The following is a 72,089-nucleotide window of genomic DNA, read 5'->3' as shown; positions in this document are numbered from 1 at the left end:
TGCAAAAAAGATCATAGAGTGATGAATTACAGAATCTTAAATACAGTTTTGGTCAAAGAACTGCAAGGCCATGAACAAGATTAGGACATTAACAAGATTGGGAAATAGGAGGAAGTATTTTAATTACCGTAGAGGAACCAGTGGAGGAGAAGTGAGCTTGATGACCTGAAAGTCCTTTCCTCCCTAATTCCTTTGCTAAGGGGCATTATTTTTCAATGAAAACATGCATCTGCTGCAGCTACTATCCTAGATTAATTTACACATTGTTAATTAATTTTCTTAGACATTCTGCCCCTTATCACACAACAGTGGGATTTTGTGAGTTTATGTATATAAACTTAATGGCAGAGGTCACAAGCAAATACTTATTGTCAGTGTATGAGATCTGTGTACTGTGAGAGCTCATTTGTACACAGTAATAAAGCATGTGCATCTGAATCACACAATAGATTACTTTCGTGTGAATCCTCACAGTCTGCAAGGTAACTTTATCTACTTTCATCTCACAGTGTGTTAAAATTGCTGACATGGCAAATTTCTCCTTATCTGAAAGGATGCATTAAATTCACACCTGTTGCACATTACAAAAGTTTTCCACGTAAATGCATCCTGAAGTTACGAGGAATCCTACTGTAGGCTGTGCAAGTGAAGGGAACTACCTCTGAGGAAAGACCTTCTATCACAAGCAAAAGGATTCCATCAAGGAAATCACACTGACATACCTGGCATGTTAAGACCTGACTTCCTAAACTTTGCCTTCCCTTTACAGAGAAGTCCTAGATATGAAAGTTCAGTTCTGGTATTCAACAAGTAAAACTTAAAAATTTATAGGCTGATTCACTTTTCTATCAGATCAGTATGAAAGAGGGGTCACAACATGGTATAGCCCTTCTAATTCAAACGGTAGACATGGTATGCAGCTAATGAGCTTTCAGAAAAATTGGATAAAAACTTACACTGAATCTTAAAACTATGAAGATTATTCATAGAAGTTGGTCAAAACCTTTTACATTGTCCCATTGTAAAAGTCACAGGGTCATTCTACAAAGTTAGTGGTTGACAGATGTAAAATGAATGAAAGATTGAATTTAGCACAGCTCTTAGCAATTTCAGGAGCCTTATTTTGAATGATACTTCTGAGGTGTAATAATAACACATGGAAAACTCTCTTCCCTGTCTATCACACTGAGCCCAGTAGGGTGGAGCATGCAGGTAAGAAAGAAATTCTTCAAAGGAAGCATTGGCTCTCAGGAGGTGTATATACTAGTTGAGTTCATGTACAAAAGCTGAACTCTACCTGCCCATAAAGTAAACAAAAACATGTTAATTTTAAACAAAACTACACTTATCCATATCCCCCCAAGTGTAAATATGTGTTAAAACATCTCTAAAAATAGAGTTCAAAGACAAATGCCTTTCCTATGGGGATCAATGAGAGAGAATTTCTTTTCATCTCAGTAAAACCTCAATTCAAAAGGAAGGCTGCAGCCTTTGGGGAAATACCTAAAAACAATGTTAAGATGTTTAAAAAACTGTTTTCCACAGTTTTGAAACAAGCTCACCTGAGTTTAAATTTCTGAGGTATGACAGATCTTGTTAAGCAATTTAGAAAACAAAAGCAAAGGTAACAATACAAACCCAGTAAAACTCTCAGATGTCTGTTTCCTTTTTATGCCTAAAAGCAAATATATGCCTTCAGCATTGTTTCACTCCAAAAAATAAAGTTCTAATAGGGAATAAACCCCACTGTTCAAGGCACTGCCCGAAGCGGCTATGAAAAGCTTCAGCATACCTTCTGCACTCTTGGGAAAGTTCCTCCGTGGAGTCAAATCTCCTCCCCTGCCTCTAGACAAAGAACTATAAGTAATGCAACCAACACAGTCTTTGTACCCTGAAATGACAGAAATCCTCACTAGTGGGAGCATTTTAAATTGCATGTTTGGTTGGTATTAGAGTTAAACCTCTATGAGCCAGACCCACACTCAGAGCTAGTACTATGTGTGAAGTATTATTCAATATTCTGGAAAACACTTATACTAACTGAGGAAGACTTGGCATTGATAAGTATGAGCTACAGAAAATGCATCCACTGCTCATTAGCTCCCAAAAACATAACGTCATGAGGGAAATTTTTGTCATAACTAAATAAGTTCATCTCCATGTATGAATATTTTCTAGACATTCCCAAAAGATTTTGCCTTGTACACACCTATAGATCACCATTACAATGTCCTTAGCATTTTGCTGAAACCAAAGGTCAGTTTCTTAAACCCATTATATCACTGATTTTTAGTGTAGATGGGATGCTTCCTATTTTTATAGTAGACTTCATGATCTGTCATTGCAGTCTGGCTTTCTGTTATACCAGGCACCAAGTAAGCATGAAAAAAAAGCATGATCCCTGTTTTAAACACCTTCCACACTAAGTAACACTAAGACCTGTACTTCACTTTTAACATACAGCCTCACAAACACAAAAAAATTTAAAAGGACCAATGGGTTTTGTCTAACAATACTTCATCCTCTCTCACATACTAGTTTTGTGACAAGCAGATTAATAAAGACTTAGGTTAATATGGTAGAATAGTTTATAGTGTGTAGCACTGGGCTTTATGTGAGATGTATCTGACTCAAGAAATAGTGTAATTGCAATTTAGGCCCAAAATCTAGCTGCCTCTGGCTTGATATTCTTCAGGAGAAGAAGACAAAAGACTTGTCTGTATGTGTGTGGGTTTGTGGAAGAAAGTCAAGTTTCCAGATAGCTACTTCTCTTCCAAAGCAAAGGTAATCCATACAGAAAAGCCTGAATGACTTTGTCTCCTACACAAATTTAATGCTTCCAGCTCTTGCTGATTAGATGGTGTGCTTGCTCACACTCTCTCTTCTAAAATCCATGAGTGAATGTCATAAAATTTATATAAGCTTTTACTAAATTACTTTTTAATGTGAAATGTATGGAGGTGGAAAGCAAGATTTCACACTAAAATTGTTGAAGGTGAAAAAGAAAGAAATCTGTATTCTCCTAAAATGTTCTTGATTAAAATGTAGACTTATTTTCTTTTGAAGAAGAGAGGAATTTGATTTTGATTTTAAGCCTCCTGAAGTGCCCATGTGTGTATCTTAACTGTAAGACTGAAAATGAAATACAGGACAGAAGATCTAAACCAGAAAAGAATTTTAGAGCAAGATGATAATATTTCAAGAAGATATATATTCTAGCAATTTTAAAGATAATATTTAATTTTCTATAAAAATAACTCATTGTACTTTTCCAAAACCTCAGCCTTTAAAATGGCTGAAGCTTATGTAATGATTTAAACCATTCAGTGTCTGAGATAAGTACAGACAATTTTTTCCTCAGCAGATATTATGCTGAAAGTGTAAAGGAGAAAATTGCCAGGACCTATAATGCACATGGTTGATTTTAAGTATATGGAAATAATTAAATATATGTGAATATGGAAAGGAAGTGAAAAGGAAAGAAATGGCACTGTAAAGAGGATAACAGATGGTTTGATCTGACCAGAAAGCTGGCTAGGATTTCTTTGCCATCACTTTTTGATAATTTCTAAGAATTATTTTCTTAGTTCGTTTAGCTTGTGGATACTAATTGTCTGATTTTATACATCAGTTACTGAATGTTTTAATTAATTAAAAGGTAAGACAAGATATCTGTTGACTATCTTTGATATTTATAAATAACTAGACATGATATAGAATGAAGTTACTAAATTAGAAGAAAATATGTGATAAGAAGGCAATGCCACTTGTTAAATTTACTCTTTTCCACTTTCCTGGATGATATATCACAGAGAGGTTGTCTGAGCTGTCATTGTGGCATCACTAAGAGGATGTACACAACATTTTCCATTCAAATTACCTTTCAAATCAATCATCCTCATCAGGCTGCTATCTTCATCTGATGGCTGTAGGACAAATGTTTTGGCTTATAGGTAGGAAATGTTAGCATTTGAAAGTGCTCAGAGAAAGAAGGTTCAATGGTTAACTTTTTGATAAATCGTGTTAAGAAAGGGCAATAAATACTGTGATTTTTTAAATACTTCATCCAACTTGACTTGCAATTTCTGAAATTTTCTGAAATAAAAAGGCTACTCTATACTTTCTCTTTTTTTCTCCCAAACTGAGCAAAAAATGTGTCCCTGAAAAATCTAGAACAAATATTTATTGGGTTTTTCCAGGAATGTATTATTCAAAAATGCACTAATATGGCACACCCTTGTATTGGTTGTAGAACTGTCTTCTGAGTCCTAAATTGCTTGGTTTATCTGAAAGACTGTGAATTTTCCCACTACTCTGTGTGTGTTTGTGTATGTGTAAAAAAGCATGAGGCAAATAGCTGGGACAACATGAAGGTTTGTGTTATGTTCCCGTCAGATTAAACTATAAATCAGAAGCCTGGGTATCTTAATAACACATTAAATAGTTCCTGGTACCTTAGTACTGCATAATTGTAAGTTAAATAGCAGCTTCAAATATTTTCTGTGGTATTCTCATTTTTATACAGTAGCTTTTTAAATGTGATAAATGATACTCAGCTTCAAATGCATTGTAAATACTGCATGTATATTACCAATACGCATTTTAAAATTTTCTAATCTTGCTTTAGCACATATGGTATTATCAATTACTTACAGTATTTTAATATAATGTAACATTACTTTAAAATGACATACAATTTATACTGGATGTCACTAGCCCCTAGACTACCTTGGCACATATTTATATATTTCAGCTACAATTTATCACTTTGTGAAATATACTTTGCGTAATTGAAAATAATGACACAAAAATCATCTACTTTTACACGCTGGTAGTCTGATATACTATCCTGATAGCTCAGTGTACTATATGAAGTCAGTCTACAGAGCCATGCCTTTGAAATATGATTTAAAACAGAATTTATAATGTCGCAGAATAACATAAAACTGTGTGAAATTGTGCAGATAATCATTTAAATCTCCCTACATGAAAAGATAATTGCTCCAGAAATTAGCTGTACCTGGGGTTCATTCATTTGGTCATGGCTAGTTTCTTATATAGTGATGATTTGATATTACAGCTAATTAAGATCAGGTCAGAGTTGCTGAAGGTCAGACATTAATGCACAGGATCATTGAAATGATAATTATAAACAGATTAGGAAGCTACGGTCTTTTATAAGGGGTTATTAGATAATTACTGTGAGAGTGTACGGCTTACTGTAATAATGGATTATCGACTACTTACAGCGTTTTAAGGGTGAGAGTATATTACTTCCTCAAGGACTAAGAGGAACAGTGTTGTTGGAACTCAGGGCTCTGTAAATAAAATAGCACCAATTACTTTTCAATTTTCTTCTAGAGAATATGTTTCCTCATTGGAATAAACTGTATCATTTTATCTCAATGAGACTTTAAATAAGAAAGGTCTTTAATTTTTTTCCCTTCTGTAGATGAAAGAAGAAAATGAATTTTAAAAATAAATATTTTATTCTATTTTAAATACATCGCTAAGGTTCCCAGAAGCTTTACAAACAGCAATAGAAGGGGAACAATAAATATTTTACAATGATTTAGGGATTACAGAAAAGATAAACTTGAAACTTACTGATGTAACCATTGCACACCTATTGCTATGGCTTTTATTCTAACATACCCTTTCACAAATAAAAAAAAGAGCAAAACAAATAACAAAATAATAAAATAATTATTGTCTAGCTGTAGCATACCTTGATTTACTACTGGTTGAACTCCATTTCATTTGGAACTCTGTGCATCAGAGCATGACCTATAAATCAGTAAGGGGGAACAGGGCTTGAAAAAAGCTTCTGGAAAGATAGCATCATTTAAGTGCTGTAGAAGACACTCACAGACAGGTTCCAAAAGCTGCCAGTGTAAAGGAAAAGAGAAATCATTTGTGCTGCCTATGGTAACAATGACTGTATCACCAAAAAAAGTAAAACAAGCATGAGGCACACCTACGTGGTCTCCTTTGAAAATAAGACTGTTTTTATTGTGTAGTACCTCTATGCAAAACAAAAAAGATAACCTTTGGAGGCAAAGTACTTTATCCTCTTGGACAAAAACTGTCATATATAATAGCAGTGTTGAGTTGTAGATGGAAAAGGATAATATTTAGCTCAGTCTTTTCCACAGAGGGAGGAACCAGAAATATGAGTGTGTGTGTCTTCCCAGATGGGTCCCACACCTGGTTGTAGAGAAGGAAATGCTACAAGGCAGCTTAGTGTCACTGGCAATCAGGGAAGCAGACTATTTATGCCTGCACATCCCTGAAAATATTTTGACATCTACAATTCAATAAAAACAGCACAAAGAACAGAAAGGGGGCTTTCCTTGCCCACAACTATGAGAAGAGATCTTCACCATCTGATTCTTCTCAGATCTTTCACCATCAATGGCAATAGGAGTTTTGTTATTTCCTATTATGCCTTAGGATATGCTGCAATACTGAACCAGTATTTCAGCATAGGAAACAGGAAAGTCCCCTCTCTGTATCTTGGAAAAAAGCAAGCTGGGAGGACCTTTGAGTCACTGTTTTTTCACCTAGAAGACAAAGGCATTCTAGACCATTCTTATGGAGGCCAGAATCCAACACTTCTGCCTTAAAAAAATGTCAGCCCTTGTTGGATATGAATGAATCCCTGACCTCCACTCCTCTTACATCTTCAAGTTCAGGCATCAAACAAAGAAAAAAAAGCCACTATCTTCTCAATTTTTCCTTCTAAAAAGAATGTAAATGTCATTCATTCACAGAATCATAGAACCATCAAGGTTGGAAGGACCTTCAAGATCATCTAATCTAACAGTCATCCTAGCATTACCATAACCACTCCTAAACCATATCCCCAAGTGCCACGAATTACATAAATAAAAGGCAATAAAATAAAGGGAAGTACTCATTTAACATTTAGCCTAATTTTGTTATACAGGCCCAAACTTCCCCACTAACACATATTTATATCAAAAATACTGAAGATGATTCAACTTTCATTTGTATATGTTTGGGGTAAGCCTGTCCTCTATCTTCTCAATTCATGGATATAAAACTTGCAGCATTGTCACATAAACACAAGAGTTAGATAAATCTATTAGGCCATATCCTCAATCTTCTATTGAGAGTCTTGGGGCTTCTTGGAGCAATGGACAAAGGAAAAGTCTCCAGAATATAATACAGGTACAAAAGCACTTGTGGATTATGGAGAGCACATTACTTTGCCTCTCTCATCTCTTCATGTGAGGAAAAATCTGGCACAACAGTCCAATTTTAACAGAATAGCTCTTAAAACTGAAGAAGCTCTTCATGGCCTGTATGAGGATTTGCTTGTCTATATGTGAAAGAATGTGGTGTATTAAGGCCTCAAGGATAACATCCCACACTATGTTCTTCACACAAAAGGATAATGTGTCTGTTACAGAATAGCTATATTTATTACATTTAATATTGAACAATGGTCCTATTGCCTTTGAATGTTGCTGCACAATGAATATTTTACACATTTTCTTACTACACAGTGTCTACTTCTCATCCGAAAGTTATTTTAAGCTTCCACTAAATTTGCGCTATTGTTGAAAGTGGTGACATACTGGTTTTTTTCCCCCTAACTACCACAGTTGAAATACTTTATAACTTACAGACTGTCATTTGCCTACTGCATATCAATTGATCATTGGTGCTGAATTGTGATGGATACCCATGTGGTACCAGCAAATATCCATGTTATTTTTAAATAGATTTTTGTGTGTGTGTGTAAATTCATAGCTAAATTTAAACAGCTCCAGTGTAAAATTCTGATTTTTCTTTAAAGGAATCTGAACAAAACAGATATCTGATCTTTATCATGTTGGTTTTTTTAGACATTATTACAAACATGTTTTAAAACAAAGGCACTTACCCTAAAAGGAGGAATTTCATTATACTAGATATGTTAGATGAAGCTTTCTGTGTGTGAGTCACAGGAGTTTAATTGAGGAGAGACTTTTGTTTGTTGCTATTCAATCATTGAGTCTACACTTTGTACAATGGAGGTGTTGAAAGAAGATTTACACAATCATAATGTCATACCATCTCTTTGTTCAGCTTTTGTGGAAGAAAATTACATACATCTCAACAGTTCTCGGAAGATTAAATCTGCAGTTTAAATTTGCTATTTGAACCTTGTATTCAAAACAGCATTCCACAATTAGTAAGCCATGCTGTGTGGCCTGGGGTTAAACCAAGCAGGAGACAAGGTGAGGGGTGCCTAGGACCAGTGTTTTCAGGTAGGGTGTGTAAATAATGGTGCAGTTCTCAGCCTACACAGGACTCATTCATATGTGTCCTTTTTTGACAGTTATGCTGGTCGGAAAAGATTCCTTTCCGTGGGTGAATAGTGGCAGCACTTAGGAACAGCATTACTGCCTGTCAAAGAAAAGAAAATCCTGGATGTCCAGATCTTCCCTGTCTTTCTTGCCTTGCATGAATGATACTAAGATGGTTATGGAGAGAGAGAAAAAAGTCTCTTAAAAGTTTAAAAAAAAAAAAATTAAAGGCTGAATATTCACCACAACTTGCAGGCCCTAAAATACTGTTGACCATATGTCAGTTTTATCTGTTTATAGCCAATGAAGGCTGGAGTACACTTTATCTGAGACATGAGCAAAGTACGGATGGAGGAAGAAGAAGGGAGAAGCAAGAGCAGAGGAGCCCTTGCAGACAGCAAAATCTTAAAACACATTCAGAAGCTGCACATTACACTGACAGTTTCTTGAGGATCTCACAAGTTCTCACCAAAATCTCAGAAAAATGATACATTTAATGCCTTTAGGGCAGGTGCACACACAACACTTTATTTTTACCTATATTTATTTCTATTAATAAGGTCCTAGCATTATACAATGTCTTTATTAGACACTGCACACATAATTTAGATACTTATTTATAACTAGGTACTACTGATATATGTATTTGAAAAGGATTTTTATTATAATGCTGAGGTATTTTTTGTATCTTAGCAATAGTAAAACACTTACAAGTAACCCTAAAGACACAGTGTATGCATGAGTTTGTATGTATGTCTTTGTTAATAGACATATGTAAAAAATAGATATATTTTATATGTATATAAACTGTATATAAGTTGAATGTTTTTCTGAGCACTAAAAGGCCAGAGAGAGTTTAGGGTCTGACCGAATAAGAAATAATAGGCAATTTCTCTATGTCTACAGCTTCCCCAGGAAGCAATTCCAAAGCAATGACTTAGCTCACTCCTTTTTTTTTTTTTTTTTTTTTTTGCTGTAGGATAATGTAAGTCACAGGTGGGTTTAAAGCACAGGTTGAAAAGGTTTACCTTTTCTCCTTTGGACCCAACAGGATACTTGCACCCACTAGCTATGCTACTACAACAAATAATGTTGACACTTCAAAGCACTCAAAACACACAAGTAAGATTTCAAGTTAATCTCCTTTTGGAATTTTTCTTTGATTTCTTTTTTTTATTTTTTTTTTTATAGCTACCTTTGTAGCTTTTGCACATACATTTCCACTGTATGATGCTGAGAAGATTTTTTCTGTTGTTGAAAATGAAATTCATAAACTACTGTGTTGGAAGTTGGAGTATGGAGTATGGATGAACGAATGGAGAATGAGCTCTAGGGCCAGAACAGGACAGAAGTGAAAGAGGACAAAAAATAAGATGTAGGGAGAGAAGTAAAAGTTGAAACAGGCTGGAAAAGCAAAATAAAAGAGAAAAAAATTTGGGGAAGTGCAGAACCATGTACTTAAGTTAGGTGAACAACATGAACTTGTAAATATTCTTCTAAACCTACAGCTTTATACTGTTGTTTGGCAACAGTCTAACCTACCAAGCTAAATGTTATCTGTCTGCATAGCACCACCTATTCATCTTTCTCTGACAACAGAAGCCCCATCACACTACCATGCTAGCATATGGCACCTTTGCTCAAGAGACTGTTTTTGTTTCTTTTAATATTTTTAAAATTTTCCCCTCCACTGGAGAAATGTTATCTTGTCAAAACAACCACCATATTTTTGTTTGTATGAATGTAAATTGAATGGATTTTAGAATGTATTAAAATTACTCATATTCAAAAAGAAAATAAAAAATGTAATTTTTTTCAAAATTACTATTGTTGAGAAATTTACATTAATTCACTATTAAGAAGATTAAGCATTGCTAGGTTGATGCAAAAACATGAAACATTAAAATCATTTTAATTCATTCCATCTCAATTATTGTTTGGAAGTTAAAGGTTTCAATTTTCAAGATACATGTAAGATGGGAAACTTTTAAATATAAGAAATTCTCAGAGGATGAAAATTTTTTTCTGCCTATCCCTTAAAGTATTAAGTCAACAAGTCCAGAACGAAGAAAATTTGTAACCATAGTCCAAAAGGGTAGATAATAAATATCTGATAAAATCCTGATTGTTTAAAGGTATTGTGAGGTGAAGATCCTAGCAGGATCTCCATTGAAAACATAAAGAACATAGCATGTTCTACTTTCCAAAGGAAAAAACACTTCTCTTATGCAACCTCTCTCTCCTATGGAAAAAAGGAAATGAAGTCCCTATTAGATTCCCTACTTCTTTGATTTTTAGTAGATGACCAAATAAAAGAATCAAGTAACAACCCTTAGGTTTTTTGAGTTTGCTTTTTTTTCATTTAGGTTTTTGTCTTCCTTAATCTTCTGGTTTATTCTTCAGCAATAGTGGGAAATGAAAAAAAATTGGTAAAATATTCTATTATTAGCTCTGTGGCAAACATACTTATCTGCATACTCCAGAAAGTAGTGTAATGATTTTTAAAGTCCATCCATTCTTTGGTATCTCTCTGCTCTAAAACCGAAGCACAGGTAAGAGATACAGAAATATTCAATCCTCAGTGCTGTTCAGAGTTTACATCTAAGGAGGATGTATACTTCCTTTAATGACATTGTAAAAAGTGAGAGGAAGGTACAAAAGAACAATTCTGCTTTCAGAAACAAGTTCCACTCGCTCAAATTCCACAATTTTCCAGGCTGAGACTTAGAGTGGGGAGGGCAGAAAGATACATCCTCAATACATGATGCCAAGTAATTGGGAGAGATCTCAAGTACAGTGAGATCAGGGAGAAATTCCCTGACGTAAGGATGATCCAGAGGAGAGTTGTGTTCAGAGAGTTTATGGATCACTAGATTCCTCAAGCACAAATTTTGTATCTGAAGGTGATGGATGTACCCTTCACTTGCCTCTGTAGCGATTTCCCTATTATTTTTTTCAGTGCATACACACCTATACCAACTAGTAGTTGCAGTTGTTGCAGCCATTTATTTTGTGACTATGGCATGCTCATCAAGAAGGTGCCCGCTCTCCTTTAAAGCAGATGCTTTTTGTTAATTTCTTTCTGACTAACCTTGGGGCTTTGGAGTATATAAAACCTGTAAACTATTGTGATAAGTTTCATTTTTTTCTCTTTCTAAGGCCATAAAACTATATTTTGGGGCAATCATCACACAAAAATGTTCAGTTTCCCTGAAATGGAATTCATTATTGTCTATTCATTCAGTAGTACATAAGAATTTCTTTTCCTTTCTTTAAATTGTTAGAACAAGATGTTATATTTTCACCTCCTGATTTTCATTCATTACAAAACTGAGTTCCAAATATATTTATAAGCAAATCCTATGCCTATCTAGAAATGTCTTGGTATTTTGATGAAATAAGAGATTGATTCTCCTTCCTTGGCTTGACTAAGTCAGTGCTCACTGCTCAGTGTAAAAAATCCTAAGGTTAACCTCAACAGAAGTCAATCAATACATCTTTATTATTCTGTGTATGTGTGTAAAACATCAAAGACTAACTGACAAGACACAGCTAACATTTCATTTCTAGGACAAGAACCTGTGAAATCTTACTGTATGGTTAATGGCTGAATCTTAAATAATTTTAATCTCTTCTCATATTTCAGTGTCTGAAAAGCTCAAAAAGTTGAAGTACATATATGAGGTGAAATAGAAAAGAATGTGAGTGCAGAAAAAACCAAACAAACCAACAACCAAAAAAATGTGTACATTTATAGAACTATTCTAACCATCTTTCACTATGAAAATCTTCATTACATTAGTTGCTTTTTGTGAACGTGTGCTTCTAGGCAACATTTATATTATTCAGGCTGGAATGTACTCTGTAGAAACATCTCTAGTTAGTTCAGAGGAAGAAGTCAGTCTTCCACGCCTACATTAAGTTCCCATACTATATTGTGCATATATGTACAGTTGAAAGAATAGCTTTACAAACACATGAAATGATGCTGATAGATTTTGCCACTTCAAATGGGATATAAATGAAAAATCTTGTGTAATAAAATATACTGTCCAACTGTCTATGTTAATTTGGTATGTCATTTGTATGATTTCATAAGACAGTTACTCAACAAAGAAGTTGATTTAATTGGAATATTATCACATGATAAAAATCAAAGGGTTGTTTTTTCAATCATACTTAAGTATTTACAGAGCATTGCTATCTTGTATTTTCCCTAATTCCCTTTTCAAACTGAACATAAACATTTAAAATAACATTGTTCAACTGTTTTTTATTATATGAAACTAAAGTTAATGTGAAAATAACTAATTTTTAACAAAGATGTTTTTAAAGGTTGAGAATATTGTAGACACAATGTCAGATCTTTGTTGTTACCTTTCCTACAGAGACTTCTGACATTACTCTTTAATATTTTTGTTATATAACATCTGAATTCAAATCCCTTTTAGACTTTAGGAGGGCGAAGCACCTGGCCTAGTTCTATGTATGATCCAATCCAGTGTTTACACACCTCTAAAATTAGGTGCCATGAAAATATGATATGCTTTTATCATAAATGGTGTAGGAGATACCCATTAATGCATTCAAAAAAAATCTCGAACTCATGACCAGCATCTGTTTTAGACAAGAGAGGCTCACTACCTACACAGATCTAGGTATGATCCAAACTGCTCTTAATCCTCATATCTGTCACTGATGCTTGGAGGGAAAGGTAGGTGGGAAGGGAAGAAAATCACCAAAGATGAGGAAAGTAGGATTGCTTAAATACATTTACAATCTATATTTGAAGCCCATTAAGTAAAGAGGCATTTTACTAAAGAGTTGTGGTGGGTTAAACTTGGCTAACAGCAAGCTCCCATCCATCTGCTCTCTCTCACTCCCGCCCCAGTGGGGTGGCACAGGGAGAAAATAGGAAGAATGTAACAGGGAAAGAAAATTCATGAGTCAAGGTAAAGACAGAGTTATTGTTTCTCAGTTACTCTCACAGGCAAAATAGACTTGACTCAGGAAAAATGCATATATTGGCAATTAAAACAAATACTTCTGGTAGTAAATACAAATAAAATAAAAAATAAAAACATTGAAACACCACTATTCCTGTCCTGTTTCTCAACTTCACACCTTCAGTCCAGACTCCTTTACCCTCCACAGACCTGCCCCAAGCTGCTCAAGGGGATAGAGGATGGGGGTTGTAGTCAGCACACAATGGTTTCTTTCTTCTGCTCTTTCTTCTTCATGTTTTCCTTGGCTAGAGCATGTGCTGTCCACAGGCTACAGCTCCTGGCAAGAATATCCACCTGTCCAGGGCAGGTCCTCCACAGTTTGCAATTAATAGGCCAGTTCCATGGAGCATCTCCTCCTCCTCTTCCTTCTTATTTGATCTGGGTTTTCCCACTGCTGCTTCTCACTCTGTTTTTGTCTCCTTTGTCTCTCTGTTTGTGTTCCTTCCTACATCTCCAGGATCTTTTGGGCTTTTCTAAATACACTTTGCCAGAGGTGTTACCAGTTTGGCTGTGGGGCTCAGCTGTGCCTTCCAATAGGTCTGTTGGAACTAACTAGAACTGTCTGGAAGCATCTGTGTTCACCAAAGGGCAGCCCCTGACCTCTTCTCACAGAAGCTGCCCTTGCAACAGAGACCCAGATACCCATTCAGCCACGTTTTGTGGTAAACATCACAAACCAGAGGAGATTCTTGCAGCTGAAAAATTTGCTAGTGCCAGGAAGGTATGCCCTGATTCTCAGAGTAGCATCATTGGCTATGAGGAATTTTTTTCAGAGCACCTGTCATCAGAAGATGAATGCAGCAGTCATTTTTGAGCAATTGGATCTCTAAAACCTGATCATTAGATGAGAAGAAGCTCACACAAAATCTGGCAGCCTTGGTGTCAGAGGAATAGAAATTGACAAAAAGAAATTTTAAAACTGAATCAAACAGTGATCTAGGAAACTATAGGTCTAGAAAAAGGTGACAAAGTTTCACAAGGTCTTGTGATACTGAATTACAGTGGTAAAATTATAAAAGAAATACTGATAAATGGTGAGTAAATTGTATGAGAACACAAGCCTAACTGTACACAGAGAGTGAGGGATCTGAAATTATTACCATTGAAGAAGAAAGTCTTAGAATTATTGCTTTAAAGAGTCAGTACTTTAAAACCATCAGTTTAATGCTCAGTTCATCTGACAAATAGATACCTAAAATGTGAAGGATTATTAGAAACAGAAGAGAAAACACATGAAACCACAGCATAAATCTAGTGATCTCACTTTTTAAAATATTGCATCCAGATCTAGTTCTAGTTCTAGACACCATATCACACAGTAAAAGGAAGTCATCAATACTTTATTGCAGGAAGGATGATTCTGTGAATGCTGGATGCCTCAGTTTTTGAAGGTAGGATATATGGGAGGAATTTTAGAAAAGATATCCTTAGCCACTCACAAAAGAGCCTTGCACAATCCAAGCTTGGATTTGTGTGTGTGTTTTATTTATTTTTTATTTACAAATTTCCATCTAAAATTCTAATTGTAAGTCTTGCTTAATTAATTTCTTTTCTCTTTTATGAATTCATTCCTGTAGGGAAAAAGAATAATTAGGATATTTGAAAAATTAAGGCCAATTATGCTTTTAGAGATCCTAAATCAAAATAAAATGGCTTGTGAAATCATCTTGAGTAACCAGAGGCTCGGGATTGGGCCTGGGGAAGGTCTTCTGCAACGATGAGAGACACTTTAGGAAAACGTGGTTCAAGGTCATTTAAGGAACCTGAAGGTGCACAGGTCCATTGGACCTGATGAGCTACATCTGTGGGTCCCGAGGGAGTTTGAGTCACCATCCATCATAAAAGTTGTGTCAGTCTGGGGAAGATCCCGCTGACTGGAAAAGTGGAAACATAATCCCTGTTTTTAAAAGGGGAAGTAAGGAATTCCCGAGGAACTACAGGCTAGTCAGCCTCACCTCTGTGCTCAGCAAGATCATGGAGCAGATTCTCCCAGAAACTGTGCTAAGGCATATGTCAAATAAGGAGGTGAGTGCTAACAGTCAAAATGGCTTCCCCAAAGGCATTGTGCCTGACAAATTTGGTGACCTTTTATGATGGGATTACAGTACTGGTGGATAAGGGACGAGCAACTAACATCATGTACCTGGACTTGTGCAAAGCACTTGACACTGTTCCGCACAACATCCTTGTCTCTAAACTGGAGAGACATGGATATGATGGATGGGCCACTCAGTGGACAAAGAATTGTCTGGATGATTGTATCAAAGAGTTCTTGTCAATGGCTCGATGTTCAAGTGAAGACCAGTGAATGAGTGATGTTCCTCAGGGGTTGGTACTGAGACCAGTGCTGCTTAATGTCTCTTCTGGTGACACGGACAGTGGAATTGAGTGCACCCTCAGCAAGTTTGCTGGTGTCACCAAGCCATGTGATGTGGTTGACACACTGGAGGAAAGGAATGCCATCCAGGGGGACTTTGAGAGGCTTGAGAGGCAGGCCTGTGCAAACCTCATGAAGCTCAACAAGGCCAAGTGCAAGGTCCTGAACTGGGATCGGGGCAATCCCAAGCACAGATAGAGGCTGCTCAGAGAATGGATTGAGAGTAGCCTTGAGGAAAAGGACATGGGGGTGCCGGTGGGTGAGCCGCTCCACATGAGGTTGTGGAGCAGGTTGTGCAGGTTGTGCTTGCAGCCCAAAACCATACCCTGGGCTTCATCAAAAGAAGCACAGCTAGCAATGCCAAATCTGGCAAAAGAATACCTTTTCTGATGCACAAGAAAATCTGACTCCCTAGAAAAAAAACATAAGACAACTAGGGCTCAAACGAAAATAAGGCCTGTGCCCGCTCACTGGATTGTCCCTTTCAGGCCTGTGAACGGATCCCCAGTGAGGTGTGTGCTGCAGTATTGGTGCTGGGCAGTAGAGGGCACTGCTTCGTTGTGCTGGAGGGAAGGGAGAGGCTCTCCTGAGCGCATGGGGCTTCCGGGTGTGCCCTGCCCCTGGTGCCATGCTGGCCTACTCAATCTTTTCCCTCTGCAGTCCTCTAAATCACCAGCAGTTGATGCACACTTCCATTGGGCAAGACAAATCGGTGATAAGGAAGAAATCCCTGTCTCCATCATCAGTACGTACTGCCTGTGCACCTTCAACGTGTGCCTACAATCTGTTATAGTACTGAGATCAGTGCTGCAAAACAACAAGCTAGTACTTTATAACAGAGCTTTTTGAGGAATGAGTGTTGCTGCTTTTACATTGTCTCAGAACACAAGCCAGCATGTACTCTGTGCTCACTCTTTGCAGGTGTTAAATATTGTTTCATCCATGTTCATTTTTTTCCCTCCCTTGTCTAAAGGACTCATTTTAGTTGAATGCTTTAAGCTTTGTCAACATAGACCTGGTCTGAGAAACTGTTGCAAGGAAGCTGATTCTCCTGTGCAACTTCAGAAGCTAAAATGGTCATAGAACAGGGCATGTGATATGATGTTACAGTAACACCAGGCATTAGGATGAATGAATTATTGCTTGAATCAGACCTACTGTAACTGTTGCAACTTGACTAGAATTAGAAAAGTTTGGACGTTAGAGCAAAGGCTGAGGAAACTGGCATTGATTCTACTTTTGTACGGCTATAAGGCTGAGATACTCAATATACAAGGAAAATTGTGCCATTGATGAAAATCTACCCAAAACCTGAAAACTATTATGATCTCACAAGAGAAATGCCAACGTTGGGGAAAGGATAGATGGTATCTTCTGGCATTATCATAGATCTCAATCTAAAATATGTGATGTGGCCTGGAAAATGGGTTCTGTTTTGAACATGAATAGTTGCAGTCATACACTGTTAATGATTTTGCTACACTGGTGAAAAAAACCCAAACCAATCTCACAAAATCCCACATGTGCACACCGAATCAGGCTACTGAAGCAATATGTGATAGTGTCTCTTTATCTGCTGTATCTGTTCTGTAAAGCAGTATCAACTGCATACTGGCATTTAATTCTCTCTAACGATCATGGGTTTCTGTGGGGTTTTGTGTGAGAACAAAGACCTTAAAGAATAAGTAATCCAATAAATGTAAAAAATGCTGTGTATATATGTATTTTGCAACCAGTACTTTTGAAGATTGATCTCCATGATTCTCAACAGGCAGCCTGAACTCCAGAATTGCCTAGATGACATTACTACACTTGGAAAGGTTGCTAGTGCTCATGAGGAGCATATACAAGCATCAGTTCAACTAGACTGAAACAAAATGTCCTAATGTCTCTACAAAGAAACAGGCATACCTTGTTTGAAGGGTAAGGGGGAGCTGAGAACAGTTTCAAACAAAAAAAGAACCTGATCCAAATGATTTATCTGCAATTACCTTCATTTAATGAATACCCGTGAAAATTCAGGGTGATCTTATTGCGGCCTTCTGGTCCCTGAAGAGAGCCTACAAGAAAGAAGGAAAGAGACTTTTTACAAGAACATGTAGTGACAGGACAAGGTGAAATGGCTTCAAACTGAGAGTACGTCTAGATTACCTATTAGGAAAAATTCTTTACTGTGAGGATGGTGAGGCACTGGAACATGTTGCCCAGAAAAGTTGTGGATGCCTCATCCCTAGAAGTGTTCAAAGCCAGGCTGGAGGAGGCTCTCAGCAACCTGGCCTAGTGAAAGTTGCCCCTGTCCACGGAAGGGGGGTTAGAAATAAATGATTGTTAAAGTCCCTTCTGACCCAAGACATTCTATGATTTTACAATTCACAGTCAATTCTAAGAGGATCATTATGTTTGTTTTCCAGATAAATATTTTGGAAAAAAAAAAAAAGAGGTAAACCTTTACTACAGACTTTCCTTCACTTGGCATCTTCTGAATTGATGTTTTGAGCAAAGCTCTAGTAGAACTCTACTAGATCATTGGCACTACTAGACCTTTGCTCAAAACAGCAATTCAGAAGATGCCAAGTGAATTTCTATATGGAAAGAGATGTGCTAAATATTGCTAGGTTATGGATGCCTAAGGCTAGAACATGTGTCCAGATGGCTGAAGTTCAACAGATGCCACAGAACTACAGAACTTGCATAATTATGTGATGTCAAGTGTGGGAAATCAGAGTGACGTTTGTCTCTGCAAGTATGAAAGCCTGAGTATTTTACAAGAAGAAAAAAAAATTAAGTTCCCCGTCTTTTACAGTTGTGCTAAAAAAGACTATGTTCTACATCTCTATCCCATCTATCAGATATCTATGGAATGTTTCTTGCAGACACTTGCAAGAAATTTCAGAATATCTATTGTAAAATATTAAAGATATAGTTCTTGTCATCTCCGATCTAATGGGTTTCTGAAGATTGATGTCATAATTAGAAACATACCAAAAAGGCTATATAGTCATATTCAGCTCTTAAAATAAAATACAGCGTTGCTGAAACATTGGGTTCCATAGCAATATTCTCTTCAGTAGAGAATGCATGAAAATAGGCATGCTTGTACTGTGAGAAAATCTATGCCAAAGATTTTGGACCTTGAAATGTATCAGCTAAATATCACTTACATTTGGTGCCACCACGTCCCAGAAATAAATGATGGACATTTGTAATGAGAAACAATGGTCACATGCAATGATGGTATCCTGAGAGATTGATCCTGTGGTCATATCAAGTCCTCAGTGCACATAGACATTTGGCAGGGAAGCAGCCAGTGGTTCATTCAAATTCCATAGGGGAAAAATTGCAAGAGGCTCTGAGAGCCTCAGGCAGAGTGCCAGAACAGGTGAAACCAGCTGACCCATAGGATGCATCACGATGAGAGCTACTGGACTCTTTACAACAGCACTGCTGATGTCTGAAGGTGCCTCAGAGTAATTGAATATTGTTGTGTGGGTAACAGTTTGCTCCTTTTTAGCCCAAAAAAGCACCATTTCTGATTCCTTTAACCGAACAGCCACCTCTATTAACATAATAAAAAATTATTTGGAAAGCCTAAGTTTGAGAGGCTCTGGTGGGATGCCTTGCACTGAGTAGTCAGATACTGATTAACTTCAGCATCTAGCCCTGATAGAATATTCCTAGGCTCTGATTATTGCATGACATGCATAGCTCAACACAGAACTCTATTTTGAACTTTCACCACTGTATTTTTCAGTGATCTAGGTTTATACCTTGATGAAAATGAGATAACTATATCCTTTTAATCTTTGTGATATGTTTTACATTTTGTTCCTTTTGGAGTTTGTGCATTTGCATCTCGAAAATCCTCCATTTTCTTAGCTAATAATTTTCTACAGGAGCATCTCCAGCTTCTCTCAAACTTCCTCTCTCCATCTGCTTTTTTCATATTTTTTTTTAGTTGGATATAAAGGGGATACAATTATTTGCCTTTAGTGTCTAGTTATAATTCTAAACTAAATATTCTAAATATTGGGTGGGTGAGAGACGATGAAAAAAACTTACTATCACAGCTAATCTGATCAAAAATAGTTTACTATGCTATACAGGCAGAAGATCTGAAATACAGTTTTCAATGTCTTTATAAAAAAGAATGAAAATGCAGTAATATTGATGTAAATAGTATCTAAACTTCTCTCTAGAAAATGGGTTTCATAAGTGATGCTGGATTTGTTCTTTAGGCAGTAGCCACTACATTTGGAATCAATGATTACATATCTTGACTTTTGCCATTAGTTATAATAAAACAAATATGTATGGATTTTTTTTTTTTTTTACAGTGAACACTTTACAGGACATGAGTTAAACATATGTGCAGCTCCAGACTGGATGAGCATAATCCAAGCGTAACACAGCACATTGTCTCTGAAGTCTCATGTGTCCTCACTTTAAACTTTCCAGCTGAGTCTGAAAAACCTTGCTAAAAAAGAACTTTTGTATACAAATAATTTGAAGAAAAGTGAAGATTTTTTTGTTCTGACCTTGCTACAATTTAAAAATATTTTTAAAGATAAAGGAAATTATGAGGGCAGAACATAACACTATAGATCATGTCTTTTGATAAAAATGAAGACCCTTTGATGTTAATAAAATAAGAATCACAGTTGTGGAGAAGTAGGCCCTCTAGCTGACAAAAAGTAATGTCTGACTAGAACTTTTCACAATTCGGTTATTTTAACGAAACAAAAAATCAGGCTGTCATTTCAAAGTTAGAAAAGATGATTGCTTTTTCAATCCCCATATTTTCTTTTTTTGTGTGTCCATGTTCCCCCCCCCCCCAGAAAACTGTTTTTCATTGTTTGCTTTCTGGTTTTTAGAACTGTAATTGGATATCTGTTTGTAACTCATGAATGTTTATGTTGCACGTTTATTGTATGGCTAATGGTTTTGCTTAGATTCTGCAGTGATTTTTCCCCGAGGCTGAATCCTCCTCCTTATTTTTCTACCGTGTTTTAATATTTACTGAAGCAACTTATGAGAATACTATATCTAAATATGCATGGCAAGTCAAACAGCTGCTAAGAGTGGAACAGCCAAGAAACCTGTATAGAGAAGACCCAGCATCCGTTATGTTGATAGAACCTTTTTTGTGATTTTATGATGCTTTCAGTACTTCTGAATATCTGAAGAATTTAGAACTTTGTCAGATGTCAAGTCTGCCTATTACAAAGTAAGGAAAATAGACAACTACTTGAAAAAATATGTCACGAATAGCAAAAGATCTAGTAATGAATCAAAGTGTATTAATTTCTCCTTAAATATGTTAGTTTAAACAAATTCCATAAAACTACTCTAACTAAAGAAGCAGTTATTAAAAAGACAGAGCCAGACTCTTCGTAGGCATGCAGAACAAATATGAGCCAAGTTACAAACTGAAGCAAGGGAAATACTGACTACATAGGAGGAAAAGACAATTCACAGTGAAGGTAGTTCAGCAGTGGAAACAGAGATTTTTCTAAACTGACTTGAAAAGGCTATGAGCAGCATGAAACAACTCTGAAGTTAACCTTCCTACATGGTCTCCAGAAGTCTCTTCCTACCTTTCCTATGACATATATACACAAACATAGTGTGTATGTGTGTGTGTATATATGTACATATTCTATAAAATATCTAATACAAGACATTTTCTGCTGAAAATTCCAATAAGGAAGAGTAGCATCTTCTGCCCAGTCTTACCAACTGCTAAAAAGAAGAACACCCCAAAGGAAACAGATACCCAGACAAGAGATCAAAGGCATGAAGAAGCTATAAGACATTTCAGAACAATATCTACATCAGTGAAGGAAAATATCCTTTCAATTGTTTGTTTTCAATTGTTCTGTTAAGGAATCACATGAAAATGAAACAGACAATCAAACTCTTTTTTTTTTGTATTTCTAGAAAAAGGAAAGCAGATTTGAACAAGGTAGGACCTAGAAAGATAATCTGTCCTATTTCATAGCCAAAACCGAAATTCAGTGATCTATTCTTTCCTTTTTCATTGCAGGCACTAAAGGTTTTTAGTGAATTAATCTAGAGTGTAAATGCATTTTGTCAATTCAGAAGATCTCTAACCTGCAGCTTAATACCCAAAAATAGATTCCCTTTCCTATTTAATTCATCCCTCCCAAATAATAAAAAAAATCTTGGAAATGTTTTTGGATTTTGTCAAGTTGCAAACTTGAACTTGTGGCTCAAAATCATACTTTACAGTTCAGAAGATCAAAGTTGTGCAATTCATGTTGTGAAACCTTTTCTTCACTAATTTTTAATGTACCAGAAATTTTTACAGCAATTTTTTGAGAAGTACTCTGCCTGAATCTCACGCTTCTGCTTCTGGAAGCGCAGCATTACTGCGAGAAAGCTTTCTGACTGGATGAAAGAATGATTGCCTGTTCTGAAGTTGCCTTATTGAAACAAGCTACTCACACAATCTTACTCCTAGAAGAAATAAAAATACCATAATTCAAAAATGTAGAAACGATTAATTTACAAGCACTTAAGACTGACTCTTGAACAAAAGTTCCTGTATAGTCTTACACACATGCTGGTAGTATATAATTCTGCACCTCTTACAAGAGTAATGCCTCATTGCCCAAGTCATACCCTGGGTGAAGACCACCTGAACGATGTTAGAGTCAGGCAACACAGAGGTGGAAAGAGAAAAATATTTAGTAATATAAATCACAACTAGGGCCATCTGTCCTGCAATTGTCAAGGCAGTAGACTGCCTCAGGCTCCTCCTGGGCCCTTCATCACTACCAGCTACCTGAACAGTAACAGCTGCTGCACTTTCTTTCATCTGTGGATAGTGAGGAGGCAGTATTCCAGCTTGTCAGCTGCTAGTGTGCCCACAGTGAGCCATATATTCTTTATCTCTTGAATCAGAGTATTACAGTAACACACTTCACATGAGAATACATTCCTATATATAGAAAAAATTTCAATGTTTTAACATTTAAACACAGTAGATGCACTTCAACAAGCAACTTTTTTTCTTTGATTAAATGTTCAGTGTTCCTCTGTTATCAAATCAAATTTCAGATCTTGGTTCTTGGTCTTCAAAGCTCTCAAGAGTGTGGATACATTTAGAAATATAAACATTATAATCATAATAGGCTGGAAGGTTGCATGAAGAAATCATCTAATCCATCTTGCCTGCCAGAAGGCATAATCAACAAGGCCAGTATCACCTCAGGTATATATTGGTCCAAGATATTTTTAAATATCTCCAAAGGAGAAGTTTCACAGACTCCCCAGAAAATCTGTTCCCATACTTCATTAACTTTGATCACTATAAAAAAAATTCATATTAGTAACCTAAATCTTCCCTATTCCAATTGAAACCCATTATTTCCTGTCCTATCCAACTTGAACATGGAAAACAGATTTTTCTTTCCCTTCCTGCACCAGCCTTTTGCATTTTGAAGACTTTCATGCCTATCTTCAACCTCCTCTTTGGGTTAAACAACTCTGCCTCATCAACTCTTTCTATATAAGCCTTCTTATCAGTCTCAGTACTGTCTTTCAGACTGTTTTCAATTGGTTCAAAACTGAACACAGTGGTGCAACTAAAGCTTTATATTAACTTCTGAACAGAGCAATTAAAAAGGTTAAATAACAAAAAATACAGACAAAGAACATTGTCTTTGCAGCTTAATTCTGACTGAGTATTAGTAAGGTAATACTTTCAAAAGGCAGATGAAAATATGTTATGAAAGTTAAAATACAAGGTAATAAGAACATGAACAAACTTGGAAGGACATATTAGATGAAACATACTGAAAGACATTACAAAAGAGATTCCATCTGGTTCTGAAGTGTTCAGTGAAAGGGCAAAATAAGGGATGGCAGAGATAAGTATCAACCTAAGAAGGGCCATAACCACACTGATCCTCATCCACTGAAAGGGGAAAAGTGGAGCACCTGAAGTAACAAGAAGAAAGGCTTAGGAGTGTGCTTTAGCCATGCAGAGTTTCAGGTGATGTGTAAATATCCATAGAAAATATTAGAGAGAGCATTGTGACAGGAACTGTAAACTGGGCCAAGAGATCTAAGACTCGTTTCTGAAATCTACAAACGTGGCCATCAGTTCCATTTACTAGATCCTTCACATCCTGCCAACAGAGGTAGAAGAAAGAAGAATTTAATTATATTCCTAAAACCAACATGGCCTAATTCCTATGGGGACCTATAAAAGAGTACATGTCTGTCTTTGTCCAGAACACTCCACGGACTGAACCTTCCCTCCCTCCCTCCTCAGAAATTAATGTTTACTGTGAGCAGTTTTACTGCAGACCAAAGGTGATGGTGATAATTTTAAATATGATAGTCTATCTTTCTGAAAGTTCTGTCAGGTCAGAGACAGTTATTAGCTCTTTGAAGAAAACTAACCAATGCCCCCTCCCACCCCCCAAAAAATCCTCCCCTTCAATATGTGCTCTTTTCTATGCGAAAAGCTGAATCTGTTAGCCCTATGTTAGATATACCATCCATTGGCTTTAGATCATGCATTTAGATTGTCTAGTACAGAAGATTTTCTATAAGCAAGTAAATAACCCCAAATACGTACTCTTAATTCTGAAGACTGTGGAGGTCTTCCAGATGTGAATGAAGCTGCAGCTGAAACAGCAGTGTCTGTTCAAATCTTAAGACCACTTCTAACAGTGACTCAGGGCTATGATCTCTCTTACCCCCTACTAATAATTACATTTCATTGCCATTGTTATGTATTTAATCAATTCACCTGAAAGGAAAGGCAATGGAGAAAAAGTGGAGGGGTGAGAGAGAAAGCATGGAGGAATTAGGAACTGTTTCAGAAAAGGAGGGGAAGGGAGGAAACAGAGCAAAGGGAAGGTAATAGTAGAAGAGAAAGCGAATGGTAGAAATAACAGTGTCTTTAGATTTTAAATTGAATTCTACTGAGTATGCCAAACATCTGTTTGTATAGACTCAAAAAATTAGAGAGCTTAGTCCAAAGGAAATCTGTTTGTATTACAATAAATTGAAAAGTAGTTGCTGACATTTTGAAGAAATCTTTTTCAAAAATGCAGTGTCACATTGCAGTGACAGAGCATTTCTGCTATGTAATATTAATGAAAAATTATTATTTTCTAGAATAAACAATCATATGGGGGACAAATTGTGTTCATTCATCATACCTTAGAGTTTTGGCAGTGTTATTGAAAACGCTTGGGAATGATAATTTAGGTCTTTTAACAATTTTCCCACTCCTATATCCTTTTGGAGATTTCCATCTGAAAAAGTAAGTCCAGGCCAAGCAGAGCATGTATTTCTGCCTAGATAGTTGTGAATCATCCAACATGTCCTCCATTTTGGAATTTTTTGACCTGGAAGTGAATGTACTTATGGGTAACAGATCTTGGGGAAAGTGATTTCTGCCTGCAATTGGTAATCTCACTTGATGTCTCCCCACTTTTCTGAGCAGCACTGCCTTACCAATCCTCCTTGTTTCATACATTGTTTTAAAGCCACAATCCTGTACTTAATCAGTTACATCTCTGTGGATTCCTTACTTGTAATTTCTTAATTTTGAGTAAAAACTAAAAATCTTTTAACTCAGTCTTCATAGAGAGTTTTCTGTACACCTTTACTATCCTGCTCTGTAGCTTTACAATCTTACCACATAATTCTGAGGTGAGTGTGCTAGAGATATAAACTGCGTGCAAGTTCTTGAGTAGTCTACATAACTCAGACAAAATATTTTCTCTTTCATTCCTTTCATTTTAACTTTTAAAATTTGCTTGCTTTTCTAAACACCTCAGTGTATTGGCCTGAAGGTTTTCAGAAAACTAAGAGCAGAAAATCCAGGATGAATGGTAACATATTGTTTAGAGCCCATTGATGCATATAAACAGTGAGGATTATTTTCCCCGGTACATTATTTTGACCTTACCAACACTGATATTGTCTATTATTTTATTTGCCAGTCGTGCAGTATTGTGACATTGTTTTGCAGTGTTGTCCACAAAGTATTCTCTCTCTTACAACATTAATGCATGTTATAAAATGGAGGTCCCAGAACTTGAGTTTTAACCTATTAGAGTGTTAATATCAAACACCTTTTAATTAATTTCTTTCTATCTTTCCATCTATCCATGGGAACTTAGTTTCATCATAAATCTTTACTGAAAAATCCTGTCAGAAACTTCCTGAAAAGACAGTGTCAAGTAAATATTTTCCACTTGGTCACTGATTTTTTGAATAAACTCCAAAATTATATTTACATGAAGCAAATTATGTTCACTTTATGTTCACATCTATCCATAGACTTAATAAGTCTATTTTTTTATTATAGTTTCTATCATTTTCTCTAGAATGGAAATATAGCTTTATAATCTGAAGTTTCACAGTTCAGTCTGAGAAACTTTCTGTGAACTGAAACTTTATTTCCCACTCCCTGTGGTACCAAGGACATTTTATATTTTAACTGAATCACTTATTGCAGTGCATCTTTTTCATATTTTAATCTCTTTGAAACTCCTAGGTGAGTACCATCTGGTCCTTGCAATTTGCTACAACTCATGTTATTGATTTGTTCTTCATAAAAATGTAAGAATGACTGCACTATGTCAGACCAAAGGTCTATCTGCCTCAGTATCATTCCTGGACAACAACAGATGTCTAGGGAAGATTATAAGAAAGAAAGGTGTTATGACAGTTCCTCTAAATTCTACCCTGGCCTTCAAGCATTTGTAGTTCAGAGACTGTGGAAGATCAAATTTTCAGTTTATTTTAAAACTGTTAATGAATTTTTCTTCTGCAAACATTACTAGTGGAAGAAAAGGCTGGTCTGACTTTTCACACTGCCAGACCCTGTGGCAGAGGTACCATATACCGTGCACAAAGAACCAGATCCTTTTGTTTTGTTTCAGGGTTTTAACTTCTTGCAAGGAGACCTACTCCCTTTTCAGCATCTTTATGAAGTTTACAGACACTCATTAAGTTCGCAGACTTCCATCTTATCCATCCTTGATTATCACTTTTCCAAGCTGAAGCATTGTAACTTTCCATTGCATGGAATTCTTTCCATATACTTCTACAACATTAATGACTCATTGTTGTAGTATGTTTTTGTGGTCAGCAAGCAATCTCCAAGCTATCTGCAAATATTAGAACTTCCCAAATGCACCTTCTATTTTCCCACTTTCCCTTGCACCTGATCCCACCAGCACATAATGTGTGATTACAACCTATCAGCTACTGCAGAGTAGATATTTGGTAGTAAAATTTTAAATGGTACCATAGTCAGTGCTGGGAGTAAGGTAAGTACTAGCTCTCTTTTCTTGGATTTTCTAACTAGCTACTCCAAAGAGGTACTTTCACTATCTCTAGATGAGATCATCTCTGTCATGTCCAAACCTGGTATTTAACCAGGCTATATATGACTGAAATCTGATCTCATTCTTGAGTTTTCTTCTGCTGCATCCTTTCTGATCTACCTTTCTGTGTCCCCAGTCACTGCGACTGTAAGGATTTGCAGAGGAATAGGGAAATTATTAACATAATCCTAGTATTAGCCATTTTCTATTATACAGTCATGGGCACTGAACACTCCTGATGGATAGTCACCTTATGCCCTTTCTTATTTGACTCTGTTTATACTACAGTGCCCCCAGTATGGTCAAATTCTTGAATAGCTTGTACCTTGTAATCATTTTCTTATTACTTTACATGGTGTTTGTAATATGACTCTTAAGGCAATGTCTTAACTTAAAACCAGGCATTCCAGTAGAATGGTCTTGCTTTTGGGAGTTATCTCTTCCCTTGGACCCAGTGAAGTGACTCTGCAGGGGTCTGTTGAACTAGATTGAAAATTAGATTCATTGCAGTCAGGGTAAATGTCATATGATGTAGATATTACGCTTCTGGGAATACATTATTCATCTGTCCTTCCCTACCTTTTTAGATGTATTTTCTTGCTCTCTCTGATGTGTCAACTATGATCATAGCAAATAACACTGATCAGGAATTGACAACCTAAGAAACAGACTATGATGAAACCTGTTCTCTCCTATTTTACTTACCGGAATTTCTGGGAAAACAAAACTCCAAGAAGAAAGTTTTTCCGCCTATCTCTGGAAGATACTGATTTCCTCCAGTTGCTCTCTACAGCCAACATCTATCCTGTCTTCCTTGAGCAGGGGTCAAGATTTTGTTGTCCATTCATTTCATCACACTGAGAAAGGAGGGGAGGGGTCTAAACAAAGGTTGGACATAGTCCATAATAGTCTGTAAGAGATCTCATGAAAAAAAGATGCAAAGCCCATGCTTGTAAACATAGATTAAAAAAAAGACTGGTTTAGTCTTGAATTAGTAAAGATTTTACTTGGCAACCACATGAAAACAAGACATTCATCTTGTATCAACTTCTTTTTGAACAATCAAACACTGAATGGAAAAAAAATAGGGATAGAGAAATTATCAGGGCATGTAAATGGGTGTGAAAAAGCTATCAAGTAATTTAGAAAAAGAAAGAATGAAGAGACATACTGACTAGTGAGTTGTGTAATGAAGATAGATTGTTTGGTGCTCTTAATTTAGTCTCATAATGTGAGAACAAGAAGACACTCAATTACTCTGAGTGTTAGCAAATTTAAAAGTGATAAAAGGAAACAATTCTTTATGCTGTGAATAGTAAATCCTTGGAACTCAAATACTCTAACATTCAGTTACCTGAGCAGTTTAGATTGTTTGGAACCAGGCCTTACTGAATGAGAACAAGCAAAGCTTTGGTTGCTATTTTGAAATAGGAAGGCATAGTGAAATAGCATCACTGTACCTAGAATTTGCAAGATTTTGATTTCAAGAGCATGCTGTGTCTAGGAATATATTCTATAATGGACTGAAGTGCTGGACTTTCACAAAAAGTACTATCAGCTTTTGGTGTTTATGGTCTCTAAAGGAACATCTATGGTTTGCTGCTTAAGTGCTCACCTGTATTGGCAGATTCATTCTGGTGTGCTAGTCAGAGAATTGTAGTCAGCATACCATGCTTACTGTGAGGACTGTAATAAAGTCCCTTGGGCAATTGAACTGACTACTATAACTAAGTCTTAAATAAACACCATTACTTGTTTAAGGCACACAGAATTAATCTTTCTTGTCTTATTGGCATTACGCTTGATGACATTGCTCTGCATATTGAGAAATTATAACTGAATTCCTGTTCACTGGACAGTTAGTTTATCCACATGGTGTAAGTATCTATGAGAAGTGTGCTTGGTAGAACAAGGTACAAGCTGATCAAAGTGAAGAAACTGAGGTGAATGTTTACAGCCACCAAGGGCTTTCAGACAATGTATACAGTGTTGGAGAGATGAGCTTCAACAGTCTGTTTTGATCATTGACACAATACAACAGACATTGCAGTATTAAGACCTCACTGTTAATGAGAAGTGTCCTCCCTAAGGCAGGCCAGCAGTCCACCTAGCCCAGTGTCATGTCAGGCAGGTCAAAGGGTGCTATTTTAGCAAAGTGCGTAAGTCTAGCCAACATGCAAGCAATTACTCACATATTCCACCAACTTCTACAGCTACTGTATGAGGAACATTGCAAGTTAGATCTTAACAGATGTTTTTATTATCCATTTGTGACGGTGTTGTTTATGAATTTTTCTAGACTTTTTTCTTCAAATCTTTCTGTCTCCACAGCCTCCCTGGGCAGCAAGTTCCAGATATTCTCCACCCACTGGTAGAACTGGTATTTTATTTCAAACCCATGGTGTATTAGCTTGGTGACACCTTACTTACTGCTGCAGCATTTGTGTATTGCTGAGTTTGGTGAGCAGCTTTGCATTTTTGTTTATCTGCTGCTTTGAATTCATAATAGCTGGTCAGGCCCTTTCCTTTAGCCTTCTCTTCAGAAAGAATGCTAACCTGTCCTTATGAAGTAGCTACTCCATCTTCTTGATAATTTCAGTTTTTCTTCTCTGTATGCACATTCACTATACCCACTATATCCATCTGAGCTGCAGGGACAAAGGACACACAGGCTATGAGAATGTACCTATGCTAGGTGCAGCCCTTGCCACAGAAATGGGCTTAACAATCCTCTATAACTTCTACAGGTGTAACTGCCAGTTTAGAGCATATCCTAATTCAACCCTCACAAGAAGTCAGCTGTCTAGGAACACAGGCCCATCTATTATCCTCCTACTCAGACTTAGAAATGTCTTACACAGGGCTGACAGTCAAACTTGCACTTTAGAGACCCCATGTGACTCTTTTAAAACTAAAAGTTTCCACTGCTGGCAGTTTGGTTCTGTTACAATGAAGGTGCAGCCAAGTCTTTCTAATACAGGTTCTTCTTTGCCATACATGGAGATTATGGATTCCTGCCAGCCCTTCACAACACGCAAGATTTCAGAGAATGCTACTGTGCAGGTCAGGGACTTTAGTTCCCTACGTAGCAGCCTGAATTTCACTTTGAGAGTTTGCCCCCTGTGACTGGACCAACAAGAACCAAGTTCCTGTCCTGCATCCTTAAGCACATTTAGTATTGTAATCCATTTGATTGAAAATAAAATTGTCTCATGTTTGAAAGTTTCCCTTTAGTTTTGGGAAAGTCTGAGACAAAGAGAGACTGTTACAGTCACATACTTGTACATGAATGTGGTGGGAGGGGTGGTAGAAGATTCTGAGGTTAAGGAATATGTTGTCTGAGATTGCCAGCAGAATGTGGTTAGCTGAAGGGGAACTCTGAATGTAAATACTTAATAAACATTTCATATGCACTACATTCTTCCTCACTGTCTAAGGAAATAGTATTCAAATGTCCTGCAATCTTAATGAAAGAAGTGGTAGGAACAGATCTTCAGCTCATCTGTGAAGTTAGGCTCAAAAGCCCTGTAGTATTCCCACCATAGTATACGATGTTTCAATGTTCATCTTCACAGTTCAGCTTTGTAGCATTTATCCAACTCTGATTTCATGGTCACCATTTCATGGCAATTCTCTAAGGAACTTCTTTAGCAGCTCTATTTTACCTGCAGAGTCACGGATGTCTCCATTAGCATCACTGGACAATTTTTTGCTCTTCTTGCCCTCTCTGCTATCTACCCCTTTGCACTGCTGGGGCCAGCGCTCAGGTTGTTACTACAAATTAATATTTTTTTTCCCTGAGCTGCACACTTTTGCATGCATTGACATAATTAACATACACAAATCATAATTACCATGTTGGAGTGACCTCTTGGATGGATATCTTCTCAGCTTTGAACAAGCGGAAAGTATGCAAATTTTTGCAGATCCATTTTTGCAGATCCTGCCATGCATTGGATGCTGACACTGCTGCGTGCACCCTGAGGTGCCTGGGACTGTCAGTGCCCTGTGCTCAGGGTATTAATTGGCCAGCCAACAGCATAACAGCCAATCAAACAGCTTAAGTAACAAAGGCAGCATTGTATATTTACTCTGATTATCTTACTTTTGCCTAATGAAGCTGCTTTAAGGTTTCTCTCCTGGCAAGCATCCAAAATGCTTTTATCTGCCTGCATGCAGTGGGCTGTCAAGCTGAGAGAAAAAGCCTCCTTTGTGTGCATGGTCTGTCTTGTTTTCAGAGGAGTTGCTGCAGAGGACAGAGTAGATATCTTTGTGGGTGCCTTGACTTTCATATGTTGAAGGAGGTCTGTAAGGGTGTCTTTTCCATAAATGTTCTGATTTTTTAAACTTTGATCCCAGCGAATGGAATGTGTGTTGAGAGTGCACCAGGCATACAGTTTCATCACCATGTGGCTCCTCCATTATGGTTAATTTCTGTGTAACTAGTGGTATTACTGGGCCCACTGGTTATTTGCCTATGTACTCTAGATCTGCATCTGCTGGATGTATACCCTGGCCCCCATCCTTCTCAAAAACAATAGAAGGATCTTAATGCAATTCTTACAAATAAATTTATGAAGAAAGAAAAAAACAAATCAAGAAATAAACTTGAAAAGGACTTCAGATAGTACATGGCCTTAATTTCCAGTACAATATCCAAAATAGTGATGTAATGCTGTAAGGAAAACGGTGAGAAGGAATGAAAAGAAGGTGTAAACACCATAAGACCAATCAGGTTTGTGGTCTCAGGATAAAAAGTTTCACTAGTTTGTGTACTTATTTTTCAACTTTCTCTCCCAATTAAAGCCTGCCCTGAATTCACAGCAAAATTTTTCTTCAATTCTAGAGTGATTTAAGACATTTTAAAAAAACCTCTCAAAATTTTGCACAGGTAGCTCATATTACAAATTAATTTTATAACTGAAAAAACATGTTTACACTCTTGTTTGCATATGATTTTATTTTCCATTTAAGAAGTTCCTGGCGTAGTCAAGTGAAAAGAAATGTAGTAATTATAGGCCATGCAAAGAAATTTGTGCTGAAATGAGTCCATTCTTGCTTCAAACAGGTATGTCATTTTCACTGCTATAAGTCAGAGTGCTTCAGTGGACTCCAGATTGGATTTGCAAAATACTGGGGTTTTCACTGTTCTGTTGTGGGTTTTTTTTCTTATGTTTACATAAACATTTATAAAACAGGACTGCCTGACTTCATCATTTCCATAGAAATACAGCACCAAACTGAGACTCATGGAGTCTGGTTAGGATTATTTCCCAAATAGATGTTGGGGTGCTGCCCAGGTGCCTCTACTCATCGCCAGAAAGGATGGTGTTGCCTATGACTGTGCAGAGGCTGAGCTGTCCCTGAGTCCCGGCAGCCAGATCCTGGGAGAGATGTATGGAGGCCCCTGGCACCAGAGTCCTTAAAAGAAATGCACTAACCTGGAGAAAATGCAGAATGTTAAAAGAACAGAGTTCAAATTGGTAAAAAGTGGTAATGACTTGTTCTCTGCTCTTTTACAGTCAAGATGGTTCCCTGTTCTGTACGGTCACAACACCTGAATTTTGAGTGATTTGGTAAGAGCCCAAGGACAGAGTAAGTGAAGTATATAACATGCTCTAGGGAAGTTGGCACAGGAAGCAGCATAGTCCTACATCGTGTCTCTGTCAGACATATCCTAAAAGTAACTCCTTGTTTTTCCAGTGGCAGAGGAGAGTGATATGCATCTGGGAACTTGAAGGAGGAGAAAAAGACCACAGTGATTACAAATGTTCTTATGCTGAAGTCATCACTTGCCTCAATTAATCCATTAATTAATCCTCTATTAATGAGGGTGACAGTTAAAGAGAAGGGAAGTTGCTAGTGGGTGCACTGGAAAGCTAGCTCCATCCAACCAATGTTTTCCCTTGGGAGAGTCATAATCAATGCCAAATCATCCCCATCCCCATCCTTTAACACACACGATCTTCTTAATGCACAAATTTGGGTTTTTTTCCCATACCTAGTCCTTTTGATCTAATTTCCCTTCTGCTGTGTATTTCTATTCTTAAGTAAGAACTTTTTATGTGTCTGTCCTGGTAGTGCTTACTGCTACTGCTCTAATAATAATTAACCAAATGTAGTTGTTACTATTATTTTATTGTTCTACAGACAATGTTTTATCTCATTGTATAATGAAATGAAATGAAAAATGTATTTTATCTAACAACAATAAAAGGTAATTTTTATTAATATGCAGAACAGATTGCATTTTTGCTACAATAATTACTTACCTAACTTTCCAAAAATTAGAATTTTTATGAACAATGGTATCACACATTGTTAGATCAGTCTGCTCTTTTTTATAAAAGACATAATGGGTACTCTTCTTTTGCGTGTTCAGTGTAAAGTAATTGTAGCTATCTTGTGGTTTTAAGAAATGTTCAGCCACCAAAACCAACATAGTTTATGAAAGACGTACAATATATGTCAATTTCTGTTTCGCGTGTGCCTATTCCAAGATACCAAAGGAGCTGGAGTAGGTTCGTAATGGATGTCGTTGTTTGCTTTAGGTAAAACAAATACATTTTTTTGAATCTGTGTGTATGAACAGAAAATGCTGTGTGACAAATCCATAGATAAAAGACATAGGCAGCTGCTTCTCAGTATCTCAAGCATGGTGCAGAGCAAATAACTAACCAATTTTCTTTTAGATCAGTAACAAGTCATGTATTAATGAGTAAAACCTGTTTCACAGTTACGTGCCATATGAAAATTCATCCTGTGGAAACATAACGTGGTTGCTGGACAACATGCAACCTTTCTAACAGTCACTGTTTCAAGTATCATGTTAAGCTTTCGATAACCCAAACACTCAAACATCTCAGGTCATTAAATCAACACCTTTTGCAGAAACTGTTACTTCATTGATTATGATCCAGAATTCAGATTTCCTTGTACTTCTTAAGCAATGATTAAAAAAAAGAGGAAAAGAACAGCAGAAAAGCGAAGCAGTCTCATACAAATTATGATAAGAACATAATTTACTTCTTATTTCTGCATACCTGTTACTGAGAGGTAACTATTTAATGCTGCATCAGAATGCAACATTTCCTACAGTGAAAAAGAGATAGATTGTTGCTCAATATGTCAAAATCTAATTAGAAAAGCTTGACATTTTTTGTGCATTTTTCAGTATTACAGTATTCATTGTTCAGTATTACATCATCTTAACCCAAATATGTGATAACTATGAATTTTCATTTTAGGAGGGCTTATTTCATTATGAAATTATTTTTGGAGTTTGTACCTTCCCTGCACAAATTTTTAAAAAGTAAGAAAGCTCTTACATTGCTGTCAATATGAAAATGTTAAAACATTTTTCCTCCTGTGGAGAGTCAACATAAATATCCTTAATCATAGAATCATGGAATATGTCAAGTTGGAAGGGACCCATCGGTATCATCAAGTCCAACTCCTGGCCCTGTACAGGAGACTCCAAGAGTCACAGCATGTTCTTGAGAGCATTGTCCAAATGCTTCTTGAACTCAGACAAGCTTGGTGCTGTGACCACTTCCCCAGGCCTGTACTTCCACTTCCCTGTTCCAGTGCTCAACCACCCTCTGAGTGAACACACTTTTCCTGATATCTAACCTAGACCTTCTCTGACTCAGCTTCATGCCATTTTCTCAGGTTCTGTCACTGGTAATCACAATAAACCATAATTTCTGTACAAGTGGGGGTATGTAGGTGTGCGTTTAGGTCTTAGATTTTGCTAGAGAAGAATGTGAAAGGTAGTCAGGACTACCTTTGTCTGTGTTATGTCAGCAGTAGCAAGTAGATCAGTAGAAGTAAGATCTGTAGTATGAAACACTTGGTGTTCATGCCCACACATGTTGCATTTTACTGGAGGGTGGGGTAGGATAAACTCTAGGCTATCTTATAGCCTCCAGCCCATTTGCAGCTGGTGTGCATTGGGTATGCTCCTTCTTCCTTTAGTTTCACCTAAAAGGATTTCAGTTCATGTGCTCCACGGCAGCTCCATGGTGCATATCGAAGTACAGTAAATAGGGAAAACTGGCAATTCAAAACTGTTCTCCTGATTCAAATTAAAACACAAATGTAGGCACATATTCTGTGTCTCAAAAGCCATAATCAAGCGATAATCAAAAAGAAAGGAAATGGCTCCCAAAAGGCAACAATTTGACCTAAAAAATGGCAGGTCTAAAGGAAAAGCATATCTGCTAAGGATATCTGTGCACAAAACCAATGGAAGAAAATGAATGCTGAAACCTGATCAGAAGGTACAAGACACAGAAAAAAAAAAAGAAGCAAATGGACACTTGTTGATTCTAGAACTAAGGGAAATTAGTATTTTCTGCACAATATTAAGGAATAAATGGAGTTAAAAAACAACATTCACTGGTCTCTATATGAAGAAAGTCTGTCAAATAAAATACTGAAAAAGCAAAAATATTCAGAAAAGAAATCTGTATAGGGGCAAAACACAGCATAGATATACCATACTTCATTCCAAAATATTGAAAAAACCAGTCTGTATACAAGTTTGTTTAAGTAGGAGGACTGGAGGATTTGAGAAAAGACATAGTGTGCAGAACCATCTGCTGCTGAAACAGTGGATTTACAAACTGAAATTCTCATGAGTCGCATTGGAAAAGATCTCCTTTTCTTCTTCTCACATACTTTTCATTGCAGTTATATGTGTAGCAGCATGATATATGAGGGAAAGAATAATAAAAGAAGCAGGGAGCAAAGCAACTGCACAGATGTATTCTCCCTGCCCCTCCCCCTCATTATTCCAATAAGTTCTGCTTAGATATTAGAATATCCATGAATTCATTGGCAAGAATCTGTGTCATGTAATGAAGAAAACTGACTCACAAAAGGAAAACCTTATTTTTTGCTATTTGAATGGGAAATTCCGTCATAGCAGAACATTTGTTACCATGTAAACATAATGCAATAAATAAATGTAGTCCACTTTGTATTTCTTGAGCAACGTATTTACTGTAATTCACATGAACACATATAAATCTGTACTAATAGTTTTTTATTAGGTGTTTTGCTTGACTCAGTAGGTGTTAACTTTGATTTAGTAGACAAAATATCTTATTCAGCAAGTAATTCACTTGTTTCAACAGGTTGTACAGTTGATTCAATGTATGAAGTATCTGGCAGTGTTTATTTTTTCCAAAGGTTGATTTAGCCATTTTAGGATGAACTTTGTCTAATTCTCCATATGGCACATTATTTTAAGTTAAACTTTGACTGGGAATGTATATTATAAAGTGTTCTTTTGAATATATTTATACCACACTTCTGAATTTTAAGCATAAGATTATTTCCTTGTGAAAAGTATAGGGGAAAAATTCAGGTTTCAGAATATGATGGTTCACCTTTGACAAACAGCTATTTTTTGCATTTTGTTTTTAATTCTTTTACATCTTATGGGATACACAGCAGAAACCTTGACAGTAAAGCAGACATGGGAGATTTGGCATTGGAAAATATGCAGAAGAAAGAGTAAAAGAAGAAATTGAAGAGTAATATTGTAACGCTGTTTGAATATCTGGGGACAGGCTGTGGAAGAAAATATTTTAACATACTTCTGAAGTAAATGTTTTGGCAATTGGTAACATCTAAGTTAACAGCAACTGTATCAAAGATGAATATAGAGAAGAACCATAGCCTTTCATAGTGACTTGCATCAGAGCTAACAAACAGCAGGTCTTTAGGCAGCACACACAAACATCCAAGGAAGAGATGTCGTTGCCCTGTCCGTCATACCACTATCTAGTCCTTACAAAGATTCTCATTATGCACAAAAGTAAATGAAATCTTGGCTAATGGAATTGGTGGGTTATGAATCTTTTCTGAACATTTAGAAGTAAATTTATCTGGATTTTAATTGTTAAAATCATGAAATCAGTTTAAGCAGGACATGACGAACAGGATCCTAAGTACACAGACCAAATTCCACCATAGCTAGACACATATCTGTTTTTCCATTCATCAAGTGCTCAATCTTTTGTATCTTTTTGCCCCTTCACACATTAGACTGCTGATGGCAAGACATAAAGCTGTAATGAAAATCACAGGGCTTTATTTTGTTTGACTTCCTAAAGATTTCACTGAAATTTACTATTTCATGCAGCCTGAACATCCTACAGTGGCAAATATTCCTTTGTTTAATTGGACTTGTATTGTTTCTGACTTGAAATTACAATTGCAGTTCTTCATTCCATGTGGTTATTCCTGCTTTATTTTGCTATTATTGCTTTATTTGTATTTTAATTATATATTTAATGTTTTCTAGGCATAAGAGAAAGTTGGATAGTTCTGGAAAAGGCCAGGCATGGCATAGGGAGCTACAAAATAATAAATAGATAAGACAACAGAAGAATAAATACTGAACTATTGTACATAGTCTTTCAAGCTTATATTAATTTATTCTAACTTTACATTTCACAGTCATTGTATTGAATACTGGCTGTACTGACTATGTTTTTATTTATATCTGTATGAATTTGATAGAATTAAGATAAAATTTTTGCATCTCCAACCTTAATCTCTGTCAAATGCAGAAATTAGGATCTCCTAGACAGAATGATTTCATTTATTGAAGTTGAATTTGGGTGTTTCTTGACATATACTTATGAAACAACTGTGCTAAACAACTGTAAATATGATGTTGACGTACCATGCTCTTGAACTATGTTGGAATGGGCTAAATTTTACCTTTATAATGCATGACTAAAGGTATTAGAGGTAAAGAAGGCATGAATATCAATCTGTTTCTGTACTCAAAATGACCCCTGGTTTTATTAGTAATGGAATCTAAGTGACATCATCTTTTGACAGTCATGATCTTTAACCCAGTTTGATCTAAACCAGACTCCTTTGGAATGATATCATTAAGGTAAATCCCTGAAAGGAGAGCAAACCATTTTAGTATAAACCATTTAAGGATATTAAGTTACTGGGAATGATTTCACTAATTTTTTTCTTTATAAAGAACAAACAATTTCAAGATTGCAGGTTAATATCAAGACATAACTAAACTTCGAAATCTTTTGCATTTGTATTAGGTTTGATCTTCTTAAATACATTATAACTGTTCACATCTTTTAAAACATGATTTAGAAGTCACTTGAGTATTTCTTAAGTGAACATTGCAGTGCAAACTACATTATTATACCTAATTTTATTAAACGACATTGCACTGAAATAAAAATGAAAAAAAAATTTAACTATTTTATACAAGGAATCTTACTCTTTCCACTCCATTCACTCCCAACCCATCCCATCTGTCCTATGAATTCATGATTCCTTTCAAGAAGGACCATGCTGGGATTGTTCTCTTTTTTCTGTCAGGTATTGACTAAGAATTTAATGAATTAACCAAGGTCTTTTGTATATGATGTATCACACGGGATTATTTAAAAAATCAAATAGTTTTGATTAGACAGCTGAAAGAAAAGTATTGTCCAAAAAACACACTTAGGTAAGGAAAATTGTGAGCAAAAGGTGTGTGGTTTGATTCTGTTCCTGATACAAATTTTTGTACTTGATTTTTTCCATTTCTAAAAACCTTTATGTCACTGAATGGAAATGAAAATATCAAGTAAAACTCTCCCAGCAGCTAAAACGCACAAATACACTTTGAAGAGCTTTGCTGTTACCGAGAGGAACATTATCTTTTAGTCAATTGATTTGTTTTGTCAATGTTTTTCCCTGAAAGCAAATTGCATACAGACAGTGTTGTAGTGGCATTATCTTGAGTTTAATCCTGGTATTTTTGGTAGCATTACTTTTGTTTTTATCTTCCAGCCAGGTGTTTCCAATAGTTTTGACTGTAAGATAAGCCAATAGCTGGTGATTAATGTAGCCATCGTAAAGAATATAAACAATTCTGGAAACAGAACTCAAGTTCAAATATGGATGCTAACAGTAATTGCTTTTAACAAGTGCAAGGAATAAGGGAGAGGAAACCTGGTATTGAATTTTGTGTTGCCAAAGAAAAACCAGCGATAACAGAAGCATTAGAAACACAGAGTGCAGAGAGGTAGCACTTTGCACAGGAAGTATCATGAAACAGCCCATGTCAGCCCAGTAGTAATTGGGCCTTTGAAGTTTCAAATGTGAGAAGAGATGAACATTCATCTTTAAAGTGTGCTGAGTCTCAGGGATTACTTTTGGTTAAAGTAGGAATGTGCAGTTATTTGAAACCTGACCCCGAGGTCTCTAAAAAGTTTGGCTTAGGTTGTGCTAGAACTGACCTTGTAAATTTAGACAGCTGCTAGACTACTGCTAGGAGCAAATTATTACAGCAATTGTGATTTTCGTGACTAGCATAAAAGCAAAGGGCACCTATTTAAGACCTCTGGGGTCAACTTTCACATTTACTACATTGCAGAGAAGGAGAAGCGGTACAGTCTCGCGAGAATAAGGTACCGTGAAGAACTTCAAGATTCTGCATAAACCTAGAAGAAAAAGAAGAAAAACACACCTAAATACGGGAGTATAGTTCTTTCAAGACATAAGTTAGTTTGGTAGAAAATATATTACTTAAGAATATTTTATTTTAAATAATATTCTCATTTGCAAGCAAATATTTAGGGAGAATAGGCCAAATATTTTAAAAAAACCCAAATAAACTTGAAATTATAACAGAATTTGATTGTTTTGCCATTGTTTTTAAAAGAATAAATAGTTCAGTTACACAATGGGTCTTCTAGAAGGGTATAATGGGTTTATCAAAATTCAGGTGATTTTAGTTTTATGTTTGTTTCAATTGAAGACTGGATATAAGTCTAAAGTCCAAATCTAGATATGATTTTGTGGTCACTTTGTTTTAGGCTGTGGCCATCAGAGATTGAAATCATGCATGCAAATCCTTTATTTGAACTTTGGAACGGTTGTTATTTGATCCATGTTTTTAAGTTGTTTGGGTGATTTGAAACCAGTAGTTTTATTTACACAAAGATAAAAAGTTCAGAATTATTTCTTTATAAGAGATTTTAGAGTTTTCTGTGGAACGAAGTTTATTTTTTTCCTTCACTTTTGATTAAAAACCCCAAAGTCATAATTATTACTGCTATGATTTTTAGCTTGATCACGTATTTACATAGAATCTGATCATGTGTTTTCCTCAGAAAACTTAATCTTTGATGGATCCAGAATTCAAACACTCGTGTATACTAATCTTTCCTTATTCAGCTTACTGATACATGACAACTAACCCGTTTATCTGGCTTATTTTCACCTTTGTGATTCAAGTGTTCATCAACAACCAACCCGAATCCTAAAGAAAATACAAAAATTGATTTTGCATGTCTGTATTGAGATGTGATGGTTTCACGGAAATACAGGGAATCCAAACAGTTATTTCCTTACAAAATGTTGGAAGCTAATTTTGATATGGATAACATTACTACAGTTTGAAGCTCTAACTCATGAGCTTTATTGTACTGGATACTACACTCATGAAAAGCAGAGCTTACAAAAACCAGGTATAAAAAGAAGTAACAAATGAGATTTTATAATGAATGATATTGGTTATAGTGTTCGGATGTCAAATTATCAGGAAGAAAGAGACTAATGGCATTTGGATGAGAGTGGTTTTGACTTATTGCAACGCACAGGATCTTATGTGAGAGGATCTAGAATGGAATGCATTCTAATCTGAGTATAATATAGAACTATTTTTACCTCAGAGGTGCAAGACAAGTGGACTAGATAGGCAAGCAGATCAAAAGCTTTTTTTGGTGAGATGGAAGACAGTAAGCTACTCAAAGATTACAAGGAGAAGAGCCACAGGAGTGTTAGAAGCATAGGAAAACAAGAAAATTATTTAAAATGAATCAGTGAGCTCCTATGTGCTAAAACAGAGATTAGAAGAATAACCCAAATGCCAGAAATGATGATGTAGGGAAGGAACATGAGTTCCACTAGGAAAAAAAGCAGACCTGTTTAGCCAGAACATAGATAAATTATTATTAGATAGCTCATCAGATAAATGCCATAACTGAAGAAGAATACGAATTCAGATATTTCTTAGAGACATTCACTAATGGTAAGAGTAACATCAGAGTAACAGAGTACAAGAATGAGGCATGTCTTGTAATTGTATAGTAGACCTTGGAAAACAAGACATGGGAGGTGAATGAAGGACAGGACAAAGTAAGAAACATTAGAGATTACTATCTAATGATGACTATAGGCTCCTCTTTGCTTTTGTACATGCTCAGCAGTCATCTCTTCACCATTTAGGTCCATAAATACACACAGAAATTTGTATATTTGAACTGTGACTGTTATGGAATTCAGAAATCTTTGGATGAATTAGTTCACTGACTGTGTCACCAAAAGATTTTGGATGGTTATAGATACCCATCTAAGAACCTCATTTGTCAAGAGGAAAAGTTAGGAGATCGAAGAAGCATGTATTTCCGCTGCCATGGTGTAATCTTGCTATTGATTCCAAAGGCAGAAATCAGTGCTTATTCATTAGAGTTACCCAGGTGGACCCAGCAAGCCCTGTGATGTTTGCTGACTTTTTTCTCTTTAAAAGATATTAAACTTCATTGTGAAGCTTACCCGCACCTCCTTCTACTAATGAAGTTATCAATCTAGTATTTCCTAAGTGTTTTATATTTGTGACATTAAGTAATGTGTGTTCTGCTGTTTCTGACTGGCACTTCACACATAGCCCTTTCACTCTCATCTCAGAAGTGAACAACATTGTTCACTATATTTTAGTTGTCAGTGGAGATGAAAGTTATTCCCAGCAAAATCTGCCATGGAGTTGGCAGTCATAGAACAACTGACATCAAGCACAAGTCCCTGTCTGTCAAGGTTATGGCATAACACTTATTGGCAAAATGTTAAGATTTTGCATGCCATCCAGCTCTGGTGAATTTACAATGGCTATGCTGGTTGGGCTGCTTCTTAACACCTAATGCTAGTGCTGGTAATTGTAGTGGACTATTCTTGAAAGTGAATGCGTTTTATTTGTGGTCAATTGTTTGCTCTTCTGCCTATAAAATTACATATGTACAACATACTTCTTTATAAAACTTCTAAAATATTGAGCCATTTATTAGCAAAATACTGAATGTAGAAGACGTAAAGACTTAAAAAATATTTATGTAATCTCACCTTTATGAGCATCAAGTTCTTCTAATGGCTTTGAAAAAGATGTAAATTGAACTTTGTTTGTAGAAGAGAGACTAGTCTGTCTTTGGATATTCTGCAGTTCAGGATCCACAGATGGTTTCATTCATGTGGATCTAGTTTCATTTTATTTGTCAAATGTGCTCATCCCAATAAGCTGGCTGCAAATGCAAGGCTAGTTTAGACAGATACTGTCAATAATTCTTTGTGGTACAGAATATGACTTTAAATTGTGTCCAGTGTTAAAGTAGATGTGTTTTGTAGATTGGATGGAGTGTTTTACTTTTGACCGTGGCTTGCACTGATCTGAACTGGATGTGCCAATCAAACTAGGCATTTAAGTGTAAGAAGATAAAAGAATTTGTAGTTTGAAGCTAAAAAAAAAAAGTCACTTAGCATTGTTCTTGGATTCAGGAATAGCAAACATAGTCTTTCAGATACACAGAACATTAAGAAAATTTTATATTTACTAGTAACTTCTTTTAAAAAAAACATTGAAGACACTTGCCTAAGTAAAGCCTTCATAACTAAGGGAGCTGCCCTCTGTGCCCACACTAATTGTATTACTCTATTTTTTGTGGTACTTCCTCATATAGCCTTAGTGTTAGTGACAGTGAAGAGAGAGACAGGCAGAAGAGTCAGGTAGAGATTTTCATAGAACTTTGAGGAGATGATACAGGAACTGTGCTGCCTCTGGGTTGAAATAGCATTCAGCAGAAGCATAGCAGGAGAAGCCACTCTTGTGTCTGTGAGCATTTGGTGGGATGTATCACGGAAGGTGGAGAAAGGAATTTTCTCCTGTTGAGGAATGGATGGCAGAGGCTGAGGCAGAAGAGCAATGAGAAAAGAAACATCCAGAAAAGCACAAGCCCAAAGATGTTCCTCTTTTCTAGGAGAAGCACTGCCTAAAGCTTGGAGAAACCCACATTATTTAGTCACTTTTGTCTTGAAGACCAGCTCAAGTTTAGCAGGGAAAAACCTGGGTGTGGCAGGGTGTGCCTAGCAGGGAAAAACCTCGGTGTGGCAGGGTGTGCCTAGCAGGGAAAAACCTGGGTGTGGCCTGGAGCAAGCTCCGTGTTCTGCCCTTGCAATTACCCCCTGTTTACCAGTTCCCTTCAACATGGCCTGGAGAGCATGTTTTTATGCTACCTATCTAACCCAAAAAAATGAAGTTATCTTCCTCCTTAAACCGCTCAGTTCAATCTTCTTCCACATGGGGAGTACAGTTGTCTGGCATTGCAGCTCTTCTGATCTGGAGCTCCTCTGCTTCCCTTGCTTCCCTTTCCTCTGACTTTGATTCAGTACTCCCTGAAGGTCTGTTTCCCAATTCGTGTGGCTACTCACCTGGCTTTGAACTTTGGTTCTTCACAAGGAGCTTTGTGGTAATCTCTACAGCTGTTTTAATGTCCAGCCCTTCATGCTTTTCTGCCTCCTAAAATGAAACCAAGCATTTATCACATCTCTTCTTCTGGACAGCCAAGGGGCTGGCCCTGGCATCTGGAAAAGACTTTTAAGACAGCTTTGATAAGTGACTTTTGAGCATGATGTGAAATCAAATGCTATCTCACTGGGCTGATGAGGAAGGTAATGAGCTGTGCTGGTAAAACAGGTGAGATTTCAAGAGCCAGAAAAGCATGGGACCTAGACAAACAGGTAAAAGTATTTTGGATGAGGGAAAACATTTCTGTAGTTTGGGTGAAGAGACAGGAAATTTATCAGCCTAGATCTTCTAATATTTTCTGAAAAGTATTTTTCTGTTGGAATTTATCATTCTTGTTCCATTTGATGTCTGCAGTTGTAGTCTTATATTGAGAAAAATTTCTGTGTCTCTTCACTTGTGAAAACTGGCTCCAAAATAAGTTCCCAAGCACTTTTGAGCTGTCCCAGCTTGACTGATACTGTTTTCCCATCCAAGTAATCACTATGCTGTCAAATAACACTCACATTAGTCCTTTAATCTTAATTTTAGTGATGTCAGGGTCTGGTTGCCATTTATGCATCTTCTCAACATTAAAAAATGGAGAAGGTTTGTGTGGGTGTGGGTGTGTGAGCATTCTGACTAAAGTGCTTTCAGTGGACTATAGTTGGTGTTTCCTACAGAGAAAATAGAATTAAAATATCATGACTAAACTTTATCTGTACAGCAGCACCACCGTGTCACTAGTCTATTAGTTTCTTTCATCACTCAATGCTTACTAATTGATTTTTCCAACTTTTACCCTAGATTGACTGTACTGATCTTGATTCACTCTAGGACGAAAATGGAAATAACAAATGCTCGGGAACAGGCAATAAGAAAACCCATGTCAAAATACTTGCAGAGGGTGCATGAAGCACCGGAATCTCTCAGAATGGTTGACTATAATGCTATTAGATAGTTTATAATGCTATAAGATAGTTATAGTAATAATAATAGGGCTTGTAAAGATAAAAAAGTCACTTTGAGACTATCACTGAAGGATTTTGTAAGCCTTTTTCAGATATCCAGAGGCAGTTCTAAATAATCTTGATTATTCTATCATGTGCTTTGCACATTTGTGACTTGTGTTGTGCATTTTCCTGCATATTGAGAAATAGCATTGTTGTTTTGCCAAGTAACCTATATATGACCCCCTCCCCCATCAATTATTAACACTGTGCTAATTTAAAGAAATATTATGCGTTACAGTTTAGCTATTTATACAACACCTGAAAGTGTGTTTACATTGCTCCATTTCAAAAGAGACTCACTGCTCTATGAAATACTTGAGGTTGTCTCAAGTCCGGTCAGGGCTCACATTATTAAATAAATATCAAAGCAAACAACTGAGTTTTGTCTTTGATTGGAGAACTTCAAGGATGCCAGTATACTTTAGTCCTGCCATAACTTTACCATGATTGCTTATATGCTTATGAAATGAAACAGTCTATTAGTACAAAGTAAATGTTAAAAATGCAAACTAATATTTATCTCAATCATAAGCCAAGCTGTTTCTTTTCTAAATGAAACGTTTACAATTGTGTCTGCCTGCTGTGACTGCTAAAGCTTGATAGTACATTTGCTAAGTGTGTCTCAAAAGTTTTCCATGGATATTGACTTTACAACCTCCTGCAGGCAGAGCAGCCATAACATAAGCTACCTGTAAGAAAGAATTAAGAAGTTACTTGCCAGTAATTGCATTCTAGCAATCTGAATGCTACTGACCTTTTTAAAAGGCAGGTTTGCATGTATTTGTTGCAAGAAGAAATTATACTGGATTTCCATCACAAACAATAAATGATAACTCAACAGCCTAGTTTTTAAGGTGCAAATGGCTTCCTACTAATTAATCTTATTCAATTTTGCTGCCACGTAGGACTTCAATTCAGGCCTGGGCAAATTAAACTAGTACTGCTGTACTAATAACTGACAAACGTGCACAGAAACTTGGACAAACCTGCTACATTATGTTCTATGATTAAGGATGTCTGCTGAAATTTGGAATGCTAAGTTTTTTCCAAAATAGCTTACAATGTTGGTTTTTTTTTTTCCTTTGAATAATGTTGTCACCCTTTAATGCCTCATTTTGCTTTGCTAATTTGCAAAACTCACAATTTCATCCTTTCTGGTGGTTTGCAATGCTCATTGTGAAGCTGAGGAAAATTTTGTTATTGTACGTTTAAATTTTTAAGAAGAATGTGAAAGTTGACATAAAAAGGAAGGAAAACATACTGTTCCATAAAGCAAAGAGATCTGAAACAGGAAAACTGAGTAAAAGTGGAGAACTGGGGGCCTCAAGAGTGTCAGGGATTTTCTTGGCTTTGCTGGAAGCTGCTTTGACAGGTTCAGATGTTGATTACGACCTTGGTCAGAACTGTCAAGCCATTTTTTTTTTTTAGGACTTTGAGTTAAGTACATGTTTATGCAGTAAAAAAATAAAGTGTTTTGGATAGTCTGAATAAAAATCACTTACCTTCTCAAAGTTCTGTTTACATATTTTTCTTGTTACTATAAACTTTCTAGTTCATGTTATTGCTACAAACATTATCTTTAGCAGTCTTGTAGAATGACTGAATATATTAGTTAGATTGTTCTGAATCTGATTTTTCACTAACAAAAAAGTACTTGAAAAGTGTTAAAAACAGGGAAAACTACTATGTTTGAGACAGCTTTATAAGTCAATTTCAACTATTCTAACAGTAGCTGCTGAGAAACTTCTTTGAATTCTTTCGATGCAATATCCTGACATTACAAAATCTGTCATTGTGATATATCTTGAAATGTAGAATAAAATATAGTACGGGCTGCTTGCATGGTATGAAAAGTTTCAGTTTTATGACTGTACTGTTATTCAGCCTTTCATCTGCAGTGCAGATCAACATTTCTGAATTTATTACATACATCTGTCTGAACTCTTGGTGCTCAGTGGGGAAAAACAGCAGTTGAACATAGGAAACTGGAACTCCAGTTCTGGCAGGTTTTGTTCTGAGTAATCAGAAAATATCACTTTTTTTTTTTTTTTTTGAGGCAGATGATCAAAACCAAAATGAAAAAACAAACAAAGCTCTCATGTTTTCTCTTATATAAAATTAACAGTAAAGGTATTTTTTCTCCTTGGAAATAGTGTGGTTTTACATTATTTTAATTCTCAGCTCCATTATCTTATTTTTAATTGCTTTCCCATGAATTTCTGAAAATCACCTGAAAAGTCAGCATTGTCATCTTCTATTTTTTTAGCTGCTCTTAAGAAGGTACCAGGATTGAGGAAAGCATAAATTAGGTAATTTAAATCCAAAATAGAATTTTCTGCTTTGGTTTATTCTTCAAACTTCTATGTGTTTCTGGAAGGTTAAGTTAAAATACTTTAAATAGCTTGTCATTTACATAGAGAAAACGGGTGGTCGTGCAAAGAATAAGGATGTTGCATAGAAACAAAAGAACAAATATTAATGCATCAACTTAATAAGAATATTGGATAAATAAGAAGGCAGAGATGCAGATGGAGGACAAATGCAGAGTTGAGACAGAATTAACAACTGAACTACGGGAAGTGAAAACAAGCAGCTTTAAAGCAAAGCCTGCTGAAGCACTTGTATCAAGAGATGCCTTTGCACCCAGATCCCTTCCTTCTGCTATTGTACTGGCTTCAGCTCTTGCTGGAAAGCCAAGTATTGGTGTTCTTGGTAAACCATCTTTCTTTCACAAGCTGAAGAAGAGCATGGGGAAGAGCACAAGAGATAGATAATAAATCCCTAAGAAGGCAAGCAGTTTGGATGGCAGGGACATTTCCTTCAGCTTGTCTCTGTTTAGTCCATCATGAACAGTATTTGTTAATGCTGGATTTTTCCTATTAAAGAAAATAGTTGTCTGCCTTTTTCTTATTCCACACAGCTATGATGCCAATCACTCAATACGAGAGGCTTTCTTCAGAGGTCCCTTTGTAGTCCACTTTTTGAGGGTTTTCCTTTTCATTCTTTACACCTGGTCTCTAACAACCCACTTCTATATTATTTTCATTGTAACTTCCTGTGTATTCTGTCCCATAACTGACATGGTTCTTCTTATTCCTTCCTTCTTCTTTCACTGAATGTTCTGGGTTTGACAACAGTGTAGCAAATTCATGTCTTCTCTTTTCTGCCAGATCACCCTGGTCTTCTTTCTCCATCACAACAGATGACTCTCTGTCTTCCTTCTAGGTCCAGATTTCTCTTCTCTGTCCTTGTCATATCTCTCTTCCTCACATACAACATACAGATTATATCCAAGTAATGAATTTTATTTATTTTTGAACAATAACACTGCTGCTGCAGCCTGGGCTGTGATGAAGAGTGGTTTCCTGCCTAATTACTGATCTGTTTTCTTCATGTATAAGTGATCATTCCTGTCTGAAATATTGCTTCCATACTTAACTCTCTCTTCTTGTACTCAGATTACAGTTTGCAAAGTCTTCCTGTCATGTCATTCCACATAAAATTCATATGTCATCATAGTCATGACTCTGTAATTTAGTTCTGTCTTCTCTTTACATTGTTCATCTGAGCACCAATCATAAGGTCACTCTTTCTTCATCACCCAATTCAAACACTGAAACACTATTTCCACTTTTAAATTTCCCATTAAACTCCACCTCTTTCACATTCTGTAGCAACATATAATGAAATGATTTCAAATCTGACATTTATTATATTAGATAAGGATTTCTGCAAACTAAAATATTGCATTATTATATATTCATTACATGCAGAAATAAGACTTAAATATATGTAAAAATAAGATATTAGTCTGTATGTGAAATCCCACTGGTGAAATGTTTAAGTGCCTTTTATCTTCTGGATATAAGTTTTGTCTATGAATCCTAGCAGGCTATTTTATAAACATGTTTTAATTTACCTCTACAATAGAACAGATTTGAAGTTTGTTTTCTTTCTTCTGAAATAAAACACTGGTAAAAAATTTTATAAATTGCTACCCTCATCTTTATTTTGCATGTGAATGTTTCTTCATTTTTGCATGCATCATCTTTTCAATGAGTTTTTCAGGGACTAGCTAATAATCTAATGCAGAAGATGTCCAGCTGTGTTTAATTCACATTTTTTGCAGTGAACTTACAAGACACAGTGCCCTCAGCCTGTGAGCTGGATTCAAGAATACTAAGTGCTGAACATGTATGAAATATAATCCCAGGCGCCCAGATATATCTTCACCAGGAAAAGGTGACCCTCTTTTGCAGTTTAAATAGTGATTCCTGAATTTGTGTACTGCATAACATCCTGCAGTTATTTTTAAAGAACAGATAAAATATAGCCTTGTCTTATTGCTTTGTTGTACTTTTCTACTTGTTGATGGAAGGAGATCCAGATGAATTTATATGGACATCACCAGACTTGAACAAGGTTAATCTACTTAGGCTCAGGTGAGTTCATTTTAGTCTTGATTCACTTCATTGCACATCTATAATGGTTATTAACAAGCTTAAGGACCTTTGGGAGCTTATGGATAACAATGCAGCACCATGGAAGGTGGGAAATCATTATCCTCATAAGGCCGGTGTAATAATTTGCAGTCACACACAGTTTCTGTACTAATCCTTGGGGTTGGAATAGGTCACTAGGTCTGTAAACCTATCATCAACTTTATACATTTTTTGCTCTTGCTCTTTAATTAATGAATATATAGTAACATAAAAGTAGATGTAAAGAGTTTAACATATAAGTTTTTTCAAGCATCACTGGCAAGTTTTTCTGCCTGTATGTGTATATTCATTTTAAATACAAGGCTTGTAATGATTTTTTTTGCACTATCATATTTATTCACTGTCTGTGCATAGTATTTAAGAATGAGATAAAGCTGCACTGACAATCTTAAAATTAATGGTAATTTTAGATCATATTTCCTATTATATTCATTTAAGTTCAAACTTTTTAATGTATTTAGATAATAACAGGTGCCAGAATAGTTCTCGATGTAAAACAGATGCTTACTCTGTAAAAATTATTTTAAAATGTAAGTCCAAGTGCTGAAAATAAATACATATACTAATATTGTGATTGCCTACTATTCAAAACATGTATGTGTTTTGAATACCATGTTTTCCCACAGTTTTTCAAATAATAGATCATGGTAAGAGAATATTGTACGCTTTCTAAAAGAGCAGAGGTCCTGTAAGGTTGAAATTCTGTGCATGATTCTTAATCTCTGTGTCATGCAAACAGCGAAACCAGCTTCATGTACTTTCGTAATACTAAATTTTGTGATGAAACACCTATTTTTTCCAGATTAATTATATTCTTCTCCTCTAAATAAACATAAGTAATTGCTTTTAGTCTGAGCAGGAGCAGCATGAAACATGAATTAATAGGATAATCAATTCAGGTGTTACCAACTTCTGGAAGACCAGGAAGTTGTAAGAGCTTGTAATTTCTACTATTTTTGTCCTATTGGCAAATTTTGACACATTGAACCCATTACTCAATCTGAAACAACGTGCCGTAGGGGAGATAACATCTGAGACTGTATCTAAGGTAGTCAGTATGTGGAGAAGGGAACTATTCAGAGCTACTTAGGCAGTTAAATTGCAGCTTGAGTAAGCCCACTAGGGCTCTCAGGCCCACAGTCCACTCCGTTTCAGAAATACCCATGTGGTCCACTCATATCTCACTCAGAGAGTGGAAGAGGTCAGAGCAGTTGCAATTCCCATCCTCTATGATGTAGTCTAGTAGTTTGTCAAGGAAGACTAGAATAAATGTCCTTCTCTCCTTAAATGGTTCAAACCAGTTTTTTCATATCGTGCTTCTCTAAAAAGTGTCTTTTAGCTCCTTCTAGTGCATACATTATTAGGGAAGATTGAGACAGATGTGTTACTCTCCTTTTGATGCTGTATCCTAAAGTAACAAAGTCAGAGGTTAGAAAGAGAATATGCAAGATAGGAGAATAACCCAGTAGTAATTGGGCAATGCAGAAAAGAGGGGAAACGAAACAGCAAGGTTCTTAAATTTCAGTGCTAGCTCTGAAAATTTGATTTCATGTTGGATAAAGTATGAAAGACAATACAGACATGTCTCAGGTTTCCAGAACCTTATAAAATACTACTAGTAGGCAACAAAAGTTTTGACTTGAGTAAGCCACACAGCTTTTCCTGGATATAATCAGAGATTATAGCTGCTGCCCTCTCATATGATTGGACCTACACCAGGATGCTATCCAAAATGAAGATATTCCCTATCATTGTAATGGATGCATCTGTGATTAGTCAAAGGGTCATGTGAGCATCTTCTCTGGATATGACCTGATGTATATGCAGTCTTCTATTACCTCATCAGACATGATTTTATCATATGAAGGGAGATACCTGAATTCTGAATGAACAGATATGTAGTTAGCCAAGAAGGTACAAGACTGAAGGCTGTCATTGAGTAAGAGTGTTTGGGTATCTTTTCCAGCTCAGTCTTTCATTGAGTACAGCCCTTTATAATTATTAGTATGTTAATATATTTTTAGACTGTTTGGAAGCTACTAGACAATCTGAACTAAGGCAAAGTTTTGCATCTTGTTTTCAATAAGGAAACCAACAATTTCTGGTGAAGAAACAGTAACAACCTGCCTTTGGGGGCTGGCGTGTGTAGCATAATCTACTGTTTCAGTGGAAATTAGAAAGCATGGGTATCTCTCCTGGCTACACTCCAGTGGAATGTGTTAGTTTGGACAAATCACTTAGCTTTTGTGTGCTTCACTTGCTCCATCTGTAAAATGGAGATAATTATGGTATATGCCTCTCAAGGATGTTACAGTACTTAATTAGTGAATTTTTAATTCCTTGGAGGTCTTCAGAGGAAATATATTATATGTTAAGTATGTCTAAGGCATATTCAAATAATTTAAAAATTATTATAATAATTCTCCACTTAAACTATACTTTTTCTTTGAAGTTACAGAGCTTTGGGACAAAGAATAAGAGATTCTTAAGAATGAATGAAAAAATGGTTTTACCTGCTTCTCAAATGCTTGTTGGTCAACTGGTTACTTTAAAGCTTTCTTCATTCATTGTAGCAAAGAGAAAACTATGTATGGTTATAATTGCTTATATCTTCCAATATGTTGTAGAAAAATGCGAGGGATGTGGGCAGAACAACTAATTCCAAGGAAAAATCATAGAATCATAAAATCATAGAATGGCCTGTGTTGGAAGGGACCTTAAAGATCATCTGCCATAGACAGGGACACCTTTCACTAGACCAGGTTGCTCAGGGTCCCATCCAAGTATGACCAAGGGCTATGAACCGGCCATGAATTAATGTAGACCAGAAATTGAAAGCAGGTTTCTTAGCACAGTCAACTTGTAGAAGCAATGGAATATGAACTAGCATTAGCAAAAAACTTTAACAAAAAAATTTTAGATTATGATGAGGTAGTAACTGAAGTGTTACACATTGCAGTGGTTGAAGTAACAGAGGATCATACTCAAGCCTTTAGAAACTACAATTTACTGAGTAAGCTTTACAATACATAACAAATATAAACATGGTATTATGTCACGGTCACAGAGGCAGAGCAGCAGCCCCTAGACACACTACTCATATCTCTGTTATGTGCATAGAACCTTATCAAGCCATTCTGTCAGATCTGATATACAGTAAAGAAATAGTGCCACATGAAGGAAGATGTTCATACTGCTCTGTGATATTCAGAAAAAGATGATCATATTTTATATCACTTATAAGTTCCTTATGACATTTGCTTTCTGCCCAAGACATATGTAAGATTACAGTTTTTAGTTTTAAGACTGAGAAAGAGTCAGCTACCTTTTTCAGCTACTGAAGTGATAATCTGTACCACGTATAGTTAAAATAACTCACAGAGCCATATATTGATCTAAATGCTTGACATGGGTAGAATTAAATCTCCCTCAGCACCCTCTTTACAGTAGCTCAGTTGTGGCATCTGGTTTAGATTCAACCTGATTTTATGTTAAGTAAATTGTTCGCGAAGCCCAGCCATGATGATATAACTAATATCTAAAAATGTTTGTTAAACTGTGAGAAACTAAACTTATCTTTTTCTTCAATAAATTAATGACATTGATAGATACACAGTAGATCTAATTCTCATTTTTGGTGGAACATCATATACATCATTAGTGAAAAAAGTATTCTAAAATATCAGTTAAAATAAAGGAAACAAACTAACTGAAATACTCTGTGCTTTCAATATGACAAAATACTGTCAGTGATTGTGTGTACACTTGCTCTTTGGTTGAGAACAGCACTGCTGCTTGGAAACAAATTTCCTGGCCAAGGCATTTGCTGCAGATTGATTTGGATTTGTATAGCAGTTGCACTGGATTTCTAACAGAGGAAAAAGTTCTGCTCTTGTTGCGTACCAGCAACAGAGTTTGGATTGATGGGTAGGTGAACATGAGCCAGCAGTGTGCCCAAGTGGCCAAGAAGGCCAATGGCATCCTGGCCTGGATCAGGAACAGTGTAGCCAGCAGGACCAGGGAAGTGATTCTTCCCCTGTACTCAGCACTGGTGAGGCCACACCTGGAGTACTGTGTCCAGTTCTTGGCCTCTCAGTTCAGGAAGGATATTGAGGTCCTGGAGCAGGTTCAGAGAAGAGCAACAAGGCTGGTGAAGGGACTTGAACACAAGTCCTATGAGGAGAGGCTGAGGGAGCTGGGGTTGTTTAGCCTGGAAAAGAAGAGGCTCAGGGTAGACCTCATCACTCTCTACAACTACCTGAAAGGAGGTTGTAGCCAGATGGGGGTTGGTCTCTTCTCCCAGGCAGCTATCAGTAAGACAAGAGGGCGTGTGTTAAGCTGTGCCAGGGGAGGTTTAGGTTGGATATTAGGAAGAAATTCTTTACAGAGAGGGTAATCAGGCATTGGAATGGGCTGCCCAGGGAAGTGGTGGATTCTCTATCCCTGGAGGTTTCTAAGATGAAACTGGATATGTGGATATGGCACTTAGTGCCATGGTCTAGTAACCACGGTGGTAGTGGATAAAAGGTTGGACTTGATGATCTCAGAGGTCCTTTCCAACCCGGCTGATTCTATGATTCTATGATTCTATGATTCTATGAAATGCAACTCTAACCTGCATAAGCATATAAACATTCACACCTGTGATTTGTCCTCCAGATAGCTAAGAACCACTCACATGGTAAAGACAGTCAGCCCAGGGGACCAAACCAAACTGGGGACAGAGTGAGACACTGACAGAGTAAGACAGTGACTGAAAAAACATTTAGATGTAGGAGCTACAACAGCAACTGTTTTGAATTGCTGACTCCTCCTATTGAACTAAACCACTTTTTAGTATTGACATGGCCAATATTATCCTAACCACAAATAATTTTTCATGTAATTGGTTATTTTAATTTGATATGTTAATTTATGAACCTATAAACACACGTACATACACAAGCATATATATAGGAAAACACATCCTGAGTGCTTTAAGGCAGAGCCATCTGAAATATTTTTTAATAAAAAGGCAGAAGAAAAAAGTTTTGAAGTTTTTTTCTCACTTCAGTGATGACATTGTTAAAGTTAAATTTCTTATTGAGAAACTGCAACTTAGGAAAAAAAGTGCAGTCACACAAAGTTGTCCAAGATTCTCATTGGCTGGAAGTTTCTGTAAAATGGATTAAAGAAGTGAATTATTGGTGAGTGGTAAACCAGCATGTATTCAACTTGTGTGTATCAGGATGTTGATTTGAAATATCCCTATGAACACTACGGACTTTCCAGAGGCCTGGAAGAACAATAACACCATGCCAGTACTTAAAGGACTGAATGAGCCAACTCACATAATTATAGGGCTGTCAGCATGACATTGATCCCAGGGAAAATAATAGAGTTACTGATATGGGACTTTGCTACCAAAGATATAAGAAAGAAAATGGAATGAATGCCAATCCACATAAGCATATGGAAAGTAGATTTTGTCATAATAACTTTCTTTTGTGTGAGATTACTACTTTGGTTGCAAAATGGAATTGTGTTGATACAAGATACCTAGGCTTCCGTGAGACATGTCATGTCTTACAGATGTATATGTGACATATACAGTTATATACATCTTTTTGGTTCAAAGAACAGTGATGCAAAATTAACATGGTACACAGTGAAAGAGCTTTTTTTTTTTTTTTTAATTGGTGACCAGATATTGAGAATTGCTGTGTTTCCACCATTTCTGATGGTGGAAAAGTTTGAAGAGATAGTTAATGAATGGGGTAGGTTACTACAGCAGAATAATCTGTTTATGTTGGTTATCTGAGTGCAAGCAAATCATAGGATGTACTGTGGTCAGTTAAGGAGTAGAACACCAAGGACCTGCTGTATGTCAAGGTTACGGATTTTGTTGCTCTCATCACATTCAGACCACAAGGAACATTCATTTTTATTTTTTGGACATTTACAAAGAATGAGCTTAGGAGAGACAGGGGAAGCAACAAAGCTGTGCTTGCTGACTGCTGGAAGCAAACCCAAGAGATGTTTCAGTCTGCATACTTTTCTACAGACAGAAACTGCTGGCAATGTCTCCCATGCCCATCTTCCAGGACAGGGCTCTTCAACTGATATTTTATCACTCACAGCCTTCTCTTGTGACCTCCCTGCTTTGTTCCCCAGATGTCCTAGGACTTCTGTGTTCCTTCCCCACTTAGAGTGTCCCATAACTGATGTTTTGCATCTTCCTGTGACATCAAGGAGAAGAACTCAGTTGCTCAAGAGCTACCTGTGTATTGCATATTCTTAATATTAAAGAGGATAACTGCATTCAAAGCTTTGGAGGTGAATGGAGAGAGCTTGGTTTCTGTAGGGCTCTACAGACAAAACACAAAAGAATGCACAATGCCTATCCATTAAGTATGTAGCCTTGATCTTGGAGTATGACTATGAGTTGGTCAAGTAAGTTCCTCACAAAGTGTCTGTGAAGAGTTAGTTCTCTTGCAGGGGGATCTGGAAGAAACAAAATACTAAGTTATCAGCATGTGAAACAGAAATGTCTGAAAAGACGTACCACATAAATTATAGTGGGTAGTCCTTTACTTTCCTTTTTAACCTCTATTTGAACATTTGAATTTTCTGGGGCTGCAGGCAACAGAATAATGTTTCACAGGCTGTATGCAAGCACTGAGTTAGAGGAAAAGTAACTTCATTTTTTTTTTATTGTTAAATAAGACATTATTAGAGGTAAATTGAACCGTACCTCAAAACTTGGCTTATTCCACAAAGCACACAGGCATTTGATAAAAGAAAGAGCAAGTTAGTAGTTTTTAGAGGAAACCAGTGCTGCTGCTGCTTTCAATTAGTGAACTAAAATATAAAATTAGAAAACATAAAATTTAAGTTCAGATTTTCTTGGTTGTTTGGGCAAGATTCTCACCTGATGTAAAGCAATTTTCTGTAGTTACAGTTGAGTTCCTTTCTTTCATATCACCTGAGAATCTGGCAGCTATTATTTATTTAAACTTCCAGTATGACATGAAACTATTCTGAGATATTTCTCTTTTTTCTTATTCAACCGTAAGCCAATATCCAGAGTACAAATGTTTGGTAACAAATTTTTCTTACCACTGGAATTTAGACTAGATACAAATGTAATTTAGCTGGTACTTTATTTTACAGCTCAGGGGATTTGTTGGATACTTACTAAGGGCAAAAACATTTAGTTTAGATATTGACACCAGCAGTGCTGTCATCTGGCAAACACTGGAGCACATATAGTACTTAGGAGAATTATATTTGGTAAATAAAAAAGATGTGTAAGTGAAAAATATGTTGATTGTAGTATAGACTGATATTTTAAACAGTCACAGATGGCGATGTACTAGCTGGTTATTGACAGCAATATCAGGTCTAGAAAGGGTTTTGACAGGTCTCATCGTACAATGATTAATTACTGCAAGGCACTCCAATTTCCTCCCTTGTTCAGCTCATGGCTCAGAGTAAAATCTGCTGCTCTTATTACACTCTACAGCACAGGAAATATCATCTCACTGCTGTATCCAAGGACCAATCAAAAGCACAAAAGCCAGTCAAATAAGACTCACGGTCAATGCTGGAAAGGCCTTTCCTCAAGGGATCAAGGAAGGAAGGAAGTTAATGTGGCTTTACTCTCTGTGTTTTAATTTGTTTTAAATGACCAATGAGTAGGACAGATGAATAGGTTTTTTGAGGAGAGCAGGTGGGTACTAGTTAAGTCAGTTCTCATATTATGTATAAAAAGATATAGGTGAAAAATGAATAGCTGTGATACAAAGCAAAGGATACTAGAGCTCATGCTTAAAATGTATACACTAAAAAAGAACTACAAGGACAATAATTGAAACACACAAGAGCTAAGTATTTTACTGAGACTGTTTCTAAAGAAGAGACATTGCTTATTTGAAAGATTGCTGCTATGCTTCTGGTATTGAATACACAGCGATATTGGATGTAAATGGGTCTTTGAGATTTCTTAGAAATGGACAGGGGCAGGTCCTGCCTCATAAGTGTTAGAGAAAATATTCAGCGAGTAGCTGTTGTCAAGAAGGTTTTTACAGTGCAGCGGTTTTTAATAAGGCAAAGGAGATTTTACATTGCCAAATGTTGAATGCGCTTAAAGTCTAAAAATTCTCCCTTGCGTGTCCTGAAACAATAGGAAGCATGTATGTGGGGTGAACTGCCTCAGAGTGCAGAATTCTTTTTAAGATTTTCAGGCTAGCTCCAGATGAGGTGGTAGATCTACACATCTGCACAATGCAGAAATGATACCCTGGGTCCTGCACATCAGTGCAGACGCATCATTGCTGCACTGAATTATGCTTTGGCTAGCACAGTTATGCTGATGTGGCTATGCTGCTTCCAGTCTTAGCCTTATCCTGAGATAGCTTAGATCTCTCTGCCCTATAATGCAAACTTCTCTGTAGCCTTTGTACTTACCAGAATCTAGAAATGTTGAGGCTTCAAATATACCACCTGTTGTATCTGCAAAACAGAGGGGGAACTCTCAGGGATATATCCAGCTGTAATTAGCAAACTGTACTCTGAGGTGGGCATCCTCTTTCTTTTTCCTGTCCTTCCTCATACAACTAGACATAGGTTGCCCAGAACTTTGCCTCAAGTTAGCAAAGACAAACTACTTTTTTAGTTCTTGAAGGCTGTGTTTTGCATCAAGGTTGAAGATTGGGCCGAAAGTCTGATTAAGGTCAAACCTGATTTAGATTGACAGGGGTTTAGATGCTGGTGTGTGTGTGCATCTGTGCAGAGCGGAAAGGTGTTTTCAACTTCCTCTGTAACATAGGATGTGGTTCAGCTTTTGGGAATCATCAGAGCAGCTCTCACTTCGTCAGTTTTCTAACATCAAAGGATCTTTTGGAATTACTAATGCCTTGATCTCCACTTCTCAGTCTGTAGCACAGAGTTTATTCTGAAACACTTTGGTCTAATTAAAACCGTGGGGTTTTTGTGAATCTGAGTGATATATAAGGTTTGTGATATAAAAGAAGAAGAAGGCAATATGATCATCACGGTTGTAGATTTGGTGATCTTTTCTGGAATTATGTTCCACAGGTCTTCATCTTCTTCCTGTGGAACAAAACGAGGTAAGGATGTTACAGATATACAAGAGCTTTAAAACTGTAAGGAAACCTGCCTTGAATTTATTTTTACATAATCACAGAACAGGTAAGGTTAGGAGGGACCACAGTGGGTCATCTGGTCCAACCTCCCTGCTCAAGCAGGGTCATCCTAGAGCATTCATCCAGATGCAATATCTCCAGTGAGAGAGACTCCACAATCTCTCTGGACAACCTGTTCCAGTGCACAGTCACTTGCAAAGTAAAGAAGTTCTTCTTCATGTTGAGGTGAAACTTCCTGTGCATCAGTTTCTGCCCATTGCCTGTTTTATTGATTGGCACTATCAAAAAGAGTCTGAGTCCATCCTCCGACACCCTTCCTTCATATACTTCTATACATTGATGAGGTCCTGTCTCACTCGTCTCTTCTCAATGCTGAACAGCCCCAATTCCCTCAGTCTGTCCTCATAAGAGAGGTGCTCCGGTATCTTGATCGGCTTTGCAGCTCTCACCTGCACCTGCTCCAGGAGATCCATATGTCTCTTGTCCCATGGAGCCCAGAACTGGGCACAGCACTCCAGATGTGGCCTCAGCAGGACTGAGTAGATAGGCAGGATCACCTCCCATGGCTGGCTGGCAATGCTCTTCCTAGTACACCGCAGGATACCATTGGTCTTCTTGGCCCCAAGGACACACTGCTGGCTTATGGACAGCTTGTTGTCCCCCAGGAAACCCAGATCCTTCTCTGCAGAGCTTTACAGCAGGTCAGCCCCCAGCCTGTACTGGTGAGTGGTGTTAGTCCTCCCCAGGTGCACAACCTATCAAGGTCCATCTGAAGGGCCACACAGTCCTCTGAGGTATTGGCCGCTTCTCCCAGTTTTTTAGCATCAGTGAACTTGCTGAGGAGGCACTCTATCCAAGTCATTGATTAACAAGTTAAACAACACTGGGCCCACTATTGATCCTTGGGGAACACCACCAGTGACAGGCCTCCAAATAGGCTCTGTGCCACTGATCATGACCCTCTGGGGTCTGCCCTTGAGTCAGTTCTCAGTCCACCTCACTGTCCGCTCAGCCAGTCCTGAATTTGCCTATGAGAATGCTGTGAGAGATAGTGTTGAAAGCCTTGCTAAAGTCGAGGTAGACGACATCCACTGCTCTCCCTTCATCCATCCAGGTAATTGTTTCATCCTAGAAGGCAATCAGAATTTTAAAAACTTGATAGGTCTGGGAAGTTTTTAACTTTACCTGGGTGTAGGCAGCTTACTCAGTATACTTCTTCAGTATAGTTTATGTTTGAGTCAGTATGCTTTCTGCTTTTAATCATTGTATCTCAGTTTGGTAAAGCAATGGATGAGAACCCTCCTGATTATTCTGGAAGGTTTTTTTTAATCTGGAAGTGGTTCAGTGGGTAGTTGTGGGGACAGACATGAGGCTGTCATGGTTTAGGAGTGCTATTCTCCAATATAGTACTCCCACCAAAACTATGCCGCTACTCACTTCCTTTACCCCCTCCAACTGAAAGCAAAAAAGGCAAAGATAACTGGTTGAGATAAGAAGAATTTACTGGAAACAGCAATGAGATAAGAAAAGGAACAGTAGCAGCAACAATATTGATAACAAAAGGTATAAGACAAAGAAATGATTTACACAGAAAGTCTGCGACAGTACTGACCGTGTCACCTGCCACACCTTCTCCCTCCAGAAGGAATGCCCTTCTTCTTGGAAGTGAGAGAGAGAGTCACTTTCCCCCATCCCTGGCAAATGACATGAGATGGTATCAATAACATTAGGGTCTTGGCCATGCCCACGTGGCTCTAGGCTCCACCCCTTCACTGCTACTGCAAGAAATTAACCCTGTCCTTGTCTGAAACCAGGACAGAGGCCTGAATCTTTTCTCACCTAAACTCTATTCACTGATCAAAGGTGAAGCAGATTCAGTTTAATGTTCCCTTTTAGAGCTGATTACCGTTGGTAGAGTGTGAATATGATCACATTGCGTCACTTAAAACAAATAGGCGGTAGTATGATGTGTCTTGGTTTTTAAGACCGTGCTTCACCCAAAGGCACAGTTGATATAGTTATGAAGAGGAGTCTGCAGAAACGGAAAAGCAGGGAGGCAGGTGCTGTCACCCGTACGGTATTGTTTGACATGATTGATTTATTTCAAACCCATAAGAAAGAGTAGACAGCCAGGAGACATAAAAGAGAAAAAACCCCTAACCTTAGAAATAGAAATTTACCACTATTGAATAGAAATGCAGAAATAGAAAAAGAGACATTTTAACAGAAATAGTGTAAAAAGGGAAGAATTTTTGGAAGCAAAGGACAAAAAAGGATTGACTTAGTTCCTGTAAAAGACAGACACCTGAACTCTGTATATTGACCATTTTTCTAGGATGAAATGCCTTGGATGACAAAAATCTTGCATTTTTTTAACATTTAGGAATACTGTAGTTTTAATAGAGTCCTTCTTACTCAGGCCCTGACTTCTTAGGCCCCCCAGAAGTGCAATAGTGGCTGACACACTTCCTTCGAACAAAACTAAAGGAAGATTTTTTTCCTTGTCTTCCATATATTGTCCATAACACTGTAGCTCATACTGAGTGTGTCAGAAAGCACTTGAATGTACCAAAGAAAAGATAATCATGTGATCAACTGAAACCTGATGCATGAAATTGTCTCATGGCTGCTTGAATGCATGCAGTGGGTCTGTTAGCATCCTGTGATGTAATGCGGCATCCTTGCTTATTGTAAATAAAACGTCTTACTATGAGAATAGTTTTCCAAGTTTTGCAGACTCAATGAATTTGCAAATTGTTGCAAACCAATATCAAATCTGCAAAATCAGTTTACAAATTCATTCAAGTATCACCCCCCACCCAAACCTCACCTAATAATACTTTCTGGATTCCTCACTTTTATTGAGCTTTTCTTTTTCTATTAACATTACTTTTAACAATCCAGTTAAAATAGATCCTATAGAACAGTTTAGCCCATTGATCTAAAACCTAGAAACAAATATGGCAATACCTAGTAGTTTTCATCTGCAGGGTCTTGAGAGTTCCTGGATCTTCAAGAGTTACTTAGAATTACCTATGATATCTTATTCCCTTGTCCTTCAGCCTTCAGGTAGCAGTGCTCTTTTATAGGACCTTATTGATTGTATAAAACTATGATGAAATAGCAAAAATGACTGACCAAAAATAATATACTCGTGGAAATTATGTGTCACCATTGTATTTATAAGGTAGTGAATATATATGTAATAGCCATATACCATAATTACCAGACACCTGGCTAGATATCCATTATATCAACTTTTATGTTTGAATTTTAGAATATTTATGGACTTTAAATGTTGTCACAACAAAGTTTTAATACTTTTGTTGACCAACTGAATTATTTTTATATTAACATTTTTTCCTAAAGCTGAGGTGATACAAAACCAGACCTAAAGTGTATTAAATAATGAAAGAAAATCAATATAATTTAGGAAGGCTGTGAATCATCTGCTGTTTAAGTTATTTATCAATAACTGCTATTTAATCACTTGCTGTCTAGAGGATTATCACCTCCTTTCTCTTTACATGTGATGGGCATGTAAAACTCTTCTGAGACGCTTTTTTTTCAAAACCTAAGGTGGGGGCATATCAAAGAAAGTTCACTTTGGTAGTGGGATTCTTAGGAACCATTCATCCATATTTTCAAGAAAAATACACAGAGATGACTTTACATGCTCCCTAGAAGCTGGAATTAGGTGTTGAAAAGTTCTCTTAAGGTGTTATTATATATTGATAGATAACAGGAAGAAAGATTCGGTTGAAAGCTTTATGACATGGAGGGATTCAGGAAAGATATATACCAGCTTTTCTTCAGTCGCCAGTTCATTTTTGTTATTCATATATGAAGGCTACTGAATGACAATTCAAGTCAATGCCATACTCTCTGTTGAATGGGAGTTCTCATTTCTGTAGTAAAGGAAATACTTGTGCCAATAAAGCACTTAAAGAGCTGACATTTGGAACTTCCAACTGCAACTGCTGCAGTTTTAAAACAGTGGCTGCTGGAATTATCACGTGTTTCTCCTATCTCTCTGCCTTGGCTTCAGTTATTACATGAAGTAGGATCAGAACCAGATCCTGCCTTGGACAAAATAGACAGAAGAAGGGAAGAGTAAATTGCAAGCTTGGTAGCAGCAGATTGTACTTATACATAGTCACAGTCCTCAGAACAGAGGATCTCAAAAAACAGAAGCAACTAAAGTGTTTCCTGTTGTACCTCTGCAGGTATTTACAGCTACAGCGTTAATCCCTGGATAGCATCATGAAGCTACAGTGCTACAAGTTCTTGAACCCACCGTGATTGGATAGCTTTGGTGATCAGCACTGAAAAACAATAAGGCTACACATCTGCATCAGAACTATAAGACTTGAAATGTTTGGTTGTTTGTTATCTGCAGAGGCTATTGGGATTGGGTAGAAGTTGGAAAGCAGGGGATGGTGGAAGAAGAAAGCTTTTAGTATAAAGAATGACTCAGGAATGTTGGAAAGTGAAGGAATGTAAAAAAGAAAAGAAAAAAAAAAGAAACCTAAAAAGTGAAAGACATTAACCATATGGGAACTCACCAGACTACTTCATAAATATATAGCAACAAATGACAATAGACCTTCATGTATCTTCATATATCTTCTCTGTGCTACTCTAAATAATGCCTTTTCTACTTGGAACAAGACATCTTCTAAAAAAAAGAAAGAAAATCAAAATCATTCTCCCTTTTTAACAAATATTTATTAGCAACCGCTTTTTCAAATCCAGTAATTATGTTTTGAGAGGTGCTATCAGTTCCTTTATTTTTAAAGAGCTTTTAAAGACTTTCTTTTTATTATTTCCTGATACACTAAACTCAAAAATTTCAATGTCTGACAGTCATTAAATGCAAAACATTTAAGTTTTTCTCTATGGCTCAAGAGCTAGTGGCACAGAACAAAACACAGCCAAAACCATTGTAGCACCAGTGTATGAACAGAAAGGTAGATAAGAAGAAGTCATAATGTTTAGCTCATGGTCTGGTAAGAACATTAAAACAGAACCCAGTAATAAAACAGAGCCCCTTCACACAATATGTTACCCCTTGTTGAGGGTAGGCAAAGCTGATGTACACCCTGTTTCTGCCAGCAGTGATGCAAGACCAAGGTCATGCCCAATCTTAGTGTCCGCAGAGGAGCTTCAAATATAAAATGGGAGAATTTTTTCTTCTTTGATTTAATTTTCACCTTCTTAGGCCTTCCTTACTCTCTGCTGCAACTTCCTTGAGCTGCCCATGTTACCTACTCAATGCCTTCCATACCAGGACATGATTGAAAAGGGGTTTATCCTTTATCTGGTTAACTGTGGAAATAACGTGCACCAGTGTTTGGTAATATGACTAAGAACTAGGTTTCAGTAAAGTACAAATTCATAAGGTTTTACATGAAGAGTCAGACATATTATCCCATTTGTCCACACTCCCTTTTTTTGGTTCGTTTTGTTCTGCTGCCTGTTGTGTAATAAACATGACAGGATAAGTTGCACAAATTTTAGACCTAGCTAGGTAATGTTTCTAATGCAATTCCTTCCCAGGTTTATATTTATTGGTGCAATAACAGAAAGGATATTAAGCTTTTTTTAAAATATTGATAAAAAGATACTGACTTTTCAGAAATAAACTAGACCATGCAGACATGTTTATGATTAAAAATAGAGAGAAAAGTTGTTAACTGAAATGTTTTATTGCTTGAAACCTGTTTAGACTAAGAAGAGATGACAATGTCCCTGGATAGAATGACATATTTTGAAGAACAAGCCAAAATGAGAGTTCTATTAATAGTAGAGTGAATCTGGTAAGCTTTCATATATATGTTTATTCCTGACACATCCTTTTTTCCCCTTTTTTTCCCCCTAGACTGTAAATTACGCATGAGAAGGTTTCTGGTTAGCATAGCTGTCATGAGGAGACCTAGTGAGGAGATGATGTTATATGCAAGGTTTAGCAATCAATGAGAAATCAACAGTGAGTATGAGTGGAGACTTCGAATAGAGCGATGTTCAAGGGGATCAGGACTGTTGAGTAAAAGGTATCAGCTGGGGCTTTGATCTATAGAAAGCTAGAGCAAACATGGAATTTGGGTGACAGAATTTAGATCTTATGTAGAAATGCAGCAGTGGTTTGAAACAGGAGGATTTTTACGATAGAGCTCTAGAAGAAATATGTCTTTGAACAGGAAGAATGGGCAAATCTGTATTTGAAGGTACTTAAAGTATGAAGGGATTTTTGGTGTGAAATTTTGAGGTGTTCCCATTAGGCATTCTCAGCCCTTAATCTTCCTTTGTAGGGATGGTGACCTATAATCAGGCCCTTATAAGTGTTTTAGGCTTAAATATGCCCTCTGAATTCTTAAATTTGTGGACATTAGTGTAACCTTCCAAGTCATGCAAAGGAAAATGTATGTCTGTAGTATATGTGTGGGAAGTATATATGTGGTACTTCTGTATCCTTATCATACTAGAGATCAAGGAATATGTGGCGCATTTGCTTTGTTACTCAAAAGAGGTTAGAACAGCAATGTGCAACCCATGTAACTAAACCTGTGTGTTGGACAAATACACTGTGGTGTGTAAGCAGTGGCAGACACCAATTATTTTCATAGTTATAAATAATAGGACCAGGAACCCACAACTTCTTCCTCCAAATGACAGGCTTCTTTCCTGTCTGTTTGAAAGTAAATGGCAAAGCGACAGTTAGCCCTTTAAGTAATATCATCATCACCATCATCGTGGCTGGGCTTCGCGAACGAAGATTTGGGAAGGGCTCTACCCACATTTGTTACAAGCGTGCTGGTGGCTAAAAAGGCCAATACGAGACAGGCACGTCTGGTTGCAAAAGGCACAGCAGAAAGACTCCTTAGGTGGTATATTCTGCGGGGCACGATTTTTTCTGCGTTGTCTTTTCTCCTCAAGAGTAATCCTGCGTGCTTTCTCAAAGGCATCAGTAGCGTTATAGATGGTGTGTCTCCAGACCTCCCTATTGGAGGCCAGAGTAGACCAGTTATGTTGATCAATATGGCCAAGGCTTAGTTGTTGTTTCAGGGAGTCCTTGTATCTTCTCTTCGGGGCTCCTCTCATGCGGCAGCCAGGGGCAAGTTCACCATAAAGCAAGATCTTAGGGAGGTGGTGGTCCTTCATCCTGGAGACGTGCCCTGCCCAACGCAACTGAGTTCTCAGCAACATGGCCTCTATACTTGTGACTGCTGCTTGTTCTAGAACAGATGTATTGGTCGCATAATCTGACCAGTGGATGTTTTGGATTGTACGAAGGCAGTGTTCATGGAAGCGTTCTAGGAGATACAGGTTGTGGCAGTAGATGACCCACAATTCAGATCCATATAAGAGAGTAGACAGCACAATGGCTCTGTAAACACTGATCTTGGTACTTTTCTTCAAGTGTTTATTTTGCCAAACTCTTTTATGAAGCTTTCTGAAAGGCACTATATACCTTTGCTAACCCGTTGTCTATCTCTTCGTCAATCTTGCCATCCGAGGAGATGAGGTAATTAAACTGCTGGACTGATTTGAGCACTGATTCACCAGTGGTGATATGGGGATGATGGAAGACTTCCTGAGGTGTCGGTTAATAGAGAACTTCTGTCTTCTTTAAACTGACTTCCAGCCCAAAGAGCTCAGCAGCGTCTGCAAAGCAGGATGTTAAACGCTGCAAAGCTGCTTCTGTGTGGGCGACAAGAGTGGCGTCATCAGCATAAAGCAGCTCCTGGACAAGATGGTTTAAGGTTTTAGTATGGACCTTCGGTTGCCTTAGGTTGAAAAGGCTTCCATCAGTACGGTATCGAATGTAGATACCGTCCTGATCCTTGAGGTCTGCCGTGGCCCTTTGGAGCATCATGCTGAAAAAGACTGTGAATAGGGTTGAAGCGAGAATGCAGTCTTGTTTCACACCATTAGTTATTAGAAAGGGCTCAGAAAGTGCATTGCCATATCTGACTTGGCCGTGCTGATCCTCATGGAGTGAGATGATCATTTTGAGGAACTTGAGGGGACAACCTAAACGTTCCAAAATCTGCCATAGACCTTTACTGCTCACGGTATCGAAAGCCTTGGTGAGGTCAGCAAAGGTTACATAGAGACCTTTGTTCTGTTCCCTACACTTCTCTTGCAGTTGTCTGAGAACAAACACCATGTCTGTGGTACTCCTGTTGGCTCTGAAACCACATTGGCTTTCAGGTAGAATTCCTTCTGCTATAGCGGATATTAGTCTGTTCAAGAGTATTCTTGCCAGGATTTTGCCAGCAATGGAGAGCAGAGTGATACCACGGTAATTTGAACAGTCTGATTTAATTCCTTTCTTCTTATAAAGGGTGATGATGACTGCATCTCGAAGGTCTAATGGTAGTTCACCTAGTTCCCAACAGCGTAGTACAAACTTGTGAAATTTAGCATGGAGTGCAAGGCCCCCATGTTTCCAGACTTCAGGTGGAATTCCATCAACCCCAGCTGCCTTGCTGATTTTCACCTGCTGTATGGCCTTGAGGGTTTCTCCTAAAGTGGGGGCAGTATCCAATTCATACTTCACCGGTTGTTGTGTGATGGACTGAATGGCTGTGTCTTGGACTACACAGTTGGTACTGAAAAGAGTCTGAAAGTGTTCAGACCATCGATTCAGAATGGAGGTTTTATCTGTCAGAAGTGTTTGACCATCAGCTGAGTAGAGGACTTTGAGCTTGGTGTGTAGGCCTGTATGCTGTTTTCAGTGCTTCATAGAATCCTCTGTGATCACCTTCTGCACATAATTGTGTTTTTTCAGCTAGATTGATCCACCACTTGTTCTGGATGTCACGGAGTTTCTGTTGGAGCTTGCTGCATGTAATGGGAAAGGCTGTTTTTCTTACATGACGGGAAGGCAGTGCAAGGTGTGCTTGGTGGGTGGTTTTCTTCTTCCTCAACAATTCCTGGATCTCTTGATTGTTTTCATCGAACCAGTCCTTGTTCTTCTTGAGGGAGAACCCTAAGGTTTCTTCAGAGGACTGCAGGATGCTGTTTTTAATTTGGTGCCAGAGTGTTACAGGAGAGGTATCTGTAGAATCTATGGAATGGTTATTAAGCCTAGTTTGAAGATTTGCCTGGAATTTGTTTCTTACTGTGGCTGATTGGAGATTGTTAACTTGGAGTCTCCTCCTTGGGATACTGCCCCTTTTAGGTTTGAGTTTAAGATTGAGGTTAAGTTTACAGCGCACCAGTCGATGGTCTGTTTGGCATTCTGTACTGGGCATCGCATGGATGTGGTGGACATCACGGACATCTCTCCATCGCACCAAGACATGATCTATGAGGTGCCAATGTTTGAATCTAGAATGCATCCATGTTGTCTTCAGACTATTTTTCTGCTGAAAGATAGTATTAGAAATGGTGAGCTGTTGTTCCGCACAGAATTCTAGCAGAAGTCGACCATTATCGTTGCAGCTTTCAACACCATACTTGCCTAATACTCCTTTCCAGGCTTCAAAATTTTTTCCTACTCTGGCATTGAAATCACCAAGGACAATGATCTTATCATCTGCAGGAACCTTCTGGGTAAGGCGGCGCAGGTCGGTGTAAAATATATCTTTTTCAGCAGGGTCAGCTTGGAGAGTTGGGGTATATATACTAAAGAGGACAACGTGTTGTTTGTTGTGTAGTGGAAGGCGTAGGGACATAATGCGGTCAGAGTGACCTGTCGGCAGATTTTCGAGTTTAGGAACAAAGGAGTTTTTGATCATGAAGCCGACTCCTGAGATATGCTTTTCTGTTCTGGCCTACCTGACCAAAAGAGTGTGTAACCGGCACCATGTTCTCTAAGGCTACCTTCCTTCACTGAGAGCAGCAATGTCGATGTTGAGACGTGACAATTCATGGGCAATCAGGGCAGACCAATGCTCAGGACGTCCACTATCCGCAGAATCGAGCATGGTTCTGATGTTCTAGCATGCTAATTTGGGTACACCTTTGGAGGCAGGTGTATATGCTTTTGTCTTTTGATCTTTGTGTGACTGCATTTGTAGAAGATGTTGATACAGGGTTTTGCAATTGTGGGTAAGGCCTTTGAGCCTACGCGATGGATTTTTTAGGTGAGATACAGTATGCGCTGAATTGAACCCACCCTTTAATCCTAAGGTTCATCTGCCAGGGCCGAGCGAGCTTGGACAGTGGCAGCGAGGTCCACAGGATATAGGTTTAATTGGAGTGACCTTCTCTTAGATGGATGGCCTTACAGGGCTGATCGAGCTCCATCTGCCTGGGTTTAGAGTTGTCCTTCTCTTCTACGTCCTTTAAGTAATATAGTGTCTACACATCCTTCCATGAACAATTAAAGGCTTTCTGCTACTTATTGCCTTTTATGGCCAAGGAGATTTCAATCCACAGTACTGAATATGAATGCAACCCCACCACCTTGTCCAACTCTGCACAGCATTCTTGGCACTGAAAATTATTTAGGGGAATTTTGTGTGGTGCCACAGGCCACATCTTTTCATCTAACCAACAAAAGAAGTGAAAAGCACATCAGAGTTTCATGCATTGCACAAAAGCACAGCTAGATCCTCTCTCAGTAAAATGATAGGGAGCAGGCTGATTTCCATCTAGGATGCAACTAATTGGTGTGCTCTCTGAGGTGTGATAGAATATCAGAGTATCAGGCATAATATTACTGTCTTGTAAAGCTACTGCATAATGCAACCAGTAGAGTGTGCCACAAAGGTTATACTAAAAGACAGCATGATTTTAAAATCAATCTGGTGTTCTGTGATCAACCAAGATGTTTCTACATGAATAGGTTAATGCAAAATCTGGTTCTAGCATGCATGCTTACTGTAACATGCATTTAATACATGTATAGATTTACATGTGTTCCTGTACAAAGATGTAAGAAAAATGTGTAGAGATAACTGGAGACATTCTGATCTGAAGTGGTAAAGACAGACATTTCACACCCTCTGGGAACAGGAAGCAGTGCAGGTATCATACTAGTAAATACCTTCAAGTGATGATAAGAAAGCTAGATGAAACAATTGTCTTTGAGAAAAAGCTTTAAATAAAGGACTCCAAAAACCTAGGCACATACCATGACAATCAAAAGCAATTTTCATATGCAACAATAGAAAAGAGAACAGTTGACAAGAAAAATGAATAATATTTTGGGTAGAGGGTTTTTTCTTATTATTATTCCAATGGAAGGTCTTTTACAGAGAATTTAAGCTGGATCAAATAAGGAAAAATGTACAAATGATACACTCCCATGTGCATATGATGTCACACTGTATGTAGATCAAATCCTTACTTATACCAATAAGTACACTCACACTACATTGAGTTATTACAGCTTAGTCCCCTCCCCACTTCCAAGTTTATGCCAAGTGAAAACCATTGTAGAATAGACATGAATCTAACCCAAGATAGAGATGCCCCCATCCTCAGACTGCAATCTGGAAGTATTATATGCAAGACAATACCTGACTGTAATCCTTCATATATATCATTTGCTGAGAGATGTTTCTGAAACTAAATGGTAAACATTCCCTTACTGACCTTTCATAAATAAGGTGTCGGGATATGAGGAGAAAAGTAATGAGGCTTTTATTAAAGATACTGGAGTTCTCAGAGGTTAAGTGGACTGCCACTTATTTAGGTTAACTAGGAGAGTACATTAATCAGAAATACTGGTAATAATAGAGCTTAAAGCATTCAGTGTTTAAGAAAGCAGAGTTTTTCTGTCAAAATGTCAAGTAAAAAGTTGGTACTCAGTAGCTTGAGGATGACATTCTCAATCTGTGCAATAGCTAATAAAAAAACAGGTGTCTTTGGTAAAGGAGTAATAGGAAGGAAGGAGGGATGGAAGGAAGGGTGACTAATGGAACATAATTGCGTATGGATATTGGATATGGATTTTGTTCGCTCTACACAACAACTAGGGATATTTTCATACATGTTTGAAAAATTGTCCTAGGGGACAAATGTCTGCTCCTCAGGGTTTAAAAGAAAATACGGCTGTACAAAAACAAATTTGCACAACGGGTGAAACCAATGAAAATCCTATTTTTGTGGAGAAGCAAAATCCTCCATCACCTGGTTTCTTATCTCACCCACTTTGCTGTAAGAGAAAGATACATAATTATGTGACTGCTTGTCCATGCAGTTGTGGTAAATTATATTCCTTTACTTTTAACCTATATAAGAAAGTGCTACTTTTCGGTTATTATAGACAGGATGGTAGCATCACATCATTACTAATATTAAAATTAATATTATCAATTATTTTCATTATCAGTACCCATTTTAAGTCCTTAATATTGAGTTGCTTACAGCTTACCACAACTTCAGTTCTTTGGGTGGAAATTTCTCCATGTTCTGTGTCAGCCTCAGGATAAATTTTTTTATTTTTGCATTTTATTTTAATTTCAAACAAAGTGGTTCAGCAGTACATTATTGCTTTGAACAAAAACTCACTCTTTCCAACAGAGACTTGAAATATGTGTCAGGGATGTGTTTTTTTGCTGGCCCCTTCAAAATCCATTGAAATTTGGCCAAATAATAAACATTTGAAAGATACTCTCAGCCAACTTCCTTCATATTAAAAAGCTAAAATTTCAAAAGACTCTTCCTCCCTGAGCATGTGTCTACTGCTAGTTGAACCATATGTGGCCTCTTTCACAGAAGGCAAGTGAGTATCCTGGATCCTATCAGTGGTCAGAGACTGTTCCGTTTTACTTGCAACCTTGTGCAGGGCAAGGGAAAGGCAGGAACCACTGTTAGAATGAAGGTTTTGTCCTGTGTTTTCTGTGTTGTATGTGACCTCCAGCTATCACTCAAGAAATCTGCAGAAAGGAGGGGTTAAAGAGACAGATCTGGGTAAAGATAAGCAGCAGAATTAGGTCAGCAAGTCTTGTGAGAGGTAATGTGGAGTGTGAATCAGAGCTTCTACCAGGGTGTTATAACAAGAAAAGACTTGTAATGAGGTGAGGTTTGGAAATGTGATGAAGACCCAGTGAAGGAAAGGATTGGAATGCGGGTAGACAGATAATGATTAAGTGGGAGGTTTATTAGCAAAAGTAAAACTAGGATTAGGATAGTTTAGGAAAAAATGGAGTTAAAAATACTACTGAACAGAATCTGGGTTGCACAGAGAATAATGGTTAAACAAGTAGTAACATGAAAACAGGACAGAATGGGTGACAAATTGAAGCAAGTGTATTTGAGTGCACTCTGAAGAAAAGAAAAAAATGCAACTTTATCTCTGCATCCATTCCTTTTTTTTTCCTCATGGCAGATATTCATAAATTGAGTGTAACATAATGTGGCTGTAGACAAAAATGCGGATTGCTAACACATTAAATTTTTGCTTGCTTTGAAAGCTAAAATCCTGTAGAGTTTCATATAACTGAAAAACAATGCAATTAAAGATGTGTTGATAAAAATTCATGTGATAAAGAATAATAGATAACATTTTCAATATGACATCAGCCTGAGTGATTAAGACAATTTTAAGTTATTGAAACTATCATTCCAATGCAAGTACATTACATTGAACTTACCTCTGCTGTAGGTAGTTTCAGTTGGAGGTATTGGTTTTGCAAAAGGTTGCTTATATTGCCTGTATTTTTATATTAGGCTTTAGGAAGCATCAAGTAGAAACTTCTGAGATACTGTGAAGATACCTTTAAACCACGGCTTCCTTTTCCTTTTCTATCCACAAGTTCTTTTTGAGGTGTTCTTTTAGTCAGCAGCTCCAACAAAAGC

Source organism: Chiroxiphia lanceolata, chromosome 1, assembly GCF_009829145.1.
Source record: "Chiroxiphia lanceolata isolate bChiLan1 chromosome 1, bChiLan1.pri, whole genome shotgun sequence".
In the NCBI taxonomy this organism is placed as follows: domain Eukaryota; kingdom Metazoa; phylum Chordata; class Aves; order Passeriformes; family Pipridae; genus Chiroxiphia; species Chiroxiphia lanceolata.
This window is presented reverse-complemented; position numbering follows the sequence as displayed.